General features: G+C 39.5%; 1 protein-coding gene and 1 long non-coding RNA gene across 3 annotated transcripts; both read right to left on the reverse strand.

The window, feature by feature from the left end:
* Window positions 1–3,964: 3,964 nt before the first annotated feature.
* On the reverse strand, window positions 3,965–60,654 carry syt3 (synaptotagmin III). Of its 2 annotated transcripts, none has more exons than XM_048204036.1 (13): window positions 60,431–60,654; window positions 51,328–51,678; window positions 50,750–51,173; window positions 42,572–42,976; window positions 42,317–42,425; window positions 40,903–41,085; window positions 35,583–35,709; window positions 35,047–35,265; window positions 29,562–29,682; window positions 28,845–29,016; window positions 21,575–21,704; window positions 10,307–10,397; window positions 3,965–7,520 (listed from the first exon to the last, which is right to left on the reverse strand). In XM_048204036.1, the coding sequence occupies exons 3-12, from the start codon at window positions 50,892–50,894 to the stop codon at window positions 10,311–10,313; spliced, it is 1,698 nt and encodes a 565-aa protein (XP_048059993.1). In that variant the 5' UTR covers window positions 50,895–51,173; window positions 51,328–51,678; window positions 60,431–60,654; the 3' UTR covers window positions 3,965–7,520; window positions 10,307–10,310. The 2 variants fall into 2 exon arrangements, with proteins under 2 accessions (XP_048059993.1, XP_048060002.1); XM_048204045.1 differs by lacking the exon at window positions 60,431–60,654 and adding an exon at window positions 52,488–52,508.
* LOC125276518 lies at window positions 10,511–11,778 on the reverse strand. Its single transcript, XR_007186688.1, has 2 exons — window positions 10,954–11,778; window positions 10,511–10,716 (listed from the first exon to the last, which is right to left on the reverse strand). It is a non-coding gene; the product is annotated as an uncharacterized LOC125276518 (long non-coding RNA).
* Window positions 60,655–66,168: the final 5,514 nt, after the last annotated feature.

Raw genomic sequence — 66,168 nt, forward strand, 5'->3', positions numbered from 1 at the left:
GCATCACCCTAGGCATTTACGCAGTCCACTTATCAAAATCACACAAAATGTTGTCTTGTTTCTGGATGTCCGACATTATTCTCAGGAGAGGTGTCCTCCAGGTGGCACTGATTAAAACACGCAGCCCTTACTGGTCCTCTCTGCTGGGAGACAGGAGCCATCTGGAACTCACAACAGGCGGCCAGAGCGTACAGTACACGCCCAAATACATACCACCACTATCTGGGTCACTGGGACTACAATAGTTTGTCTCCAAGGTACATTTCACAGGGCAGAGGTGAGGAAAAACAGGTGCGTGCTCATGTACACATGCAACACCCAAATACCACTACATTAGACTAATATTTTCCCAGAATATTCATGGTTGTCATTACAAAAATGAATCTCAATTTTGAAATGGATGTCTCCTTTCCCTGAGGCTGTGAAAATGAACATAGCATTCTCCATTACACTCACAGCTATTAGCAGTAATGATAATTGCACCATGTTACTAATTTCAGTCTATCTTTTTTTTTTCACAGTGATAAAAACAGCTCTACACCATGCCTGCTCCTCAAGTTTTTCTCTTCTGATCTCTCTCTCTATCCCCCATCTCTCTTTCAGCTCAGTGAGCCGGGTGAAATATCTTTCTGACTAAATGATTTTTTTGCACTGTGGGAACGTTGCCATGGAGACTGCGCCTCCCCCGACCCCCACCGCTCAGTGTGTGTGTGTGTGTGTGTGTGTGTATTGGGGAATGGGTAGTTGTGCTAACTGGCATGTCCTCACCTCAGCAGTGTCTTCGGCTGTGCGGTTCTCATGCTGCTCTCACAGTGCCTATGTGTTGAAGATGCATGTCTTAGTGTGAGTGTATCATCTCATTTCTCTTTTGTTCACCTATGCAATATTCTTATTACACACTCTGCACGACATCCTTGAATATTTCATGCTCAAAACAAGCTCTGTCAACAACATTTGTGGCATAATGTTAATGTTAAGCTGTAATTTTTATGGTTATTTTAGTGTTAAGGTTCTGTCACATTAGCAACATTTTTACAAAATTTAACAGGCAAAAAAAGGGTCAATTGTCTATTGTTAAAATCAGCTTGACAGAAGTTGTAATAGTCTTTTGTGACTATTGTCTATTGTGACGTATATATGAGTGAAATGGCTTCTCCAACAAGAAAAAATGTAGGGCGGGACTTGATTTTACCCATTGGAAATTGATTGGATGGTTGTGGTTTGCTATTGCTGTGATGTCATGTGAGTGACAGGTTGTCCCGCCCTTGCGCTAAGTCCCTTTAAGACAAGTCACTCAGTGGCCATCTTTGAAACGCCTCATGGGCATGCAAGTGCAGCTCCTATCTCTTTGAATGGGGAAACTTCAAATTCTCCAAAGCTTTTTGCCAAGCTTTCAATTAAATGTCATATTTGACAACACCTTTCTCATAACATAACAGTTTCTAAATGCTCAAATCTTGAAAAAAAAAACTATTTTTCAGGCTGGATCAAACTAATGCACAGTCCTAAGCCATCTGGGAAAGGGCCTTCTAACGGGAGCTGCAGTGACTTTACCAATCAGCGATTGGCTCTTATTTAGAAGACGGGACTTATTTCGCCATATTGTGCGGAATAACTTTCTCCCATTCAAAACAATATGATTGACGTGTCTTGTGTTATTCTATAGTCTTTGATGTCACTGCACAAGAAGTTATTTTGATTAAAGATTACAAGGGCACATCAATTTTTTAAAAATAATGAAGTGCACAGATCATTTATAATAAATACTGCAATATTCCATTAAAAAAATGATACGCCACGGTTTACTGACCGTGGCTTTAATAGTGTAGCGCTGCATGTAGCAAAGCTCACACAGAAGTGAACTCACTATCAAACCAAGCAGCTTTCTATTGGGCAACGTGGAGAATCTGTGTTACCAACTTGAACTTTTATTTTCTTATTTATTATTTTTTCTTAGTTTACTTATTTAAATGTTTCTGTTCTCATGTCATATGTATGTGTGTACCAAGAGCTTCTGTAGAAAAGCACAACAAATTCCTTGTGTGTTTGTGCACACTTGGCGAATAAAGCACATTCTGAGTCTGATTCTGTACCTGTTGTGAAATCGCCCACACATGAAATTTGTGATTGTGTGGATTCCTATTGAAATGACTGGATTGCAGAATAATGGTAAATGCCACAGTCATTTTGCAGGCAAAACCCTCCAAAAAACAATTAATTAATGTGTCAATATAAGAAGTGCAGATGAAGCTTTCAAACCAAGCAGCTTTCTGTTGGTAAATGCAGCAAAATCTTTGTGGGGAAACTTCACTGTCATATTCGCCAAACAGAGGTAAATATCCCTGGGTGATGCATTGTAAAGGAAATAAAGGTGTAAAATAAAGCAATAAGCCAAGAAGCCGTGGTTTACAGTGAATTTATAACAGCTAAGGGGCGCTGTTAGGCACGACGCGGACCCCCTTAGCTATTATAAATTCACTGTAAACCAGTGTTTCACGGGGCTTATTGCTTTTATAAAACAGTTACCACACAATACAAATATTAAAGCCAAAAAATATGTATAAATGCAACTTTCATGAAGTAAAATCATTAAAAGCCTTCCTTCCGCCGGAAAAAATAGTCCCTGACCGTGAACAGTTACATTTATTACACCATTAGATGGCGGCAGAGATTTTCTTCATGAGCGAGTCACTCAGTCGCAAAGACTTTTATATTGAAACTTGTTGTGAACATGCAACAGGCCTCAAATGACAACTGCTTTGACTAGCGCTGTCAGTGTCAGCAGGGCACGTGGAAACCCACTAAATGTTAAAAGGACAGGATCGCAGCAGACATTCAGTTGGATTATTTATTATGAACATTGGACTGACCTGAAGGAAAATGCTAAATCTGAATGCAGGTAATAGACTCGGTCACTCGATATCTCTATCTCACAATACTCTTCTACATAATGCAGTGCTTCAGTGAACAAAATCAGTAGAGAACAAACATATGTTTACATTGCTAGTTGCTAAGACAGACGCAACAGCACACACATTCAGTGGCGCAGCGATACTTATGTAATGCGGTCAGCTATATGTTTTCGGGAATTTTACAACGGCTTTAAACATGGCTCAACCAATCAGAATCAAGGGCCGGAACTATCCGTTTTATAATTAAAAATAACTTTACTGTGCGTTAGTAATTGTTTTTACACTAAAATCATCTTGTTGCTATACTTTAGAAACTGAGAATTTTGATATTGATTTAATATTTGACCCTATTCACTTTTATTGTAAGTGCGTCACTGTAACACTAGTTGACATGAATTTTTGTAGTAACAAACATTATGCCATGTGTCGTCGATTTAGTCTAACGTATATTGAAGCTGAATAAAATATATTCATTTAATTCCATTCCCCCAATATTTTCAGTCTTTTATTTTCTTACCACTCTTTGTCCTTGGGGCCAGTTACATAAAGTGCTTAAATTAGTACTACAAGTTAGTCATCTATTTTTTTTTTAAGACTGGATTTTAATAACTTTTTTTTTTTTTGTCAGTTGCATATCAAAAAATTAAAAATTGAGAAATTTGGTCAGACTAGATTTTAAGAAGTTCTTAATGTTTATGTAACTGGCTCCCGGTCTCTTGTTGAGATTTACCCCCTGCTTTTCTCCATAGCACATTTGTAGTCTTCACCACACATGCTAATTCCCTGCACCTTCCTCTCTCTTCCTGTATCTGTGAGTGTCAGAGAGTGCTGACTCTGGCTCTTCTGTGTACAGTGAAGCTCAGATGAACAGTGCATTACACTCACATGAATGTGACTCTTAGAAGTCAAGATGGAGGCCGATGAATCAATCGGGCAGTAACAAACCATCTACTAAGAATCCCACCACATGGGTGCAATTAACGCCAGGGAATTTTGTGACCGGAAGACCCATAAGGATACGATCTGATGTTAAGAACGAGGCTGAGGCAGGGAAGGGCCAGGTTTGATTTATGGGTATGACATATGTGGTTGTGAGTGTGTTTGCGTGCCTATGGAAATACAGAAAAAAAGAAGCATGTACATGGATGCAATGCTCCACACTGCTTATATAAAGCGGGTCAACGATAAAAAATGTATGATGGTAACTAAATAATTACACACAAGTTAATGCACAGCAGGAGGGGGAACAGGGTGAGACACAAAGTAAGAGGTAGACAGAAAAGTCAAGGTGATTCACAACCCATTACATAAACACAGACAGCTGTATCACGCAAACACATCGCAATGATTTTTCATACATATGTTTTATTTCAGCCATCATCGCTCCAGCCTTAGAATCATCACCTTATCATTCACATAATCATCCTCCTAACAGTTTTTTGGGAGATTTTTTATTTTATTTTATTTTATTTTTTTTATTTTTTTCAATTTTGTTTTTTTTTTTCAGCTGAAATGTTCTCTCACCCTGACTGCATTTCATTTTTATCTTGCTCTAAGTCTCAGCGTAATCTCAACATATAAAAAAGTAAACCTTTTTTTAAAGAAAACTAAAAAAGCAAACGAACAAACAAACAAACAAACAAAAATATACCCAGAAACTGTAATACCATTTCAAAGAGGATATACAATATTAACAACATTAATCATCAGTGTTTTGATGATATCGAACAGGTTGCTAGGTCAACATGTTTGTCATTAGTAGTGTTAGTATCAAGTTCATCGTCAGATTTTTGTGTTGAGCATCACTTATTAAATTATCATTGCATCAAGTTGACATCATCCATGTTAATATAAGCATGCAAACACATTTCCTCAGGATCATTCAGAATTGCACTGACATAGAGAGACAGAGGAAAGAGGGGAGACAAACAGAGATGGAGAGAAAAACATATGGGCTGGGCTGAACCGAAGAGAAAGCTATCATTAAAGTTTGTATTGTGTGGAAGCTGATGAGGGGGTCAGAGGTCACTCTACAGGGGTTGTGCCTCCACAGTGTCTAAGATCTAAGGCAGCAGAAGAGATGGGCCTGGAGACAGGAGCTGGATAGGGCTGAAGACTGCAGGTCGATACCACATCCACGTGTATGACGGAATCAATGGCCTCTTAGAAAACAACAAGAGCTGATATACGATAACGGACTAAGGACTGAGTGCACACCGGCGTGAGCGTGTGTGTGCGTCCTAAGGCCTGGCATGTGATTAATAATAGAAACTGAGAAAATATGAGCTCTAGGGGTTTCATTGGGAAACAATTATACTGATGTACATTTCAATAACATGAATGTTAGTGATTGGTAATGCAGTATTCCTCAACTGAGGGATGCGTGCGGTAGCATTGGCAGTGGTTGTACTGTGATATTAAAGGGATAGTACACCTGAAATTGAAAATTCATCCATTATTCACTCTCATTTCTGCATGACTTTCTTTCATCTGCAAAAGATATTTTGAAGGAAGTCTCAACTGAAAGCCAGTAGGGTCCAAAAACAACATTGGCTTTCATTGTAGAGACGTTTTTCAAAATATGCAGGTTTGGAACGGTACGAGGGCGAGTAAACGATGACAGAATTCTCATTTTTGGGTGAATTATCCTTTTAATAGCGGCAGTGACCCTGGATATCAAGGGTGTGTGAATTGAGTGTCTTGGTCACTATGTTTCTGACTACAGAAGCAGCGACCTGATTGAATAAATACAAGAAGAAGGAAAAAAACATTGCATCTGAAGTCAGTCAGTAATGTGAAATTATCTTGTGGCACCAAAACGATAAAAGACGTGTCCCCCTCTTTGTCTCTGTTTGCAAGGAATGCTCAGACAGAAAAGATAGTCACATTAGCCAAAAGAGATGAAGAGAACCAGTTTGTTTGTTTTGTTTTTTTTTCCCCTTTTTCTTTTAAAGACAATGAAAAACTTCCAACATTTTATTCCTCCATAGCTGTGGCCACCAGATTTGTCCCCTCGTACACACAGAGCACATTTACAAAAAAAAGAAAAGCACATCCAACACGAGAACACAGATCAGGCTAGGGACACGTTTCAGTGACGAGCTGGTTAGGGACACAACGGAGACAGGTCACTACCACATTCTACGGAGAACGACCGAAACGCGCGTCTAAGAAATAGACCATGTCCCTACCAAGTGCAACAGGTCCTACATAAGAAACAGTTCCTCTAAGACACAGGACAGGAGACACTTGATTGTTCAAAATGAGATTTTCTCTGTGCAGGACACAGGACGGGGTGAAGGAAGTGGAGACGTACGCGGGGTCACGGGGTGACATATACCGACAGACGGGCATACACGCGCACACACAAACCGACGAGCCAACACATATCGACACAAAAAAAGCACTCCCACAAACACATAGGATACACGGGAGGAAAAAGAGGATCAATGCGTGCGTCTTTCCGAAGCGGTCCTCTTGGCAGAAGGATGATGGAGAGCACACACTTCCTCTTTTGAAATTAAAAATGTCTAAGAGAACCCAAAAAAATATCCTGGCATGGTACAAAAATAAAATACTATGGCCAGATCTTTCCCCCCTAGGATATGTTTCCAGGAAGTGCACACAAATCCAAGGTCCGTCTCGGTTCGGGTCCTCTGGCAATATTTGAAATCAACGATAGCTCCCTTTGGAAAAGTTCTCAAGGGGATTCAGTCTGCCAGTGTGTCCAGGTCAGGGAAACATATTCTCAAACCATTTCGTTCCGTACGTATCTGGTAGAACAAGAAGAATGGTTGGACTCTGGTAAACAAAGGAAAAAGGAAACACTGCTTATCTCAATGAGCTCCAAGCAGAAGGTGATAAAAATGTAAAAGGCAGAGGGACACATTTCGATACTGCACGACATGATTTGGCCAACGTTTCCGTCCTTATTTCTCCTTCTCCAAATGGGAACGGTCATAAAGTAGTCCTCCTCTCCAGAGAAACAGGAAACAGTTGCAAGGATTCTGCATTGGCAGAGAAGACCACTCCGAGAACTTGCAGCTACTTGTCCGACTGAAAACACTTTGTAGAGATTTTCTAAAGCTACACACAGACACCCGTACAAACTCACGTACGCACATGCGCTCACACATACACAGAAACATTCGTGGTCCATAATCTATCAGGTCTCTCTCCTGATTTTTTTTTTTTTTAAGTAATTAAAATCTCTTTTTTTTTGTAGGCTCAGTTTCAAATAACTAAATAAAGATTATCTATTTAAAGTGGGAATGTTTGTCATATTTCCCCTGAATAAATCATGAAATATTTTGATTTTAACATCATTCCTGAAGCAAAACCATCCATGCCAGTAGTTTTGTTATGATTCCATGTGTTTGTATGTCTGTTTGTGTTTTTGTGTGTGTGGATGTACCTGTGTGTGTGTGTGTAAGTGAGTCCGGTCTAGTCTAGGTGTTTTTCTATATATTGTGTTGGGTCTGCAGGGTTGATTTAGAGGAATAGCACTAATGCAAGCACAGTCTCTCTTCTCTGATTCTTTCTTGATGAAAAATTATTCACAGGTGAAAAGAAAGAATGTATTTCTGTTGCTAAAAAGATAATGCTGACCTGAGGATGAGAAAAAGAAAGAGAGAAAAAACACTGTTAAGCATAGAAACGCTAACAGCAAGTTACATAAACACAAACAGCTCCAGTGAAAAGATGACTGCATTCATACCGTGTTTTGGATTGACAACTGCATTTACTACCAGGTGTGACTGTTAAATAGCTTAGAAAGGCATTCTATTAGTATGAACAAATGAAAATTTGTTTTTAACAATTTTGTATATCAAAGATATTGCCTTCATAAATACCAGAAAGTCTTATCACAATTGACATGATAAAAACGAGTAAATAATAATAATAAATGAATCCAGTTGAGGAGCAAGTTAATGTGTCAAATCTTAATCAACCAACAGTGGCTTCAAATGCTGTTTTAAAGGTGCCATCAAACGTTTTTTTTTTTTACAAGATGTAATATAAGTCTAAGGTGTCCCCTGAATGTGTCTGTGAAGTTTTTGGGGCATCATTAAATATGAGCCGATTCATGCTGCACGGCCCCTTTAAATCTCACACTCCCCCGCCTTGAACAGCATAAACAAAGTTCAAACAGCTAATATAACCCTCAAAATGATCTTTACAAAGTGTTCGTCATGCAGCATGTCTAATCGCGTAAGTACAGTGTTTATTTGGATGTTTACATTGATTCTGAATGAGTTTGAGGCTGTGCTCCGTGGCTAACGGCTAATGCTACACTGTTGGAGAGATTTATAAAGAATGAAGTTGTGTTTATGAATTATACAGACTGCAAGTGTTTAAAAATGAAAATAGCGACAGCTCTTGTCTCCGTGAATTCAGTAATAACCGATGGTAACTTTAACCACATTTAACAGTACATTAGCAACATGCTAACAAAACATTTAGAAAGACAGTTTACAAATATCACTAAAAATATCATGATATCATGGATCATGTCAGTTATTATCGCTCCATCTGCCATTTTTCACTATTGTTCTTGCTTGCTTACCTAGTCTGATGATTCATCTGTGCTGCTCCAGACGTTAATACTGGCTGCCCTTGTCTAATGCCTTGAACATGGGCTGGCATATGCAAATATTGGGGGCGTACATATTAATGATCCCGACTGTTATGTAACAGTCTGTGTTATGTTGAGATTTGCCTGTTCTTCGGAGGTCTTTTAAACTAATGAGATTTATATAAGAAGGAGGAAACAATGGCGTTTGAGACTCACTGTATGTCATTTCCATGTACTGAACTCTTGTTATTCAACTATGTCGAGGTAAATTAAATTTTTGAATCTAGGGCACCTTTAATATTTTTTAGACAGCAGAATTTCTCTCACAAAACTAGTCTCGGGTAGCCAGACCTTGAGACTAACAGTAGAAGGTCGGTCTGAAATCTATGGCAGCTTTAATTGGTCAAGGACTGCCCAGAGTCCGTCTGACTGACATGTAAAGCAACCAATCACACTTCATTTTGTTCAGCGTCATGTTTAGTGGAGTGGAAATATAAAGCTGACTTCCCTACAATAGTCTATACCATGAACTTCACATACTTTTGACAGACCAACGTTTAGTTCATCCTGATAAGTACTCATTTTCACAAACACAATGGCTTTCTTTTTCCATGAGGGGGTTTGGCATCAAAACAGTTTTCAGGCGGACCATTAAAGAACGTGACATGCACGTCTCCCGGAAATACGGTAGAATTCAGCAAATCAGATGACGACTTTGAAACTCCTATAGTGTTTCCCATTTTGTGTGCCATATGCATCAGACTTTCAGCCAATTGTCCATAGGTGTGAAGTCTGAGGCTGAGACTAACAAATCAAGCTCATGTGAAGCTCATATCTTTGTCTCAGGTGAGTTGTCAGAACCTCACATAACTAGTTGTCCAGGGGTGCGTTTCCCAAAAGCATCGTTAGCCAACTAGCATCGCAAGTTCTGTCGTTATTAACATAGTTCAACAATTTGGTGTTTCCCGAAACCATAGTTCAAACGGACATTCGCAAACTGCATCGCAAACTTGTGTGGCTGGAACGACAGCTCTCGAGCTGTGGTTAGAAGCATAGTTTCTTGTTTTTATGACATGTAGACTTAATGCACCCCACTTTTATTTCGAATATCTACAAATGTCATTTACATATTTTAGTTTGTCAAGAGATTTGAAGCACCGTTTTTGAAGAGTGCACATACGTGTATGTGTTCTGATACGCAAGAACGAGCCAATGATTGAATCTGGAAATAAAGCAAAATAACTGAGAAAAATGAGAATTAGTCCTCAGATGCTTTGTCTGTTATTTATAGCAAAAAATCTAGCATTAATTTGATTTCAAATGGATCATTTAAATAAGTTATTACTCCACCACCTGCGTGACATCATTCGCCAACATGGCTGAACGACAAGTTTGTGATGATACGGTTTCGGGAAACAGTCGTGAAACAGTTCTTCGACGATGCATCGTACAATGGTAGTGAAGCAGTGAGTTACTTCGTTGTATGGGAAATGCACCCCAGTGCAATTCCGGCTCCATTTACATCGCACAGATTACCCACACTTGCTCTCAAAATTCAGCTTTAAGCATCCAATTTGGTTCTAGAATGCAGTTGTTAATAACAAAACTGTATGAACGTAACCATATCTGGTGCTGTAAAACAGGACTGACAAATGTATCCTGCTGCTGTGTGAACATAGCCATTGATGTTTTCAGTCTGTTAGTTCATGAATGAAACCTGAAGTAACCCTTTGATGCATTCACCCACACAGATCCCACATGTGAGGAAGTACCCTTCTATTTACGGTATGTGTGTTTATGTTCATGTGTGAATACTCACATCTCTACTCAGAGTGAGGGCTGTCCACCACTATGTGTGGCTTAGGGGAGGCTGCGGCACTCTTTGACACATATGTGTTTATAGATTTCTCCTGGGAGGGTAAACATCAAAGAATATACATGAATATTCAGAAGGTGATTTGGTACATATAATGCATTACAAATGTGGCCCGGGATATGGATTTGTGACGCCGGACACAGGATGAAAAATTTAAATGGGGTCTTTTATTCCAGACTGCACTTGGAGCAGTGCAGCATTAAGTATGAAAACTTTGGAAAATAGTGACAGAAAAATATAAATGTGATTACAGCCAGTAGGAAAAAATAAAGTTTGATCTTCACATCAAAATGAGTGCACTTCTTTTCCACCACAATATTTGCTAACAAAGACAACGGTAGTAGCCTTTCATGCTGGAAAACAAATAGACACACAGTTGTAACATGACAGCTGTCAACAAATCAAAGTTGTCAAATCAAACAAGGCTACTCAAGTTACATGAAAAGTACATGGAAGGAAATTAGTTGCATTTTTGGGGTATTCCTTAATACACCACAAACACTACTGCAGCATTTCACACTCAGGTAACCTTACATTCGTAAATGAGTACTAAGAGGACTTCAAAAATGAATTTGATGATTCAAACTTACAACTCATCACCTCTTAAACACATGTACACATTAACAGGGCCAGTTGCTGACTCGATTTCCCTCTGCAGATGATAAAGGGACAACATTCAAACTTTTCCTTAACATTTGGAACACATTGAATTAGAACAATGATACTATTACACTCATTCCAAGGAAGCACTAATAAACACTGTTACAATCAATAAAAGTGAACACTCACTTGGATGCTTTACACTCGCACCGGAAACACAAAGGGCCTATGGAGCACTTTTCTCCCCTCTAAACAAAATAACCATGTTTCAGTAACACTGGTTTGCATTAGATTATGCACAAAAGAAGTTCTTTTTTAACAGTACACCGATACAGATTATATCGTCAACACTTACGCTTGAAATATCTTGAGAAACAGTTAGCTCCCCCACACTGAACAGTTCGTCAGCAATAGTTGTCGGTATGCAAAACTACACAGCCATCCGAACTCACATCACACTGAGAACGAGTATATAATTCACTGCCTGTGCATATTTCTCGGTATTTTGTGATTTTAATGATGACGAACATCTATTTTAGGCGGAACATTCACCCTGCACTAATATAACTCGTGCTGCTCATTTGTAGCTCTCGCAGCACTTCACGACACTCACACAGCCGTGTTTCTTAAAGGGCCAGCATCACCTTATGGCAACAGATGAGAAAAGCATGAAAACATACTGTGTGTGCAGTACATTTAACCCAGGGGGGGGGGTAAAAACAGTTTTGTGTTTGACACAACTTTTCAACCTGGTTACACTCTCCCCTGCTGAATGTCAACGTCCCCGGTGACTACTATATCTGATCATCTTGCCCCCTTGAAGCTGCCCAGTGGTATAAAGGACCATTCCAGCTAGCACCTGAGAGAGCACATCAGGACTGAAAGACACTGCATTGCACGCAGACCTGGGCAGTCGATACGGGTTACTATGTGCTCCTGCAGTTGTTCTCTGTGTTTTACGTACTGCAGGACAAGGCACTTCCAACTTAACACACTCTCCTCTTTTATTTCTAGGAGCAGGCACAGGTCTCATCACTGGATCCCCAGCAGGTAAGTGGACACTTTCTTTTCCTGAATCCACCGATGTTGGAGTCACTTCCCGGGCACCTTCAGGTATCCCATGGCTCTCTGGTCCTGAACCGTCACCACTCGTATCAGATTGCTCCACATGATCATAGAAATGATCAGGAACCGGTTGCCTTGGACACTCAGATGTCTGGGCTACTGTCAGTTTCTCCACAGGACAAAGAACTTCCTCCACAAGAACGCACTCTGCTTCCAGCGAGGGCATCTCTGACTCAGGAGCTGAGGTACACACTTCTTTTATAGGGGGCTTCCAATTCCTTGGCATGGGCACTGGTACTGGATTATTGCAGGGCCTGAGATTGGATCTGTGCACTCTTTTTACTGTGCCTCCTTCAACAGGCTCCACGGTGTAGGTGGTCCCCTGTACCTCCAACACCCGGTACACGATGGAAGACCAAGCGTCCTGAATCTTGTTTCGTCCAGGCGGGCGGTGTCGCAGGTACACATGTTGCCCCACCTCTACAGCTGGGCAATATACCTTCTCCTCATGCTGCCTTGCTCTTTCCACCGCCCTCCGTTCAGCATATTCCTTTGCTCGAACATGGGCATCTCGGAGACGTTCTTGATGCACTTTTAACCAGTCAGGCTTATCATCTGTTACAGGCTCCTGGCCCAATAGAGCATCAACAGGCAGATGTGGCTGGACCCCGAACAACAGATAGTATGGTGAGTACCCTGTCGACGAGTGCGGTGTTACGTTATATGCATAAACAAGCTCAGATAAATGGTCCGGCCATCTGCGCTTCTTTTCAGGCGGGAGAGACTTCAAGAGGTCATGAAGGGTTCTGTTGAACCTTTCACATTGCGGATTACCCTGGGGGTGATGTGGGGTTGTACGAGTTTTCTTGACCCCATACAACTTGCAGAGCTCCGCGATAACAGCGCTTTCGAAATTCCTGCCCTGATCAGAGTGTAAGCGTTCGGGAACTCCATACTTCAGGAACCATTCTCTGAGGAGGATCTTGGCGGTGGTCTCGGCCTTCTGGTCACGAGTGGGAAATGCTTGACTGAACTTTGTAAACACATCAGTCACTACTAGAACATTTTCTCGCCCATCCGTGGCTGGTTCAAGAGTTGTAAAGTCAACTGCTACAACCTCCAGTGGCCGGGAGGCCAAGAATGAAGCCCACGGTGCCTTAATCTTGGGTTGCGGCATCTTTGCTAACACGCAGCGTTGACATTGCTTCACCCACTGTTCCACATCCTCATACATTCCTCCCCAAAAACATCTCTGTCTCAACAGGGCTAAGGTTCTCTCAATCCCCTGATGACCCATCTGATCGTGGACATTTTTCAGGACTTGATCTGTCAGGCAGGTGGGTAACAATAACTGGTGACATTCTCCAGTGTGGACATCCTTGATTACACGGTATAAGAGACCATCCTTTTCAATGATCCTTGGCCACTGTTTGAGCAGGGAACTCACTGATCTGGACAGGACTAATCTCTCCTGCTTGGTAGGTTTCCTTTGCCGGCTCCAGAATCTCTTGAACACACTGAGTGTTGGATCAGACTCCTGAAACTGACGAAGCTCTGCCTTGGAATACCCGGGCAAAGTGGGAGTATTCTCACACCCAAGATCACCTTCTCCAGCCAAGGCGGTTTGTAACTGCCTGACTCGGCTGCACTCAACTCCTGCTGCTAACAGCTCCGGTCCCAAAGCTGTTCCTGTCCTGAGCGAATTACAGATTGCCACACAGCCATCATACTCTGCATCTTCACTCTCAGAGTGTGGTTCATTGGATCCTGGTCTCCTAGAAAGAGCATCAGCTGCAGTGTTGCATCGTCCAGGGCGGTACTTGATTTCAAAATCAAAAACAGCGAGCTGGGCAGCCCAGCGCTGTTCAATGGCTCCTAATTTGGCGGTCGTGAGGTGGCAGAGGGGGTTGTTGTCTGTTATGATGGTGAATTTGGACCCCAGCAGATAACTTCGGAACTTTTCAGTGACCGCCCACTTAAGTGCTAACAGCTCCAGCTTCATGCTGCTGTAGTTCTGATCGTTTTTCTCAGCCCCTCTCAGCCTCCTACTGGCATAAGCGATTACAGTCCTCTCACCCTTTTGATGTTGGTACAAGACCGCTCCCAACCCGAGGTTACTTGCATCAGTCTCAAGCACAAAGGGAAGAGTGAAATCAGCATACCCCAGCATTGGTGCACTGGTAAGTTTGTCTTTGAGACGCTCAAAGGCCGTTTGGCACTGGGGAGTCCAAGACCTTTTATACAGCTGAGCTGCCTTGATGGGGCTTGTATCTCTAAGGCACACATTCACTAGATCGTGCAATGGCCCGGCTATCTGAGAGAAACCTTCGATAAATCTCCGGTAATAGCTACAAAACCCCAAGAATGATCTCAGTTCTTTGAGAGTACTGGGGACTGGCCACTCCCGAACTGCACTTATCTTGTCAGGGTCTGTACTCACACCTTGCGACGAAACTTGATGGCCAAGGAATCTCACTTCTGGCTGCAAGAAATGACACTTCTCTATTTTAATCTTCAGCCCAGTTTCCTTCAACCTTCTAAATACAGTTTCAAGTCGCACCAGATGTTCGTGAAAGGTGGATGAGTACACTAACAAGTCATCCAAGTAGACAAGCACAATTCGGAACACAAAGTCACTCATGATGGCCTGCATGAGCCGCTGGAACGTTGCGGGCGCATTGCACAGCCCGAAGGGCATCCGCCGGTACTCATAGAGGCCAAAAGGTGTAGTGAATGCTGTCTTATATCTGTCCTTTTCATGGACGGCAACTTGATGGTAACCGCTAGCAAGGTCTATTGTCGAAAACACTTGAGCTCCACCCAACGCATCCAAACTCTCATCAATACGTGGCAATGGAAAAGCATCACGTTTAGTCTTGGAATTTAGTCTTCTATAATCCACGCACAGCCTTAGGCTTCCATCGCCTTTGCGCACCAGAACGATGGGTGAGGCGTAGGAACTCGAGCTTTCCTGGATGACACCCTTCCTGAGTAAACCCGAGATGTGCTCTTTGACCTCTTCAAACTGAGTCGGTGGTATCCTGCGATATGGCTGGGCAACGGGGGCATCATCTGTCAAGTGGATTTCATGTTTCACTCGATCTGTATAACCCAGGTCTTCGTCGCACTCTGCAAACACATCTGCATACTTTGTTAGTAGCTCACAGAGCCTTGCTTGCTGTTCTGGGGTACCTCCTATGTGCAGTCTACTTAACAGATTCCTTGGGCTAGTATTGGACTCTGGTTTGTCTCTCTGGTCAATACTCACTTCTTCGTGTTCGGCAGAGATGCTGTGAAACCTCACCTCACAAACGTCACTCTCAACGCACTGACAGGGGGTAAGTACGCCAAGCCGAACATTAGGGGGCAGCCAAACATCTTCTTGGGAGAGGTTGACTACTTGAACTGGAAGCACTTGACTTTTGGGCGACACTAAGGTGGGCATGGGGATCAGTCCACCTGGTAATGGGGTGCTCCCGGGTTCCAGCAGCAGCCAAGCACTGGTGTCAGTGGCTCTCTTGTTTACTCTGGCATAGACCGTGGCTACAGAGGATGCTGGTACATGGGTTTTGCCCTTACCGCTAACTTTGACTGTGGACGTCGTTTTTTCCAGTTCAATGTCCTGTACATGATTGAAGGCTTCTCTCCACACAGAGTCCAGCTTTCCTCCTAAAGTGGTGTCAAACTCAGTCAGTGCAAACTCTCTGCATCTCTGGGTGATATTCATGCCTATGATACCAGGGGGAGATGGATCTAGTTCTGCAGCATCCCCATCTCGGACTATTAGAAACCCACACTCAGGTATAGTTAGCCCCATCACTTGTATATCCAGTTCAACATAGCCCAGGTATGGAAGTGGTAGCTTGTTTGCTGCAGTTATTCTCAACCACTTAGAGGTGCGGTGAAGGTCTTTGTCTTCTCCATGGAGGTTTTTCCTGAAGAAACTTTCTGTTAAGGTGCTCACATTACTTCCTGTGTCTAGCAGACATCTAACTAGAACACCGCCAATTTGAACATCAACTTCAGGGCACTTGCCAACTGCACGCTCCAAGAACCGTTCCTTTGTTAACGTGCTGCATCTTGAGCCTTCGGGTTTTCCTCGCATTGCTCGGCTCACAGCAACGGAGGGACCCCGTTTCCCTGCACCCCAGAGCTTGAGTTGGCAGTGGACTGGCTCTTGGAACTACGTGGAACAGGACACTGTCGAGCTACATGTCCCACCCCTTCACACCTTAAACAGATGGGTTGGCCATTTTCTGTATACCTGGGCTGGACTTTGGGCTTTACACTCTGGCTACCCCCTGAACTAACCTTTTGTACGGTGAGTTCTCGAACTGCATTAGTGAGTTCCCCAATAGCTTTACCCTGCTGAGTGATTATTTTCACTACCTCCTGCAAGGCCACAGCTATGTCATTTTGTGCTGCACTGACTGAGGTTGTACGTTCTGAGGTCTCCTCAGAGCTCGTGCTCATGATATTTCGACTCCTGGCCACATTAGCACCACGGGGTCTGTCTTCCACAACCCACATCATGGCCTCTTCACGGACATCAAACAGGGTGGATTGAGGCTTTTCTCTAATAAGTTTGCGCAGCTCTCTACGCAGGGACGCATCCCTTATGCCTTCAATGAATTGATCTCTTAAAGCAATCTGGGGATTAGACACAGCATTGGGGGACTGTTGTTGAGCAGCGCTAAGAAGCTGAGAGAGAGCATGGGAAAAGTCACGGAAATCTTCTCCCTCTGACTGTCTGCGTGCATAAAAAGCGTGCAACAACTGAGGTGTGGTACGTTTCTCCCTAAAGGCCCCACGCAGATATGAAAACAGATCACTGGGTTGTTTAGTCTCTCCCCCCATACACAGCTTGACTTCGTCTAAGGCTGAACCTCTTAAATGGGACAGAATAAAGTCCACTTGGTCATCAGTGTTCAAACCCCTCACCCGTATTACACGTTCAACCTCGTCAATGAACTCATCTACAGACTGACCATCTTTGACATGATCGCCACTGAATGGCACAATTTGACGTTCCCTTGGAATGTAAACATAAGATCTAGTGGCAACATTACTCATATTAGCAAGGGTTGACATTACTTGGTCGTGTCTTCGACCTAACTCAAAAATTTGTGTCTGCAGCTGCGCTACGGGATTACCTTCATCACCATGAGTCACAGTCCCTGCACTGTCCATTTCACGGCTGGTTCCAGCCTGAGCAGCTGGCACAACGTCGTCCTGGTCCATGCTCTGGCAATGTCTCTATCTTGAATGGTATACAGTCAAAAAAAAACAATCGCAGTCACTGCAGTCCAACCTGAAGGGGCGATTCCTTGCCGTTTCCTTTGACAACGATCTCAACGTAGAAGTGAACACCTTCCTGCGTTCCCGAAAGCCGGCTCCTTTGCTTCTCCAGGTATGTTACACTTCACGTCGTTGACCTCTTTGGCACTGTTACACGACCCCTCTTCACTACTACCGTTGTCTATGTTCCCACTACTCTACCTGACTGTCAAAAATGTCCCAAAATTATCAATGGAAACCCCACTCCTGGTACCAAAATCTCTGTGGCCCGGGATATGGATTTGTGACGCCGGACACAGGATGAAAAATTTAAATGGGGTCTTTTATTCCAGACTGCACTTGGAGCAGTGCAGCATTAAGTATGAAAACTTTGGAAAATAGTGACAGAAAAATATAAATGTGATTACAGCCAGTAGGAAAAAATAAAGTTTGATCTTCACATCAAAATGAGTGCACTTCTTTTCCACCACAATATTTGCTAACAAAGACAACGGTAGTAGCCTTTCATGCTGGAAAACAAATAGACACACAGTTGTAACATGACAGCTGTCAACAAATCAAAGTTGTCAAATCAAACAAGGCTACTCAAGTTACATGAAAAGTACATGGAAGGAAATTAGTTGCATTTTTGGGGTATTCCTTAATACACCACAAACACTACTGCAGCATTTCACACTCAGGTAACCTTACATTCGTAAATGAGTACTAAGAGGACTTCAAAAATGAATTTGATGATTCAAACTTACAACTCATCACCTCTTAAACACATGTACACATTAACAGGGCCAGTTGCTGACTCGATTTCCCTCTGCAGATGATAAAGGGACAACATTCAAACTTTTCCTTAACATTTGGAACACATTGAATTAGAACAATGATACTATTACACTCATTCCAAGGAAGCACTAATAAACACTGTTACAATCAATAAAAGTGAACACTCACTTGGATGCTTTACACTCGCACCGGAAACACAAAGGGCCTATGGAGCACTTTTCTCCCCTCTAAACAAAATAACCATGTTTCAGTAACACTGGTTTGCATTAGATTATGCACAAAAGAAGTTCTTTTTTAACAGTACACCGATACAGATTATATCGTCAACACTTACGCTTGAAATATCTTGAGAAACAGTTAGCTCCCCCACACTGAACAGTTCGTCAGCAATAGTTGTCGGTATGCAAAACTACACAGCCATCCGAACTCACATCACACTGAGAACGAGTATATAATTCACTGCCTGTGCATATTTCTCGGTATTTTGTGATTTTAATGATGACGAACATCTATTTTAGGCGGAACATTCACCCTGCACTAATATAACTCGTGCTGCTCATTTGTAGCTCTCGCAGCACTTCACGACACTCACACAGCCGTGTTTCTTAAAGGGCCAGCATCACCTTATGGCAACAGATGAGAAAAGCATGAAAACATACTGTGTGTGCAGTACATTTAACCCAGGGGGGGGGGTAAAAACAGTTTTGTGTTTGACACAACTTTTCAACCTGGTTACACAAAAGTAATTCACAATTCATACTGTGTAATCACAGTTATAATACATATATACATTCTATACTGACCAATTAAACTTAGGAAGATAATGAATATCACACATAACAAATGCAATGGAATTTTGAAGTGAGGTATTGATGCATTATTATTATTATACACTACTGTATAATAGACCATTGAGAAGTCTTTATGTCTCCTTCTCACATACAAAAACATATTTCAACTCAAATGAGTATTTCATGTCCATTTATTTATTTTATTTTGTAAGCATTCATGCAATAGGAAAAATTATGTGCAATCAGCCACAAAATAAACCGCTTCAGGGGTCTTGATCCTGTGGTTAGGATTTAATATGCAATACATTAGCACTTACACATAACTCGTATTTTATATAACCAGGAGAAAGATAAGTATTATACTGATTAAGATTATAAGGTCTATTATAGGCCATTACAAATGCATTAACATGCATTATGAATACCATTATTATAATACATAATATATACAGGCTTCAAGGAAAGAGTTACCGGAAAGTTTTTTTATTAATTTTACTTTTTTTCTTTCTAGATTTTCTTTTAGTCTTATCTAGTGAAAGCAACATTTTAGTTGTTTATGCCAATGCCAGTGAAAATTTGATTGCACAATTTCAATATCAAACATTCAAACTTTTATTTATTTTTTCAAGAAACAGAAGTACTACATTAAAGTTTTAGTTCACCCAAAAATGAAAATTCTGTCATTAATTACTCACCCTCATGTCATTCTACACCCGTAAGACCTCGGAACACGTCATCTTCGGAACACAAATTAAGATATTTTTGATAAAATCCGATGGCTCAGTGAGGCCTGTATTGACAGCAATTTAAAACAGTTCATGTGACTACAGCATGAGTACAGCGACGTGAATACTTTTTGTGCGCAAAAAAAACTAAATAACGACTTTATTCAACAATATCTAGTGATGGGCGACAAATCTTTTTTTTCCGAATCAGTGGTTCGGAGTGTGTATCAAACTGCAAAAGTCACGCCCCCCAGTGGTGAACCGCTGAAATTTAGAAACACTTACGACATAACGAAGCCTCGTTTACTGAAATCACGTGACTTTTGCAGTTTGATACACGCTCCGAACCACTGATTCGAAACAAAAGATTCGTAAAGCTTCGAAGCTTCATGAAGCAGTGCTTTGAAATCACCCATCACTAGATATTGTTGAATAAAGTCGTTATTTTGTTTTTTTGGCGCACAAAAAGTATTCTCGTCGCTTCGTAACATTAAGGTTGAACCACTGTAGTCACATGAACTGTTTTAAATATGTCTTTAGTAGCTTTCTGGGCATCTGAAAGTGTTAATTATCTTGCTGTCAATAGAGGCCTCACTGAGCGATCGGATTTTATCAAAAATATCTTAATTTGTGTTCTGAAGATGAACGAAGGTCTTACGGGTGTAGAACGACATGAGGGTGAGTAATTAATGACAGAAATGTCATTTTTGGGTGAACTAACCCTTTAACTAATTAAATTATAAACAAAGAAATGTAGCCTTTACGCATTTTCAAGTAATTATTCACAGTGATTAGCTGCGTTTACATGGACCCTAATAATCTGATTGCAATTGGACTAGTAGTACAATCGGAATGAAAAAATCACATGTAACCAAGTCAGTCGGAATGAATTAGCCAAATCTGATTACAATTTCATTCGGATTGTAAGTGGTGGTTTATTCCGTAATCCGATCAAGAGGGACATGTAAACACTTGATCGGGTTGATGTGCAATGATGTAGAAATAGCGCAATGACGTGTGACGCGCAGAACGAGCTGTTCTTCCCGTTGAATAAAGTGCCATAAATGTGTGTCCTGTCATTCTGAAACTCTTTTTCCACTCATCGTCTGTGAAGTGGGGCAGGATAACGTCCCATCAGTCCTTGTTTCATACTCTCATCCACAGACGACTGGTTTTAGGCTCGGGAAAAGGCGCTTTTACTGCTTGATAAATACAAGCAGCACGACTGAACGGTTCATGTGCTCGTCGTCGCCTAATTATGACCCGAAATAGATCAAATATTAAGTGTGCTTTTTAAAACAAAGAAAGGAGACGATGGTCAGTATGCAATAGCAGTGGAAAACTCTGTCTATTAGTGCAGCGTGCTTGTGACATGTAAACGTGCACATCAACCCGATCACTTTATTTAGCGTTCATGTAAACACCACGTTTGGATTCATCAGTCGGAGCCAATTCATTCAGACTGAAGTAAAAAGTGTCCATGTAAATGTAGCTAGTGACTGAGTGGTCTGCTCTTTTTGGTGCCAATGTTTTCTGATTAATACTGTCAACATAGACAGCAGCAGCTCTATTAGATTGTATTTACACTGCAAGGTCTAATGCACACATTCATTTTTTTTTTTGTCCCATCTCTTTACATACACTTAAAACATAACTGATTGTGTTTACATTAATATCTCAAACAGAAGGGCATTTTAACCAAAAAGTAAAAAGTGCAAGCACCATACAGGACATGCACACAAATAAGTACCATTATTTTTGACAACTCTAGTTCTGTTTAAGACATGCGAATCCACTTGAATGGTGTACGCTCATAAGGACAAACAGGTATCAGGTGTAAAAATGAAGGACGTGGCAAGCATAGAGGGCACAACACACAAAGCACACTGATTGATTTTCACATGCTCACACACACACACACACACACACACACTCCATGCGGTCACGCTGTCTACCTCCACCAGCTGGTGCCAGTGTTCAATAGGCTTGCGGGGATTCGCCAGCATGGCTGTCCAGTGCTCCCTTCCCGGCCCATCAGCATCACTGCCCACACGGCACATCCCAATTACCTCATTATGACCGATACTGAGAAACGAAGAGAGAGAGAGAGTGGGAGGGAGGGACTGAATTAATGCAGTTAGGCTAAGAAATGAAGGAGAACCACAGCACAGTGCATCCATTACAACAAATGGACGAGAGAGAGAGAAAGAAAGACGGAAAAGTGACACAGGAGAACATGAGGAGCGAAAAATCACAAAGTAATGAGATTTAAAATCAGACCTATCTGCATCATATAATTAGAAAGAAAAAGACAGGACCTTTGTGTCATATAGCAACCTGCCCATTAAGATACACACACACACTGAGAGAGTTTCCACATGCAGTCCTTTAATTACGCAGACACAGACAGAGAGATCACGTAATTACACAGATAAACAGAGAACAGAAGGAGAGAGAGACAGAGGTACATTCCAATTACTGAATTACCGAGATAAACAAAATGAGGCGGGAGCACAGGGAACGGATTGAATGATTTGAGTGAAAATTTGTCACAGAGGACAGATGGGCATTCATTTATGATAGGTCTACTGATTACCTTGATAACGAAAACGAGAGAGAGAAGATGAGAAGAGAGAGAGCTGTCATAATCACTTAATTACATGAAAAGTGAGTATGAAAAGCTTCTTGAGTGAAGGTGGAATAACAACTGGGTCTAATAAGTGGAACTTAAATAAATCTTTCCTCTTGCATTTACTGTTGATCAGAGACAAGGGAGACTAAATTAATTATACTGATGCATAATGCTAACTGCAAAGCTAGCGTAAAATATAAAAAATCTGTTGTGATTGGCCTGGATTTGTGTAGAGACAATACAGTTTACATTTTTTGAAGACCTACTTTGATTAACATAACTAACCTATTATAGTAGTGATGATAGATACTTAACAGTAATTTCACAAGAAAGCATTGAGATGAGTCCCTGCAACTGTTTTTATGTATTTATTTATTTATACTCTTCAAAATTTAGGGATCAGGAAGATTTTAGTCTCTAATTGTATGTTCACTTAGGCTGAATTACTGTATATGCTGTAAAAACACAACAAAAACAATTTAAAATAACTATTTTCTACTTGAATATATTTTAAAATGTCATTCATTCCTGTGATGTCAAAGCTGAATTTTCAGCATCATTACTCCAGTCTTCAGTGTCACATGATCCGTCAGAAATCACTCTAATATGATGATTTGATGATCAATAAGCATCTGATATTATTATCAATGTTGCTATACTGCTTAATATTTTTGTTGAACTCATGATACATTATTTTTAAGGATTCACTGATGAATGAAAGTTCATAAGAACAGCATTTATTTGAAATAAAGATAAAATAACATTAATAATAAAATAAAATGTTAAAATAAACTTTTGTAACATTATACATGTACTTTTTTGATGAACAAAAGCACTAATTTCTTTAGTAAAATAATTTGTTTGGATAGTTCAAACAAACAGGTTTAAATGAAAGGGTCACCAATTCACTTGAGCTCGAGTCCATTTTTTTTTAAATGAAATACTGAGTTAAAAACTGCTGTGCACTATGTTTATACTCGGTTATATTAATCATTTCGTTTTTTTAGTAGGAATGTATTGGTCTAATTTAATGCAGTCACCCTAAGATCTTCATTTTAAGCCAGATAAACACAGCTCTGATAGTTATACAACTGAATTGAATTCGCCCCCTTAAATAGCCTCAAATGTAGCTTGTAGTGAAGATAAGTACTTTTTAAAAGGGTTGTTTGACTGTAGTTTAATCACTTTAAATTTTTAGTAGTTTGTAGCTTGGTAACACTGCAAATAAATCAAATCATGCTGAATTAAATGGGTGCCAGCAGGGTTTATGCCCTGCCTTTATTTTGATAACAATAATGTCAAAATAGTCAATCAAGCTTTCGTGAAGATTTAAAACAAAGTCTGAAATCAAGTGATGAGTCTTAAGAAGCGTCTCCATGCCAAGAACATTTCTTCATCTCAAACAAGCAATGCTGGTTTAAATATAGAAACGTTGCAAAAAATGTTTTGCGTTGATTGTTTAGCATGTCATATATATGTAAGAAATGACTATTATCCAGCAGATAGCGCTTCTGAATAGAGCGTTTAGCACAGATGGCATGCAGCAATGCTAAGAGCAATTCATCAGGCGTTATCTGTGGCTCACAGATGAGCTGCTTCATTAGGACGGGCTGGTGGTGTGCCGCGTGCCATTGGGGAGACATGGAATCATAGAGAACATCGACAAACACATTTGGGGAACTCGGATATGGATTTCCTCAGCACTGAAAGAGATTCTTAAAATAGAATCTGTATGCACCTGATTTTAACAAAGCTTATTTTTCCCACAAAAGAACACAAAATATGAGCATAAAAGTGGGATTAGATGACAATACACACCTAGCAGTAGGTATACTTATTTTTTGAAAAGTGAAAAACATGTATTATAATATAAAAACTAGACATAAATGACACTCTGAAGTTCTGTCATACTGAAGTGCTGCAAGAAGAGCCAAACACACACACACACACACACACACACACACACACACACAAGGTGACTTAAGCCCATCAGACAAGAAACACTGGCTGTGTTACAGAGTGTCTCACCACCAGACGTTACTTTCATTAGTATTAGGCCACCATGCATATTCATGAGGTGTCTGTCTTTATGCAAAACAGTGCAGACGTCCACCAGTAATAGTCTGACACACAGGGGCATAAGGCCCTATGTTCAGCGGAGCGTGCAGGCACATACAAATATGTGCAGCAGGAATTCTAATTCACTAATTAAACAACAAACTATCTTATCAGTATCAGCCAAATGCATGAAAAGATCCTTTATTTAGTTTTCATCACTGCTAATTTCTCAAACAACATACTGCAGTAAAATGCACTATGGTCTAGTCTGAAAATTGTAATTAAGTTACTTAAAGGATTAGTTCACTTCAGAATAAAAATTTCCTGATAATTTGTCATCCAAGATGTTTATGTCTTTCTTTCTTCAGTAGAAAAGAAATTAAGGTTTTTGAGGAAAACATTCCAGGATTATTCTCCTTATAGTGGACTTCAATGGGGTACAATGGGTGGAAGGTCCAAATTGCAGTTTCACTGCAGCCTTAAATCACTCTACACGATCCCAGCTGAGTAATACGGGTCTTATCTAGCGAAACAATCAGTTATTTTCTAAAAAAAATGAAAAATTATATACTTTTTAACCACAAATGCTCATCTTGCACACGCTCTGCAAAGAGTATATACATTTTTATTATTTTTTTTAGAAAATAACTGATTGTTTCACTAGATAAGACCCTTATTCCTCATCTGGGATCATGTAGAGCCCTTTGAAGCTGCACTCAAACTGTAATTTGGACCTTCCACACGGTGAACCCCACTGAGGTCCATTATATGGAGGAAAAACCTGGAATGTTTTCCTGAAAAACCTTCATTTCTTTTCTACTGAAGAAAGAAAGACATAAACATCTTGGATGACATGGGAGTGAGTAAATTATCAGGAACATCTTAATTCTGAAGTGAACTAATCCTTTAATTCATCTAACTGATTATTGTTTAATTAAAGGCCCCATGACATGCTACTTTTTGGATGCTTTTATATAGGCCTAAGCGGTCCCTAGTACTGTATCTGAAGTCTTTTTCCCGAAATTCAGCCTTGGTGTAGAATTTCAGCCACTACAAGCCAGTCCCACAATGAGCTTTCCTCAGGACGTGCCATTTCTGGGTCTGTAGCTTTAAATGCTAATGAGGAGGAGAAAGGCGGGGTAAGGTGGAGGGTGGGTGTGGCCTTAACCAGCTTGCGGCCACTGTAGCATGCGCTAATGTTGACACTGACAGTGGATGTATCCAATGGCTCGTAGACACGCAGTCGTTCAAGCTTTCAGTTTGACCCAGAATCTGATCCGGATGAAGAAGTTGCAACTCAGTGGCTACAGCAGTAAATAAAATACTAAGGTGTTCATTTGTACATCCAAACACTGAGCAACTGCCACGATTCGCTCGTTTACAAGGCATGATGTCTCTCGAGGAAAAAAATATATATATATTGTGCTAGAATCTCACTGTAGTAGCTCATTTTCTCATAGGCGGGCAAAGCAGAGAAAGGGGAGGTAACCTTTCCCCTTATGACGACATATGGGGAAGATTCCAGATTGGGTCGTCTGAGCTTTCATTTTCTCAATTTACCCAGGGCTTGGTTTACACCATAGACTGTAAAAAAATATGGACGTAGTGTCCGTGACGTCACCCATAGAGTTCTAAACAGCAGTTTTGACGCGTAAATGAGGCCGCGGCCATCTTAGCTGCACGTGACCGCACGTCACTCCCGGATAACTGAAAATGGGCAAAGAGGCGGGATGTAGTTGGAGCCCATGCGACTTGTTGCTGAAACCACGCCCGCCTAGTATATCTATCTTTGATACTATCTAAAATATTAATAAAGATAACAATACCATTAGAAAGTACTAAAGTTTTACTGTCAATCTACAGTGATTTTTAAGGTAACGTTATAGATGCTCTAACACCAGTAGGCTAATTAATTTGTGTGGGGTGTGCAAATAACACAAAAAAATCAACTGGGATTTCATACCTTTAATGAAATAGAGATCGCGAGATGAATCCAATCCGTTGCACTTGGGTAAAATGTCCATTTCAAAACATAAAAAAACTTTTTGTTCATGAAAGCGTTAAATCCATGAAATCTTTATATATTATCCATTGTTTGCATTACATATCTAAGGAATGATTTGCTCTCCATCATCGTTCTTCAAGAAAGGATGCAATCTGAGCATCGTTTATAATGTAAAATTCTATACGTACAGTACCAGATATCTGTATAACTCTCAAATGTTCTCTCAAACTAATGAGCACGTGTCCAAAGTATCATTTTTCAAAATAGTGCAGCAGTTTTAGTTATAATATCCAAGCAGTGCTGTAGGAGTTGTATATCCTCCTGGTATTGTCATTGTAGTAAATCTCAGGTACAAAACTTTTAGCCAATGCCACGACGATCCAACAACGTGTGTTCCGCATGCCAGCACATGCACACAGACTGACATCTGTCTCAAGTATGCAGCAAGCCATATATTGTATAAAATAATCCAGAAAAAAGGCACAAATACGGCTGAGATGCCAAATTCAGCGGCTGAAATGAGCTGCTGAGGTAACATGACGGCTCACAGACAGCAGCGCCAATCCACCTGTCACTCAAGTGACCACGCCCTTAATTATGCAGAACTTTAAGGCTTAATATAATTTAAACGGATAAGTTATAAAAAAATTCACCCCCCTCAGAGTTGTCATGAAGGACAAAATTAGCAGTATAGACCAAAACACAATATGAACCAGAGTGTAAACATGTTTTTTTGTGCTGTAAACTTGGCTGTTTTAACATGATGGTCAATGAGATTCTGCTCCCTTTTGCAGCCTGTCCCTAGCGGCCAGTCGATGAATCGCAGTTTAAGTTACTTCCATATTGGCTTCACGAGAAACTGGGGGAGGTTGCCGCTTGGTTTACACCCATCGCCTTTGCTAGCCACTGGGGGACCATATGCAGGCTAGGGGAACTCATATTAATGTTAAAAAACCTCATAAAGTGAAATTTTCATGCCATGGGACCTTTAAAGGTCCACTATGTAACTTTTGTTTTATCAAAATTAACATAAATAATGAGTAAATACATCATAAATCCTTCTTCCAAAACGTGTTTTTGTCTTACCCTAATTACCCTGGTTTATATTTTAGACCAGGCGGGATGGTTTTCATGGGAAATTGCGTACATGCGTCACTCGCCCGTGCCTGTCTCGTGACTCGTCATATCCGTAAATAGAGAAAAGTTGCTCCGGCTACTTTGACACATGTATGGTGTGGGAGTGAGATAGGTTAGATGGCACAACGATCGAGTTCTCTGTTAGTTCCCTAACAGAGTTCATTGTTAAGCATTATCTATTGTGAAGGATCATTTCATTATGGTTGTTGTAGTACTGTGCTGGAATTTATTTTCAAGAAAGTACCGTGACTATCCATGGTTATAGCTTCAGTAACTTCTTCAGCTAGTTAGCTTGAGATCCTTTCCATCTAAACTGGTTATTTCTCTTAAGCCTAGTAGTGAGTGCTTTATGAGCAGTAGGATAATCATATTCATCCACACAGTCATGCAGTCATGCAGTGCCAAAAGCACAAATAAGTCAATGTTCTTCCGCAAAATGCATGCAGTTTTGTTTTTCAACTAAGTGTAATTTATTCCTGTGATGGATTTTTTAGCATCATTACTCCAGTCTTCAGTGTCACATGATCCTTCAGAAATCATCCTAATATGCTGATTTGATTCTCAAAAAACATTTCTTAATCTATTATTATCAATTTTGAAAACAGTTGTGCTGCTAAATATTTTTGTAGAAACCATGATGCATTTTTTCAGGATTCCTTGATGAATAGAATGTACAAAAATATACTATATATTACAAAAATATATTATATATGACTATATATTATACAGTCAAACCAAAATGTATTCAGACACCTTGAACATTTCATTCATTAATACAGTTTATTCACTATAGTTAAAAAAATGTTATAAAATATGACAAGATCTCAGAGTTAAACTGTGTCAGAATAAATTAATCTTAATTATGTCAGATAACACTAAAGCAAAACATGGTCAGGTCAAAGTGTCTGAATAACTTTTGGTTCCAAATTTTTATCAATTTTACTGGTAGTCCACTGTATGAAGAATTTTTGGGTATAATATGTCACAGTTTACTTTATTTTTGCTATCCTCACTTACATAAATGAACTATAGTGTCCTGCACCCACTAGTAAAAAAAATATATCAAAAATGTCTGAATAATTTTTGGTTTGACTGTATGTATAGTATATATTACACTAGAGACATAGTATTACACAAGTGGACTCTGCAGGAAACATTGTGTAGATCTAATTTAAAGTTCTCCCTCAGACCTTTTATAAATGCTTCATTCATTCGATGAATGGAAAATCCATGTGTTCCTGAATGAATTCTGTGAGACACAGCCTGTAAGCATGCCTGAAGTTACAAGTGGGCACTTCCTGTCAAGCTTCATATATCACAGCACAGAGCTTGACATGTTGCAGCATGTGTCTCAGATCCTATCACAGCATGAAAAAGGCAGTCATGATCTTACCAGTCATAGTCCATGACAGCAATGATGAGCGACACATTCTCAATGTTCTCGTTGGGGATATCAAAGACCAGAGCCTCGTTATACGTAGGATTGAGAGTATTCTTCTTTATGGACGTCTTCCTCTTTTTCAGCCTTCGACCTTCACAAACCAGAGATGCCTTCACGTATGGATCTGAGAAAGCAAGAACACAGGAGTAAAGTAGAGAGAAATAGCAACAGCAGCACATAATGTTTTGACAACATTAAAATTAATGCTAATAACGGCATAGATAATTATTGTGCTAGCAATAAGGATACATTAGCATTGGCATAATGATGCCAGTACGAATGTTACTTTTTTATAATGCACTCTGTCCTATGAGAGAAATCTTTATTACATTACTTTAATCCTTGCTGTGATAATTCAATTAGCCAACACTAATTACAGATGTCTCTTTTCCTTATGACTGTGATGTTGATGCCTTTATGAGCCGTTTTTCTTTTGACATTCAACTTTTTAGAGGTGCTTTTCGATATTCACAACTTTCAGAACTGATGCTTTTCTGACCTTTAAAGTTATCTCATTATTCACATGCAGGACGTGTTGCATCAGGGTTATTAATGAGCAACGGTTTCATCACGTCTCAATGTTAACAATGTCTGAGGCACTAATGAGGTATCGCTGTTAATTATGAGGGAATTAGAGGAATAGCTGGGGACAATGAATGGCCCAAGCACCTGAGAAGCCTGTGAGGTCCATAGCTTTCAGATTGGTGGCCTTAATGATGGTGACGGTCAGTCGGCCAGCTGTTGGCAGGTAACACAGTGAGAAGTTCAGCTCGCCCAGGTCAGCTTTCTCCTGCAGACATAACAAACATATGGAAAGGTCCTGGGTCACTTTGAAGTTACTGAGATGCAAATGCAAATGCTGAAAGTAATGCAAAAAAATAACGAAATTCATGGAAACCTTTTAATAATTAAACTGTCTCCCCTGACATGTTTCAATAATTAATTTGTCCTTTTAACAGAAAGGATAAACTGAAGGAATGTCTGTGGCTTTTAATACTAAATAAAACAATTTTAAAGGATTTCTCCAGATTGAATTCAAATGAAGCTTTATAGACGGCGTCTGTGGCCTGCTTTTGATTACCACAGAAAATCATTTCAACTCGCCCTTGAATTTGTACTAATCGTGTTACAGCAATGCACTAACAATGGATGTCTATGGAAAAGAACCATGATAAACATGAAAATATATACAATCTTTTAAGGCTTATGCCCTGATCACACATTCAGCCATTTTAATGCAATCTTGCAGCTCAACTCCTGTTATGACTATGCAAATCTATTAAAGGGTGAGTTCACCCAAAAATTAAAATTTCTGTCATTAATTACTCACCCTCATGTTGTTCCACACCCGCAAGACCTTCGTTCATCTTCGGAACACAAATTAAGATATTTTTGACAATTAACACTTTCAGATGCCCAGAAAGCTACTAAAGACATATTTAAAACAGTTCATGTGACTACAGTGGTTCAACATTAATGTTATGAAGCGACAAGAATACTTTTTGTGCACCAAAAAACATAAATAAAATAATGACTTTATTCAACAATATCAGTACCTATCAGTGGTTCGGAGCGTTTATCAAACTGCCAAAGTCACGTGAACCATTGAAATTTCAAAACGATTCGAAACACTTATGACGTAACGAAGCCTCATTTACTGAAATCACGTGACTTTGCTAGTTTGATACACGCTCCGAACCACTGATTCGAAACAAAAGATTCGTAAAGCTTCGAAGCTTCATGAAGCAGTGTTTTGAAATCACCCATCACTAGATATTGTTGAATAAAGTTGTTTTTTTGGCGCACTAAAGGTATTCTCAACGCTTCATAACATTAAGGTTGAACCACTGTAGTCACATGAACTGTTTTAAATAAGTCTTTAGTAGCTTTCTGGACATTGAAAGTGTTAATTATCTTGCTGACAATGCAGGCTTCACTGAGCCATCAGATTTTATCAAAAATATCTTAATTTGTGTTCTGAAGATGAATGATGGTCTTACAGGTGTGGAACAACATGAGGGTGAGTAATTAATGACTGAATTTTCATTTTTGGGTGAACTGACCACAAGACTACCGCAAAGAGACGGTGTACATACAAGTTTAAAAGTTTGGGGTCAGTTAGATTTTTTTTACGCTTTTGAAAGAGGTCTCTTATGCTCATCAAGGCTGCATTTATTTGATAAAAAATACAGTAAAAACAGTGATATTGTAAGATATTAAGATTTAAAATGTAAAAAGATTTTAATATTTTTTAAAAATGAATTTTCAGCATCATTACTCCAGTCTTCAGTGTCACATGATACTTCAGAATTCATTCTAATGTGATGATTTGCTGCTCAAGAAACATTTATTATTATCAATGTTGAAAACAGTTGTGCTGCTTAATTTTGTGGAAACCGCGATACCTTTTTTAGGAACAAAAGTGACAGTAAACACATTTATAATGTAAAAAAACAGTTCTACTTTAAATAAATGCTGTTCTTTTTAACTTTCTATCCCTCAGCTTAATGTTCCTTTGCTAAGTAAAGTATTTTCTTTAAAAAAAAAATGTAAAAAAAAATCTTACTGACCCCAAACCTTTGAATAGTATTGTAAGCGCATTACTGTACACACAGTTTTTGTTTGTTTTTACAAAATTATTGTCTGTATTTCACAACTTTACTACACTGCAAATAAGCATTACACTGTTCCTGGTTTCACAAAGAATATTATGTTTAATACAGATTAAAAATGTATTTACATTTATTATGTTATCACTTGCATGTGTTTAAAGAATGTCAGACAGATTCTCCTAGCTAAAGCATTGGTGTTGAGATGCTAGGATGGTTGTTTTCCCCCTTATACTCTTTGTTGAGAGTTTCATCTTTCTCAAGTTCTTGTTGTGCCAGACAGAATTAATCATCAGCTATGATGAAAAAAGAACAAGAGCAGCAGAGGTAAACAAAAACAGCCGCAATATTTCATCAAAAACGTCAAGCGTCTAAGGTACATCTCTCCAAGAACTATAGAAGCTGCCAGCTTTGGGTCTGGGTCTGTACACGTGATGCGAATGCTACGTTTCGTGAATTTTTTTTAAACTAGCTGTGTAGGCAAATCTGTTAATGCCACCTAAGTGGCCAATTGGCTGAACCCCGCGTGTAAACATTTCATTTACATCTATTCACACGTCAGACACACAAATGTCAGGAACATACTGAAATCCAGCATGCATCACTGAACCATTTTTAAATTTGTCTCGTCAGACAAAGTAGATGGTGCCAAATTTATCTTTTTTCCTTCATTTGACCTATTCATACTGCAGAAAATTTCATCTTCCTTATTTAAACACACTACAGCTGGTGTTCGATTTGATTTATTCCCTCGGTCCTCCAAAGGTACAAACACCTCGGATTATGATAAAAATGTTTCTAAAACCGCTCCATTAAGATGCTGTGGCAATTTCAGAAGTGCTCTTGAAAAAAGCCCTTTCGCACAGTTGACCTTCACTAATTTCATGTAATTTTCTCTGGAAGGACGAGCACATGCATCACTAGATCTCCTCACACCTCTGCTACCAACATCCCCAAGGACACATCATCATCATCGACTTAGCATGTAATCATGCATGATTTTCAATTGTGAAAAACGTCTCATGAATGTAAAATTAGCTTTTCAACTACGCTTAAAAGAGATACGCAAATACCATGAAAGAAACCATAATTATCATAAAATCTGACCTGACTAAGGTTCTTAAAATTAAGCCAAGAATAATTTATTGGGTGAAATTTGCTAAACAGTGTTTGGGTGCAAAACCAAGCCTCTCAATAAAATACAACTTGCAGTACAGTTTAACAGAAAGGCATAAATATAGTGCTATATTTAAATTAATTTTTTATTTTTTCAGGACAAACATGCCTCCTTTCTATGTATATTACAGTGTAAAATGTGGTTACCTGCAACTGTTACCTTTAAGAACAATTTCTACCTGATTCATTTCTTAAAAATTATGTTTGTTGGTATAATTAATGTAGGTGGACATTTAGGTGGATTCAGCTATATTAAAAGGCACAATATGTAAGATTTTTATATTAAAATATCCAAAAAACCATTTGCATAGCGTTATATATTTCGTTCAACTGTGTACTTACATTATCCTAAATGTTTCCAAGAATTTGTAAATTCAGAGACATTTTAAATAGTGCCCGTCCCTCCCTTGTCACTTGTCGCCTGTCAATGACATAATGGGCCCTTTTTTAACGATCTAAACGCAAAGTGTAAAGCGCATGGCGCAGGTGCACTCAGGGCGTGTCCAAATCCACTTTTGCTATTTTAACGACGGAAAAACGGTCCGTGCGCCGGGGCGCATTTTTGAAATGGGTTGTCCCTATTCTCTTAATGCGTAATGGGCGTAACGTTCAATAAACCAATCAGAGTGTCATCTCCCATTCCCTTTAAGAGCGAGATGCGCTCGCGCCATGCCGAATTGCTATTTACATGGCGGAGTTTATTAAGTGGCCAGTCAATCTTTCAGTCGTCTGCGTTGGATGCAGGCTTTCAAATAGCTCCGCGCGATGAGTCAGTTAATATATATGTGTGTGTATTGGCACGATTGTTCAATTAATTAGCCAATTTCGTTCATCATTATAAGTAGGCCTAGTAATAGGCTGAATTGAAAATAGGTGGCCTAATTCTAATACACGCAATGGCTATTCATCATTACATTTTTATGTTTATGTAGCCTACACAATAATATTCTTTTACACTGTAATCATTTTGTTTTTAATATTTGGCATGTTTGTGTGATTCGCATCCCTGTGTGTAATAAGCAAAGTCAACGCGCACTGTGGACGCGCCCAGAGGCGCAGTTTCTACCAACGCGCTCTAACAAAAAATTATTGCGCCATTGATTTTAGACCAGGTTTGAGTTGGTCTATGGCGCAGTCTATTTTCAGCTCCTTAAAATAGCAATGCGCCTGAACACACCTCTTTTTTAGACCAGCACGGCCATGGGCGCACTAACTGGCGCAAATGCGTTTACTAATTTAAGGACGTGGTGCTGAACGGGAGAACGCGAACGGCGCCGGACATTATTTCCCCATAAACATTATTATATCAATCGGCATGATGACAAGTTCCATGATTCCACGCTCATTCACTGCATCATCTATCTACGCCTTTGTTATTGTTTTGAAGAGTTTAGTGACCCCTAATGACACATAAATACATATTGTGCCTTTAACTAATACAATTCACTTGAGTAAAAACAGTTAATTTAGATGTTAATATCTTTCTCAGTGTAGAAAAAAGATCTGTTCAATTCACAAAACCCAGCGCTATTTGTCTGTCATAATTAACATTGTGCATGAACCACCCAGGGAAAGTAGATGTGTAGATCTTTTTGTTGATGACAGCAGTAATTTATCAAATGATGATCAAGTGTTATATCTTGGCACATATCCAGTGTTTTTCCAACATTTCCTATTCAGGCGTTGGTGGGGTGCTAATATGTTCAGCGCAAGTGCTTTCACATATTGAGCTGTGGCGCTCATAGGAGACCTGGGTTCAAGTCTGGCCCAGGTCATCCTGTTCCCCTCTCTCTCTTTGACTTCCTGTCTCCCTACTACTGTGTATGGCAATTAATATGACAAAAGAAAATCTGATTGCTGTCTTTCATGGCTATTCAACTCAGGTCCTGGATGTCTACTTTTTGCAGGGTTTTGCTCCAACCGTAATCGAAAACCAAACAAGTATGACTTTCTTTCTTCTAGAAAACATAAAAGATTTTTATCCATACAATGGATAAACCTGTATGATTTCACGCAGGTGTGTTTGATAAGGGTTGTAACTCAACTCCCCAGGACAGCAGCTCTCCAGGACCGAAGCTGAATTGCCCTGCTGTACAGTCTCAGCATAGTACGCCAGATCATCATATTCCAACATCTGGTAGTTGTAGTCTGCTGCATCCTCCACAACCTAGCACTCAGAACTAGCACTTCTTTTTTTGGTGTATTTGTGGCGTTACCCAATTTGCATAGATCTTTCAGCAAATCGAGTGCTAAAATAACACAGACAAGCATGTGCAAATACTCAACGCTATCAACCATTCCTTCTCACTGAATCCCTTTGTGTTTAAGGTCTAATGAACCTTTAATGTGTGTCTGTGTCATTATCTCACCGCAGTTCCTTCCACAATGTCTCTCCAAATAGGCTTCTCCCCGGTTCCCTCGCTGAAGTCCAGCAGGTTATCCACCACCACTTGACCTATGAGGTCATGTCTGGAGAAACGGTCGAAGTCGTAGACGGAGAAGTGGAGCTTGCGCGAGTGCAGCTCAGCCAGGGGCACGCCGAACTGGAACGTCTCATTAAAGATCGGGTTGAGAGTTTTTCTGTGCACCTGCAAACCAAAGCCCCGAGCGGAAATGAGAGAAAGTGAAGGAAATTAGATAAGCGGAGGAGCTGAGAGGCAAAAGTGAATGAGGGGAGCGAACAAGAGATTGGTTAACATCAAAACTGCAAATGCATAAAGTTAATTCAAAATGCATCGGCTGATATAGATGTATTTTTAGATGAACTAGGGCAGAGGGAAAAAAATCCACTGGCAGGCTGAGAAACGCAGATCTTAATGAGTCCTAAGAGGGTCTGCCATCTGAACAGTGGATTATTGTAAAAGCAGCGAGCTGACTGCTGCTTCGCTAGGATAAAAAAAGATACCTTAGTCTGAAATTTCTTCTTCCTATCAGGCAGTAAGTAGATCTTGACATAAGGATCGGAGAAACCATTGGCATCCTTCGCCGGGAGGTCCAGGGCTTTCAGTATCTTGACCACCAGCTGCTCGGTGCTGTAAGAAAGACATGTCAGCGTCACCATAATTCACTTTGAACTATCTGGAGCTTCCTGCGCTTGCTAGCCTGGGCGTGAGTTCATTTCAGCATCATCTAACTGGCAATGACAAGAGAGTTGGTATATGCTGAAATAAGCTGACATCCAGGCCAGTATCGGGACAGCATTGCTGCACTGAGTTCAGTGAGGCTCAATGGCTGTCACCGAGGTTCAGGAAAAACAGGAACAAAAAGAGGAGGTGCCAATGGTACAACCCAGCTCAATGACTTGGAATTAATTGACAGATGGACGGAGCCTTACTTGTGCTGCGCTAGCTAAAAGGATCTTGTACGAACGTGAATATATGAGATAATACATCCCTAATGTGAATATAAAGACATGAATATTTAATGCGTAATGCAATGACTGTGGCCTCCAACACCGGACTTTATAAATAATCCAGAGCTTATTATGAAGCAAACCATAGGTCATTTCAAGGCTAGACAGCAGCGATCTGGTGCCAAGCCCAGCATGACCGTGAACTTCTGAAGCGCAAGGCTCACCCAGTGTTTGCGCAGATGTAAATAAGAGAGGCGGGGGAACTTCTGTGGTTGCTAATCAGGCCTCGTTAGAATGTGTCTCTCAGCGTTAACAAATGCGTCACCCTTTCATTAGGACACTTAAACAAATCAGCAACACTGGGGGAGGAAGAACACAAGCAGAAATCCAATACGGCCTTAGACTGACACGTCACTCACAAAGAATGACATGACATGACGGTACAAATCTCAACAAGTCAGGATGGAAATAAATACATTAATTATGCGATATTATCATCCAATTTGTAAGTGACAAATTTAATCATCCAATACTGTATAAACATATGCTGTTTATGCTGACAGCACTTTGAAGCGACGTGAAGTCATCCTTTTTCAAGAAACGGTTGGCAAATGTGAGCAAAAAGATTTTGACTAGGGCTGCACGATATATCGCATGAGATTGTCACACGCATTTCGTCAGTAAAGCTGGTTCCCTGATTACCGCTAAATTGCCATCACCTGCTTTCAAATGGAGCGGCATTTAATAGACAGAACCGTAGATCACTGAAAAGCCACGCAATATCACGTTAATATCGCAGATGAATCGCCTTCGATAATGAACGTGATATTGCATGGCTTTTCAGTGATCTACGGCTCTGTCTATTAAATGGCGCTCCATTTGAAAGCAGGTGATGGCGATTTAGCGGTAATCAGGGAACTGGCTTTACTGACGAAATGCGTGTGACAATCGCATGCGATATATCGCCCAGCCCTAATTTTGACTTTATCTTATCTCAATTGATCCATCTCTGGGAGTTTGATTGACAAGCGATCTAACCAATCATAATGCCAAATCCCCCATTTTGTCCGACAAAGCAGTCAGGAGTTAGAAGATTAACCTCGGTGGACTTGAACTTGAAAAATGGTGTGTACTGACGTCTTTCCGCGTTTGAAACAACATTCCTTCTCATGTTCATTCATGTTTATTTGATGCTATAAATTAACTAGTAGGAAGAGATGATCGGTTTACGAGCCACTTGAGCTGAGGCGCTACAGCAATCTGTCACGACACATTAAAGAGCCACAAAACGTTTTTTATTGTTCGAATTTCTTAAAAAATTAACAGTTTGAAAGCTGGATCTTTGTTTAATATCATAAGTAACCTGCTTTGTCTTGTCTGTCGACGTGTTGTCAGTATCCTTTTTGCTCCAATGTATTTTTCACTGCATGTGGCGTGACAGCGCCATGGCTTGTCAGACAAAGCAACAGTAACTAAGGGGGGCGGGTCTTTGCGAAGGGTCAATTGTTTTAACTGTGATAATAATAAATGAAGACTTTAAATGCAAAAGCCTGAATCTGAATTTCTCTTCCAAAATGAGCATTTTTATCAAGCTTGTATGTTTATGTTCAGTTACTTCACTTTAATGGCAATAAAAAGGACCTATTTATTGCCATTAAAGTGAAATTAGTGAACCTAAACATACAAGCTTGATAAAAATTCTCATTTTAGAAGAAAATTGGATAGTCCTTCAACCAATCAGATCAACGATCCGGGTGACGTACTTTGCCGAGCGACGCAAAAACTCCAGACAGGTTTAGTTTGTATTGGTTTGTAGCATTGATCAGCGGTTTGCAGAAGCAACAATGGCATCGAGCGATTTTTGCAGGTTGTGCAAAAAAAAAAAAACATGAAAGTGAGTGGTATTTACACCCACTCGAGCGACTTGTTTGCTAAACTAAAGAAGTCATTCAGCATCGTCGAGAGGTTAAAAGGAATTGGATTGACGGTCGTGCTTGCCGTCGCTTCTCTATCGTCATCGTGTTATACCCGCCAATAGCGAGCAAGGTGGATAAGCCAGTCTGTGATTGGTTCCCGCAAAAGTGTAACAGATGCAGCAGAAATTAATGTACGGGTTTCCAGACTGAGTTGCCGGGCGAAATCAAATCGCCGGCAGATCAGGCTGGGTTTACCTCTTTAAAAACACAACTCAAAACTTTTGAACAGTATTGTACATTTATTTAATTAGTGCAATTAACGTCATGCTATTAATGCCCACTGAAAGCAGGTTGCAAGCATAATTCATCAAATGATAATAATGAACCGATGATGAATGATGGACCGGAGCGTTATAATAATGAGAATATGTACAGATGCGTAGTGTAGATTACCATGCTTGCAGCATTTTAACCATGATTCAGATGCCATGAGCAGTGCAGAGAAGCAGCGACCACCAACAGAAGTGCAAACAGTGATTCATCCCCTGAATTCATTGGCTAGAGGTCGAGTAGGACCACCTACTAGCAACCAACAGCACAAAAACTCTGAAAATTCCTCCGCTTTATTCGCTGTCAGCGTGAGTGTCCCTTAAGATGTTCTTGCTAATAGTAAAATCATATCAGATCGCAAAATAAGATACTTGTTGACATTAAGTTAGAAAAAACATTCCCAGATGCATTTTGAGCTGTCCAGTCTAATATACATTATATCAATTTGCTGGAATTAGAAATGAATCTCATGGCAAGTGGCATGCAGAACAACAGCACACTTTAAATCAGACTGGTCTTTAGAAATGTACGGTGCTATTAGCACTCAGGGCTATAATTGAAAATGACAGGCTCTGTCTTGCCCAGCATTTAAAGCACCCCCCCCAAGTTGTGTGTTGCATCGCACAGCGGCTTTTCATTATTCAGTGACAGGCTCCTTCAAACCCCACCCTCCCCCCAACACCACCACCTTTACAAAATTACTGAGAAACAAAACAAGAACTCAAACAAAAGTCATGCAGTCTGAAAGCGCTCGTGTGGAAAATACAACGATCAGCACTCAGCTGGAGTCTGACAAATAGATGGATAAATTAAAATAATAATAAAACAACATTCAACTCAAACCCGCGCAGACAATGGGTTGGAAATAGCTGCTATTCCCTCCGTGCCGCATGTGTTATCGGCCTACTGCTGTGCTGATAGAAAGCTGCGTCCCACCGGATGCGACTCTGACTGACAGTGTCAACCTGCCCGCTATTCCCAAAATGCTTGTAGCTGTGACATATTCGCATTGATGTATTGCAAACGCAACAGCATAGCAGGAGGTGTGATGATGTCAATTAAACACACGGAGATGAGAAACAATCTTGGCCACTAGTTGTCTCGCAAACGCTGCGTAGCATGCCCAGTTAGCTTTTTTTTTTTTTGAAAGAATAAAAATTCTGCTCATTTACTCACCATAGGGGTGGGTGAACTGACTATGATGTTATATCACAGTTAGTGATGTCAAACGATTAATCGCATCCAAAATAAAAGTTTGTGTTTACGTGATATGTGTGTACTGTGCATATTTATCATAAATACACACACATGCGTGTATATGTTTAACAAAAATATATTTATATATAAAATGAATATGTGTATTTATATATAATATAAATTATATAGTACACACATATTATTTTGGATGCGAAATAATCATTTTTTTTTTCTAAAAAATTATATTACAAAACCAAATTTTTAATACCACTGAAACTTCACAATCTCAACACCAATTTCAATATCACAGCAAAAAACTAATACTAGCCTAACTAATATAAGTAAAAAGACAAGTAAAACTGTCCAAAAGAAAATAAATTAACACTAATTACAAGCAATAGGACAAAGAAACACAATAAAACATACAAAAAAAATGTTTACGTGAACACATTTTTGTGTATTTGACAGTTTAGGTGCAATAAGCCATGCAAAAGATTTCTTTGCTCAGTTGATGTGTGAACGGCTGCTTCATGCGTTTGCACGTTTAAACTGGCAGTGTTAAAAAATGCATGGAAATGAACCCGCATGACTGTAGAACAAAAAAAAAAAAAAAGATTTTAGGCAGAATATCTAAACTTGTCTTGTCCATGAAATGAATGTGAAGGGTGACTGTTCATGTTCACTATATGGAAAAGAACGCCTTAGACATTCTAATAAACATCTTATTTGTTCCACAGAAGAATGCAAGTCATATAGGTTTGAAACAACATGAGGAAATTATGACACAATTTTCATTTCTGTGTGAACTATCCCTTTAATTCAAAAGCTTTCCTTCTCCTACGCACTCACAATTGTGACATACTCACTTTAGAACTCACAGCAGAACATAATAGAGCGATAATGTGATGAACATGAACAGAAGTGTCAAATCATTTATTTGACCTACTCCCTATGTGTAAAGAATGAGATATCAATCTCCACTCACCCATCTTCATCTCTTTCTCTCCCTCAGCCTCCTCTGTAATTCTGGCCGATACACAGTGCTGTGTTATTATGTGTTGACAGGCCGTGCTGTTTAAAGTGGCTGGTCATATATAATTCATGAGTGAAACAGCCTCTCCTTCCTTCATTTCTCAAACATCAGCACTTTCCACCATTCTAATGTCCCTCTGCGTGACGGCAAAATAAAGGACCCGGTCTGACGTGCACGGGCTGCCCACGATGGGCCTGACTATAACTCATTGTGCTGACTTCAACTCCCCTGCTTCTTTCTCAAGCTCGCCTTTTCAATTGTAGGCCCTGCCGATGAGATCTATTTATAACCCACTGATGTATTGAGAAGCATGGATCCACACTGTGTGACGGCTCCATACGAGACGCTTCCCCTTGGGGAGAGGAGGTGATGGTGGGATGGATCCGAGCGAACTCACTTGAAGGCGTAGCGCAGAAGGAAGCTGATTTTGCCGCAGTTGTCGCCTTGTTTGCCATCGCCCTGGTCTCCCTGGCGCAGCCGGTAAAGTTCTGGTTTGATCTGCCCAATGCTGGTCAGCTGCTCACTCTTCTCCTCACCATGGAAATCAGGGCTGGAGAGCTGGTGAGTCATGGGCTTAGGCCTGGAGAGAGACCAGAGGGTGAACACACTCACACATGCGCATGTATAGACAAACTCCAAACCACACGGGCTGTTAGGAGGGTCCCACCAAACCACAATAAAAAAGAGGAAATTGTTAAATTACATATTCTTCAAAAAAGGAAGCCTATTTGAACATTTTGGATTTTACTTTTTACTGATTACTAATGCAAATGAGGGGGGTGGGGGGCTGGTAGAGAAAAAAAATGAATGAATAAAATATAATTTGGTAACACTTTCCAATAAGGTTCATTAGTTAAACATTAGTTAATGCATTAACTAACACGAACTAACCATGAGCAATACATTTGTTACTGTATTTAACTAATCTTTGTTAACATTAGTTAATGAAAATACAGTTATTCATTGTTTGTTCATGTTAGTTCACAGTGCATTAACTAATGTTAACAAGATTTTAATAATGTATTAGTAAATGTTGAAATTAACAAAGATTAATAAATGCTGTATAAGTGCAGTTCATTATTAGTTCATATTAACTAATGTAGTTAACTAATGTTAACTAATGAACCTTATTGTAAAGTGTTACCTATAATTTAAATGTAAAGTTTTTATTTATCATGGTATTTGTTGTTTTGCATTTAAATTTATTATTAACTTATTAACAAATTGTTTACATGATTACAGTAATTTTTACTGTAGTGCACCACAAAAAGTATTGTATTGCCATTGAGATCTTTCTTTCTTTCCCAAAGAAAGCTGTTCTTTTGAACTTTCTATTCATTAAAGAATTCTGAAAAAAGTATCATGGTTTACACAAAAATATGAAGCAGCACAACTGTTTTCAACATTGATAATAATAATAAATGTTTTTTGAGAATCAAATCATATTAGAATGATTTCTGAAGGATCATGTGACACTGAAGACTGGAGTAATGATGCTGAAAATTCAGCTTTGACATCACAGGAATGAATTACATTTTAAAATATATTTATAATATAATTAAAACGGTTATTTTGGTAATTATATTTCACAATATTACACAATTTCTTTCAAAAATATTTTTAAAAATCTCAACAGTATCATATATAAGATTTGCTTCAGTAAGCAAAAACACTATATTTTACTTCAATACAACATTCTATAACAAGACACAAACTACACACCCATTCCATCAGCCTGCAGCACACACACACACACACACACACACACACAACACAACCACAGACAGGAACAAGAAGAAAAGGTCACTGACCTGGTGGTGACCTGCGGCTGAGAGTGGGCATTGGGCAGGTCTTTCGCAGCTGAGCCTCCTTCTGTTGCTGGGGGCAACTCGGGAGATGTCTGGCTCAACTTAAGGTTTGCTGGAAGAGAAAACATAAGCCATAGAAAAGATGAAAGGTGTGTAGTTAAGAGAATGGAGTATAATTAACAATGATCATTGTCTCTTAGGTCTCACAAAGAGTAAAGTAGTGCTTTCAAGTTTTATACAATGCAGAGTTTTGCTCACCAGCATTGTTGGGATAAGTGTCCATGTCTAGGTAGGAATGCTCCTGCATCTCCTGTGGACCCCCAACCACACCCCCCACTACCAGCCCCCCTCCGCCCTCCACCCCCATCAGGTCAGAGAAATGGGGGTGATGCTGCCCATGCTGGGAGAGCGAGGGATACAGTGAGGAAGAGGAGTGAGTATCCTTCTTTTGCAAGAGGGGAGGAAGGAGCGAGGAGCCCCCTCCACCTCCGACCCCGCCCAAACTGGCACCACCAGGCAGGAGCCCCGACGTCAAGCTCAGACCCCCTCCTTCCTTATCTCTCCACGGCAACCAGCAAAGCTTCCAGGAGACGAAGAGAGAGACAGAGAGCAGCACAATGCCACAGAACGTTACAATGACGGAGAGCAGACTCACAGAGATCTCTGAAACAGAGAGAGAGGAGAGAAAGTGTTTGATTTATTACAACCTTGAGAGGTAACAAAAATCATAAGAAATGTAATGATTCTGGTTTAGTTCCATTGAACGCTTTCGGTTCCTTACCAAATCCAATAATGGTTCTTTTAGGATAAAATAATTGGTCATAACTAGATACTAAACACACATACTAAGTAATAAAAATAAAAACCAAAATTCATCTACTAAACAAAAACCTCATAACCTAATTAAAAAATATTTTGTAACATATTTTCATTTGTTTTATTAAGGTACCACTCAAAGTGGTTCAGAATGTCTATAATTAAATATTACATTATTTGTATTTATCCTTTATTTAACCAGGAGAATTCCACTGAGATACATGATCTCTTCTTTCAGAATGTCCTGGTCTAGACGGTTTCACACAAAAACGACAATTTCACACATTAAAACATATATAAATGCATAAAACAACACAAAACTAAATCAGAAAAAAACAGAAACAGACATTTTCATTAAAGCAGTTTATAAAATTAAAATATATATTTAATTAATATTAATATACTATTTCAAATTTCATATTGTCATATAAAAAACAGTCATATATAACACTGATCTAAGTATCACAAGCCTTAAGTACACACAGCATAGGCGTTCTTGGTACATTTTGAGTTGTGGTTCAGTGATCGATTCAGTGAGTGAGTGAGTCATTAAACTAATTCAAACTGACAACTCTTTTTGACCAGTTCATTATAAAGAACACCTTTTGTCAGATTAATCCTACCCTGCTTACCCAGCCTACCTTACTTGGATCCCAACAAAATGACAAAACGTCTTTTAGCTATTGAGTGTCTGATTAGAAAACCTAGAATATTTGTCCATATATTTTGTTTTAGATTTTTACACAGTATTTTTAAGAAATACTCAATGATGAAATACATAGCTAGAAAAATAGTCAAATGCAGGTGCATTTGAAATGTTTTAACTAATCATCTTATAATGAATATCATTTCAGTTCTGCATTTCCTGCTGAACTACATACGACTCTGCTGCTCGTGGGGATGGATGGGATTGAAGCGACCATTATCAAACTGAATTAAATGGTTTTTATTTCTATAAAAAGCAAAGTAACAGTGGAGGTGTAATGTAAATGTAGCGGTGGCATTTAATATCCTAATTTTACCCTCACACTTCGTCATGGAAATATTACGAGATCTCGTCACACCCCTAGTTTTAACTAACATTTCTCTTTTATTTTTGACTTCCCTTAATTAGTGAGTAATTTTGCCATCTTTCTCTCTCATCACATTCAATTCACATTGCATTATATCTGTTTTCATAGCTCCGTATAGCTCGCTTTCGGTTCAGGAACACATCCTTATCGAGAGATGAATGCAGACGTTCAAGAGCTGTTAATGGAAACGAACATCATGGAATTCATTTGGTTACAGTATTTTTTAAATGAAACTCAGTTCTCAGTTCCCAACCCTAGGTAACAAGCTTGATTGCATAACCTGGGAGGATGAACACGGAGATATTTGAAAAGAAAAATGTGCAAATGAGGTAGCGTTGGCAGACAGATGCTGCGCTTGGGGAATGACTGGAAGTAACCGAGGGAAGTGCAGAGACAGAGAGAGAGAGAGAGAGAGAGGATCAGAAGGAGAAAAAGGAAAGGAGATGGCGCATTGTGCCTGTAAATTACCACCGGCTCTCCCAACATTCGCAAGCCCTTATCTGAATACAAAGCCAAGAAAACGATGGATTTATTTCCAAGCAGAAAAAGTGTCAATGCCAATGACAATTTCCACAAAGATGTCCTCTAAACTGTGATTAAGCCTCATGACTCTGTCTCTCCCCGAGTATGAGCTTTCAATCACGCAGCCTTTAATAACAATTTCTATGAGAGTGTGCATGAGTCACTTGAAAAAAATGAGACTTTGGCAACTCGGTTTCAGCACCAGAGTGAAGAGAACAGCTCCTCTCCAACAAGCAGGGACAAACAAGTGCCTGCCAATCAGGAAAAACAAAGGACCTGTCTGTCAGCCTGACTCTCGAAAGCTCTATTCAGATCTCACGCCCACAAAGTTCCTCAGTACCCTGCTCTCACATCACTTCCTCAGACACAACACCCACCAGCTCTAAAACCCTCAAGGGTGAATCTACCTTGAGCTACTCTGTAATTTCTATTATGCAAGGAGGCTATATTGTATGACTATCCGCTTTCCCTTCATTTTCCCTTCCGTCATGCCATCTTTATCAGTTTTTGTTTCACCATCTTTGTTTTTTCTCCCAACCGCTCTCTTTTCCTCGATGCATCGTACACACAGTTGCAGATCTCCAAAGAAAGAGCAAAATTGGGCAAAATTCAGAATCGGCTCTGTTTCAATTTATAATTTGGATTTTTAATTGAATTGGCCACGTCTCACAGGATGTTGGAATGAAATTTAAACTGACATGACAGGAAGAGGAATTCACTGGATTGCAAACAGTCATAAAAGAGAGGGATTTCAGTAATCCAACATAACAAAATGTGCAGGTCTGGATCATGTTGTTTGTCTCTCTTTTGAAAGCTTCTGGTAAATTATGAATATTTTGAGACAGTTCTTCGACCATGGTTCATAAAATGAGAGCAGTATATATAATATATTCATTTAGTAATACATAAAATGTTAATGTTTGAAAAAATTATATTAATTCAGTAAACAAACTTTATATACTTAATATAATAATGAATACAAATCTCTCTCTCTATATATTTTTTTTCTCACAAACATATGTAATATACAATAACAATTTTATATATATATATATATATATATATATTAATTTAGTAATACATACAATTTTAAGGTTTTAATAAATTATAGTATATTCAGTAAAAGAAAATTTTAATATAATGAATTATATATATATATAATTCATTATATTTATATTTATTATATATATGGCTCCTTAAATTGACCTTTGGGTTTCATGTTTCATCTTGAGCATGTTAATAAATACACATATATTATTATTGTCGTAAAATGTCTCTGTATAAAGATGCAAATCCAGATCTAAATTATCAGCTGTGTAACTAACCCATGGCTTAGAAAGAAATCTAAGGTTAAAAATAGTTTGTTTGTTTTTTTCTCTGATTCACCTTGTTAATGTATGCTTGACAGCATGGGTACCCTTCAGCAACAGTGCACATATGTGCTATACTATGAGTAAACTCAAATTTGAATTACAATTCTGAAATTTTGAATTCATTTCTGAAACCTTGGCATGACTGCACACACACACACACACACACACACGATCTCTTCTGGTACGCTACAGGAGAGGCATAATGCTTTCCATTCTCATCTTACACCACCTTCATCATTTGTCTCCCTTGTTTCTCCTATGCCCTCATCCCTTCCTTCTCCCCCTCCATCCTACTCCTCTCCTTCCACCCTTCTTATCCTCCCTTCTTGCTGTTTTCCTTCTTCCTTTCTCTGTACTTTCTGTCTCTCTTTGGTGAATAATTTATCAGTCTCTGTATGTCATTAATCACTACTTGTTCAAAGATATGATCAGAGAGAGATACAGAGGGAGGAGAGAAGGGACTGATCTGTCAGCTTGAAGAACAAGACGCAGATAGAGAGAGTGAGAAAAACATAAATAGCAGGAGAAAACATTAGAGAGTGGGACAGGAAAGGAGATCAGAGATATGAATGGAGGAAAGATGAAAATGGAGAGAGAAGGCATGCAAAGCGAGAAAGATGAAGAATGAAAGCAGTGGTTCTCAATTGGTGATCAATTGTGTCTATACATGATTAAAAAATTACATTTATAAAACTATTATAAACAATAATAGATTACACTATAAATTATAATTATGACATAACTGCCAGTGTATGTAATTGTTCAATTCACTGTATAAAGGTTCACTGGCTACAAGAAGTTCATTTCAATTAAATATGAACAATGAAAAAAATGATGGATTGCTAAAAGCGAGGCTATTCAAGACAGCCTTGATTTTCAAGGCTATAAACTGAGAATAATTTATATACTACTTAAAAATGTAGGTAGCTGTTGTTTTTCCCCAGACTTGCAGTGTTGGGTGGTCCACAAATTTTGTTTTACTGTGGTCCACCAGCTGAAAACATTTGAGAACCACTGTGATAAAGAACGGAGAATGTCCTATCAATGTTTTAGGTGGTTTCGGGCTAGTCCAAGTTGGTCATTAATCGTCACATCAGCTAGTTGACTAGCAATCATGCTCCAAAACCGAACATGACCTCTTTTAAACTGGTAATGAGCAGCTTGGACCAGCTAATTACCAGCAAGAAACTAGCTAACATGTTCCAAAACACATGTTCCAGCTTAAAGTGGATTTTCCAGCAGAGGGCTGACAGAGAGAGAGGATGAAAAGAAAACAAAACAAGGACATGTCAGAGAAAAGAGGGAGGGGCCAAGAAGGAGCTAACAGATTAGTGGACATGTTGAAGCAGACACTTCGGCTGACTGGTCAAGATAACGCATTCACTCCATACGTCGAAGGTGAGGAAAAGAGAGAGATAGCACCAGAGAGGGGTTAATAAAGTCCGTAAGCATTCCCCTGTGAGAAAAACCAGCCTGGAAAATGTGGACAGTGATGGAGAGAGGGAGAGAGAGAAGGATGGCTGGTGCGGGAGAGGCGGAACTGCAGGAATGAAAGATGTGGAGCCAAACAAACGGACACTGATGGAGAGAAAGAACTAAACACGGGATGGGTTTGGGATTAAAAAGGTTAATGTATTGATCTGATTGCAAAGAAAAGAGACTGTTCAGAAGCAGTATATCTGGGGAGGGAGTTTGATCTACAAACTCTGGGTTGACTGAACCAGGAAGATCGGCGTTCTGCCCCGATGCTAAGCTTTCATTTCATCTTGTCTCATAGACTTTTCCACACCATCACCACCTCCTAAAGAGCTGGGTAGGGTTGCACCAGCCCATCGCAGTCTGAACAGAGTACATAATGTGGTTGCATCAATCCTCCCTAAAGCAAGAGTAGCTAGTAATTCGTAAGCTGTCCGTGCAGAAATGTGACATTTACTTTTATCCCTTTTTTCCTCACATAACTGTCTACAATAATAAATTTGACTTTTTTCCAGGATCCTTTGATAAATAGAAAGTTCAAAAGAACAGCTTTGTTGGTAACATAGAAATATTAAATTAATTAGTTTATATTGTGCAACAAATGGTGAGTAATTTGTTAAATAATCAAGTTGTCCTTTATGCTACAGTTAGACCTAGTGGTTGGTGCCTGATGTCGAACACAGTCGGTCTAATCTTTAGTTCTTTTTCCATCAGCGAATATAAGCATTCACATCATTTCACTCTTGCTGTGACTTAGCATCATGCAGTAGGGGAGGAATCAAATGAAAGTGTCACTTTTGGTTTTCAACCTGAGTGTGTTAATAAATACACTTTAATATAAAGAGTGGCAAAATGTCTCCAGATAAGGCAGCAAATCCAAATTGAAATTTTCAATCCTGCTGTACAACTAAGCGGTATCTGACCATAAGCCTGCTTAGACAGAGACCCAGGCTTAAAAATAGTCTGTTTCACCTTGTTACCCTATGCTTGACAGCATGACTACCCTTCTGCTGTAGTGCACATATGGGCCATACTGTGAGTACAGAAGAGTTTAAAGAGCCTCGAGCAGCTTCCCTCAGTTTCCCACTAATTAATAATATGGTAAGCTGCCCGTCTTGCTCAGCTATGCATGTCACTATTTTGCAATGCATTCAGCAAAACAACATCCTGCACCGGATTTCCCTTAGCATTAGTGCTTTACAGCTTTTGATCAGGTAAAGGTGTCAGATGTTTTCTTTAGCAGACGGTTTTATGTCTTTCACTTAAACCTCTTGCTTTGGTTACATAAGCGAGGGTCAGACTATCATTCATACAATCTATTTTAAATTGAAGCGTCTCTCTTTTTCTTTTGAGTTCACAAAACTGACATTTGAATTGTTTCATTGTTTTGAGTTTTATGAACTTGTTTCTCTTAATTTAGACAAACTTAAATTTAAGTGAAACTGGGCTGAGATGCTTTGCCATGGGGGAGTTGTGCAAGATTAATGTTAAGTGGGATATTTAGTAGTGTTTAATGCTTTGCTATGCTAATTTAGAGGAGTTTCTGTTGCGTTGGGCTTTTGAAGGGTTACCATCATGGTGACAAGTGGAGCATGAGCTTAGTTTGAGAACAGATATGTTAAATTGTCTATATTATCGTACTCATTCAGCAGTTGTGATGCTATACTAATGCTATCAAAACATTGTGTTATCAATTAACAAGTTAGCATATACTGAATTAGCTAGTTATAGGCTTTCCACCACTACTAAAATATTTAAGTTGAGATTACACAATAATTTTAAGTTAAACATGAATTAGCTTACTCAAATACTTCAAGTTAAGAGCAATTAAAATGTATGATAATTTCTTAACTTAAAAATTTTGATGTAATTGAATACCTCAAATTTTATGAGTTTTGCAACTTATTCAGGTTGACAGTGTATCTTTCATCATACCAAATGCAGGATTCAATCCAGCACCGTCCTAATAAGTAATGACCGACAATTAGTCACTATGTTGAAACCTGTTAATATAAGCAAATGTCCAGAATTCATTCAAAATGGTTGTATTTGTTACAATAAATCATGCAAAAATGCATGTGTGCACAACAACATTCAACAGTGTTTTGGTTTTGGCATGCTCCAAAAATTAAACCCTTGCTTGTGCTTAAAAAAAATGTTTAAAAGTAAAAAGTGTTTGTTTGTTTTTTATTTTTAGTCCACCCAAAAATGAAAACTCTGTCATCATTTACTCACCCTCATGCCGTTCCACACCTGTATGACTTTTTCTTCCGCAGAACACAAAAGGATGTTTTTGTACATACAATAAAAGTCTGTGGGCTCCAAAACAACACTGGACCCCACAGACTTTCATTATTTTGACAAATATTTCCAAAATATCTTCTTTTGTGTCCACCGAAGAAGTAAAGTCACACAGGTTTGCAAATGATGACAACATTTTCCTTTTCAAGTAAAATAGCCCTTTAAGAAAAAAAAAATGACAATGATTCTCTTGATGAAACCTCTCTCTGGTATCCATTTGGGTGATTTTAGGGTGTTTGGAGACCCTATAAAGGTAAGCTTGAGCAGCTTCATTCTTTCCCCCTCTTTTCACAAGGAGCTTAGATCCATTTCAATTACCTGTGGTTGTGCCATTTCATATTAAACAGAATGCAAGTCCAATCCCATTTCAATCACTTGGCTCTTGGGAATTTAAACAATAATGACTAAATCTGTAAACAGGACAGTCTCACTCTGAACACAGCATCCAGCCATAACACCTGTGGTGGGCATGGTGTGAATACAAATAAAAACGGCCAGGCGCAATTACATGAACGAGCAGCTTTTACCAGTGAGGCTCTTTCCTGGTCTCATAGCTCAGTGAGGTGGGTTGATGATGAAAATTACCCTTTGAAGCCATGTCAGGCAGAAGTCAATATTTTGGTTAGAAGTTGGACATAAATCACAGCAATTCATTCTTTGAAAAGGCTTTAAAGCAAAAGTTTAACCAAAAATAAAAATATTGAAAGCTCCAGTACCCATCCACTGTTACTGCATGGAAAACAGCGACCGGTACATGTCTTCTTTTGTGTGTCTTGGGCAAAGATAGTAAATCATACTGGTTCATAACAACATGAAAATGATGACAAAATGCTTATTTTTGGATATCTGGCTATCCAGTTTTGCTGTGCTCTTACCTGTGTTTATGGGTCCGTTAGGTCTCATCATGTCGCTGAACTCTTGGCAGCTCGCACTCTGTCTGAAGCCTCCAGACCGGAAGCACAGTTCCTCCACCAGCACCAACGCCCTCTTACAAAGGTCGTCTTCCCAGTCCCCCGACATCCTCCAATCTGCATCGCACACCCACCCCGCACTCAACCAATTGTAGTGCAGCCCTCACCGCCCGCACCAACTGGACAGCGCCTGAGCGGAGAGGGTGTGTCTGGCCACTTTCTACCGTAGGATTCTGATAAAACAGAGCCTCGTTTTGGATTCTGGAGGACAATGTTTCAACAAGGAGCTGAGACGGTCTCTTTATGACCGTTAATTGAAACTTTTAATGGTTGCTAAACCCATTGGTAAGTGAGCCACAATCTCTCTTTTCAATAATAACATAGGCTCCTGGGGGGAAAAAAACAGGAGAGAGGGGGGAAAAAAGAAGGAATGAGAGCAGGGGAGAAGACATTGCATACATTTATGAAGTAAAATTAAAACAGTGAAAAATCCATTATTGAATTGTATGTGCATTGCTCACGAGTTGTTTTTGAGCACATACTTGTTATAAAAGATGACAATGACATCCCTGAGTCCTTGTCATGGTGAAGGTGGGAATTCAATTCAGACAAATATTTTCTTCAATGAATATACTGTGACACTATATTTAGGTTTGTTGTTCAGAAAACATAGCCTAGATTTTGTGGGCTATTACTCTCAGTTAAATCATCAGTCAGGGAAGAGGAGAGTGTTTTCAGGCTCAGTCCTTAAAGCAGCATCAGGGCAGGGTTTAATCTGAGACGTGTAGTGTATTTCCACTAGATTTGTCTCTTTGTTTTTTCATTCAAGCTTTAATGTTCATTGTGGTCCATGGCTGTATTTCTGGAATGTTCTACGGGAGCTTTGAAATTGCCTGAAAAGAGAAGAAGAGAGAGAGAGAGAGGGAGAGAGAAAATGAGGCACACATCATTAAAAAAACTGCTGTAAAATTATGGTTAAATTATAAAGGCAACCCGCTGGGCTTGCAGAGCTCAATGGCATGCAGAGAAGAAACGTTCATTCTGGATATCCGTTTCTTCCCAAAGACAGACGGTTCTCCTTGTACAGTGTATCTCGGGAACGAGGATGTGGTCAACCACAAAACAAGTTTATCTTGTAATGACTGAAGATTAAAGGTGAAGTGTAATTTCTACTCCATTAACAATGCTAAACCTGTATTGCTAATTTGAGCTGCCTGACACATTGCCTCAACCAGTGGTGTGAGGTTTGGGTTTTTGCTATTCTGTTTGGTTGAGGTGTGTTATTTCTGTAATAAATAATGTTTTCAGAAGAATTGGTCAGATAAATGAATAGCTCCACCCCAAACTATCTGAGATATTTTAAGTTTTATAATTATTACGGACAACTTCAAAAGTCTCTTACACTCACCAAGGCACATTTATTGGATCAAAAATGCAGTAAAAACAATAATATTGTTACAATATTACAATTCAACGGTTTTCTATTTTAAAATGTTCAAATGTAATTTATTCCTGCGATGTTAAAGCTGAATTTTCAGCATCATTACTCCAGTCTTCAGTGTCACATGATCCTTCAAAAGTCATTCTGATATGATAATCTTTTTAAAAGAACAGCATTTATTTAAATAATAAAAAAAAAAATAGTTTGCAACATTATATATGTATATATCATTCCTCTTTCATCAATTTAATGTGTCCTTACCAGGGGCGGATTAATGCACAAGCTTCCATGGGCTGAAGCCCAGGGGCCTTTCCTGGGGAGAAAATAATAATTTTTTTTTTAAATAATTATTTTCATAGATGAGAGTTTACAGCAGTGACAACTGCATTATAACTGAACCCATACATTTTCAGGAATCACAAGCCCTGCTGTGTGAATGGAACCGGACTGTTTCCTATCATTAACCTCATACAGTGCAAGAGAGACGCTCTTTTCAAAGCGCAGATTTCGTTTTTGCAGATTTAACTTACAAAAACGTAGATATATTCTGTCATCTGAAGGTTTTAGATCCAGTCACTGAGTTTTGTGGTCTGTGCACTACTCTTCTCTCATTTAGGTATTAAAGATGTTGTCGGTTAATATGATGGATGAACTTGCGCCTCAACTTCAAATCATCTTCAAAACTGGCCTTTCTAAAAAAAAAAAAAAAACTATCAAGAGTAACGTTCACTAAAAATTTAATCATTTTTCAGCTAGAAAAACAAGGACGGAATGTTTCTATGCCAGTAGAATTTATTCATACTTGAGTAAAAATTTAAATGACTATATTGACTAAATTGACTAATGGAGTAATGAAATTTTTATTTGGGGTAGGAGAGCCTACTGTAATCCTGTAGCCCAGGGGACTGATTATCTAAAGGCACCCCTGATCCTTGAAAAAATGACTGACCTCAAACTTTTAAATGATAGTAAGAAGTGCCCTTGCCAAAAAAGAACAACAAAAAATAATTAAAGAAAGTATTTTAACATTGTAGCTCAGTAGACACACTTCACCTTTAAGGTTGACACAGTGTCCTAACGGGGTGCAACACAACAAGACTCTAGTGACAGGCAATTTGTCTGTCCACACCAAAAGCGAAAATGGGGCATGACACAACACAATCACACAGCACAGCCAATAAGGACGGCTCACGCTCACAACACAGTGCAGATGAAGAGCATAATCTGATAAAACAAACCTTGTATTTTCATGCTTTTGAATGGGCACATTCTGAACCCTCATGTGGAGGATAAAAGCATTTAAGGTTCAAATTAAGTATATTCACAACATTTTATTACATCAACACGACAGCACTACTTAATCAATTTGTAATTCCAAGAAGCTTTTCATTAATGGATTAGAATAAAGGTCAAATCTACACTAAGGAGTACAGCTACCAGCCCCTTTTTACATAAAAAGGACATTAATGCAATATGCTACCATAAAGACTGCAGTAATGAATTTTTCGCTATCTAGCATACAATGATCAAAACTTTATGATTTTTGACATTCCTTTTAAGATAATATATTATGAAGAACCTAAAATACAAGTAACAAATCTGTGTTTTGATACATGCAGACGGCATTGAGAAAAAAAAAAAAGATGTTGTAGCGATGCATCTGCCGAGGAGCAGCGTGTTTAATTTGTCAGCATGGGGTTCTGTGTATATGAGATCTCTCAGTATTCTTCCTTTGTTCTGTGCTCATTCTGTCTCACAAAACCAGGTCAAAGCTCCACCTTTCATTTCCCTTATCTTTCACTCCGTGTCTCAGCCCTCCTCCAAGTGTTTCTTTCCACCCCTTTCCGTCCATTCTTCATCCCCTCTCTGCATCAGCTAAAACAGTGCAAGCCCAGAAAAAGTGTGCAAATCTATCAATATGCGAATCAATTTAATGATCATCTGAGAGTTTTTCTGGCCGCCAAAATCGCTCAAAAAGTCTGATCCGTTTCTCTCTGACGGGACACCTCCTCTTATTGAGCCGATCATCCATCTATCATCCTGATAGACTATTCTTTCATGCTTTTCAGGTCTGTAAAATGTCATTGGTCTTTGGTGGATGGTTTCTTTCCAGCAAGCAGCATCTTTTCCGTCTGTCTTCTCTGCTCTGATCCATCAATCAATCAATCAGTCAAAGCCTTAAGTACAGCTATAAGTCATTCAGGGCAGGACTCTGGTCAAGATGTTCACCCACACACTCGTTCAATCCTTCCTTTGGCCCTCTCCTCGTAGTTGCCTAATCAGCGTGTCCGAGCGGTCTATCGCTCTGGAACATCATCTAAAGGAAACCCAAACAGATTGAGGTCCATTTATCTGTCCATCTCAGATCTTCGTTCCATTGTATAAATAAGCCTCAGATTAGCCCATAAAAAAGCACTCCCCCCCCCCCCCCCCCCCCACACCAAAACTCCTGTCTGCTCTCTTCACCAATGGCTCTGCTTGTAAATCTGTCTGTGTTTGACTTAAAAATGCAGCATATCTCAATCTGAAAGATGGCCGTCTGGCAGCAAACTACAGTGCCACTGTCCAGAAATGCCAGGTCGATTCAGAGCGAAGTTAGAGAGGAATGAAGACAGAGAAGCAGGTGAGAGAAAGAGGCAATGAAAGAGAAAGTGAGAAAGAGACATAAACTATAAAGCTTGAGAAGAAAAGGAAGTCAGATATAGAAAAGGGCATATAGCATGTGGCCTTGAAGTCTAGACGGAAAAAGCATCTTGATGTTAGTGTAAATGTCTAGAGGATGGGAATTTACAAGCGATATACTATAATAAAATATGGGGCATTATGGGCTGTGCGTCTGGAAAAAAGCAGGAATAGAATAATGTGGTGGTAAAATCCATGCAAGTGACACTGACATGAAACACTTGGACAACAGAACATGAAACCGGTCTCAGACATTCCATTGACTGCTGCCCAGGTCTCAATCAATAGCTCCAGGAAAAGCAATAGCCCACAACAGGGACCCCAGCAACCTGTATGGTCACTGTCCAATCAAATGCAAGCCAGGTGGAATTGCCACTGTCCAATCATGTCATAAAGGCCACGAAAGCCCCTTTCCAATCACACACTACTGATGAAAACCTATAATAAAATGCAATGATTACACGGATATGTACACGGACACAAACAACCAGAAAGGTCAATGTTCAGTGACATCCATCAAAACGGCCATAATTGCATTGCCATTACATACGGAAACATTAAGGTTGCAGCTCTGTTTAGTGTCTAGACAATTCACACAATACCCAGATGTCCAGTTTCAACCGAAAAGCAGAAAGACTAGATCAGGTCGATGTGTCATTGAATGACAGACAACAGTAAGCGATCCCAAAGCAGAAGAGATGACCTCAAATGCCTGACCAAAAATCAAAAAATGTAAATGAATCAAATTCTGTTCAATCACAAAATGAATATTGTGAGTTTGAATCACAACCACAAAACTAACATCTAGCACAGTAGCTGGGACTTCACCATTAATAAGTAATTTTATAATATTTATCATTTATAAAATTAAAAACAAATCACATTTAAAGTTCATGCATTTTTAAACATTTTCCAGTACTTAAAAACTATAATAATACAGTAAAAAAGCATATTTTGTTTAGTTATTTTGTAGATTTCCAATCATTAATAATCACCTTTTTTGACTATTAGTCAATAAATCCTTGTAAAATGCTGCAAACAAACGTCACAGGCAAAGTGGCGCAGCTTAAATCTAAAATATGAGTGGCCTCTAAAAATGGCTCACGGATCATCATGTTTATATCAATTTGGACGTGACTGAAAGCAATGATGTCCAAGTGGATTCATTTTTAAATGTATAATTAGTCTATTTCCACCAGTTTGATCCATTCAAGCGGATTTGCAGACCGCTTTGGCGGACATGATGAAGCGTGTCAAATGAGGCCATCCTACGATACAACAGGTCCTAATAACCTCTAAATAACTGCAGCCAGCGCGCACAAATGTGTGTTATCATAAGGCAAGTTACTGACAATGATAATATCGCTGACTGTTCATACATAAGACACCTGGCATTCACTACATAACTGTCAGGTGTCTTAAGTCGAGATGTGTCAGGGGGCTGTCCGTCAACACTACAGATGGGCAGCAATCACTCAGGTCACTGCCCGTTTCTACAGCAGATGGGTCTGAGGTTCTGTCCTCAGCCCTAAGGTCAAATTATTCAAGCCAATGAAGAATGATGCAATTCCTTTTGTCCCGCAGGCAATGTCCGATGGCCTATTTAGTTTGACCAGTTTGTAGGCTAATGGTTAAGATGCTGTAAAGTCTGAAAAAAAGACAAATCTCAAAATGGCTCGAAGCAGTGTCCTCCATTCTTTAAGAATCTGGCATAAGATGAAGACACGCAGGATCAAATATATGCACATCACACAAACCATACACATTATGGTACATCTGAGTAAGAATGCACATATATAAAACTTTATAGCTAATAAAATTCCTCTCTTTTAAGTCTGGCATTCTGCTTCAGTATTGTGGCTCTTTGGGCTATTTTCCAGTGTCAAATCTACAATATACAGAGGTAATCAAATGTTTTAGGTGCTGTGTAATGGAAATCAGAGCTGTCTCTGATCCATCTAATCCATCTCCAAATGGAACTTTTAAAAATTATTTGCATCTTTAATATTTAAATGGGACAAATATAGATTTAAAATTCAGTCATCACCTACCCACCAAAAATGCATGCAGATCAAGCTTGGTTTATTTTTGTTTTTTAAAAAAAAGTATTGTTAAAGTGTTAGTTCACCCAAAAATGAAAATTATGTCATTAATGACTCACCCTCATGTCGTTCCAATCCCGTAAGACCTCCGTTCATCTTCAGAACACAGTTTAAGATATTTTAGATTTAGTCCGAGAGCTTTCTGTCCCTCCATTGAAAATGTTTGTACGGTAGACTGTCCATGTCCAGAAAGGTAATAAAAACATCATCAAAGTAGTCCATGTGACATCAGTGGGTTAGTTAGAAGTTTTTGAAGCATCGAAAATACATTTTGGTCCAAAAATAACAAAAACTACAACTTTATTCAGCATTGTCTTCTCTTCCGGGTCTGTTGTCAATCCGCGTTCTTCGTCCGCGTATTCGGGTTCAAATAAATATGGCTGAGCAAAAAAATGCAAGTCTTCCTCTGTGTCGAAATCCTTAGACATGTTTGCAAAGGTTGTTTTGTTTACAGCGTGCGTCTCCCTCAGACTGTAAACGAAGCTCGGGCGCACCACATAACACGTCAGCGGAGTCTTACGTCAGCAGCGTCACTGCGGAGTCGTGAACGCGGATTGACAACAGACCCGGAAGAGAAGACAATGCTGAATAAAGTCGTAGTTTTTGTTATTTTTGGACCAAAATGTATTTTCGATGCTTCAAAAACTTCTAACTAACCCACTGATGTCACATGGACTACTTTGATGATGTTTTTATTACCTTTCTGGACATGGACAGTCTACCGTACAAACATTTTCAATGGAGGGACAGAAAGCTCTCGGACTAAATCTAAAATATCTTAAACTGTGTTCCGAAGATGAACGAAGGTCTTACGGGTTTGGAACGACATGAGAGTGAGTCATTAATGACATAATTTTCATTTTTGGGTGAACTAACCCTTTAATAATAATAATTATAATAAATTATATTAAAAAAATATATCTATCTATTGGTAAAACAAGCAAATATTCTTCTCTTTGAAGACTATATGAATTTGTAACTATAGGCTGGTTTCAATAGCAGCCTATATATAAATTTTATCAGCTACTGTAAATATTTTTAAATTTAGCTTATAGAGCCATTAAGATAAATTGAATTGCACATTCAACATTCCTTATATACACAGAATTTGTAGTTTCCACAGTCCCCTGCCTCCTTTTGAAGTTTTCCCGTCTTTCCTCTTTACTCAATGGAAACCTGCCTCACAACTTCCCTTATTCCCCTGAAATTGATAGATGTGACTGAGACTAATTGTAAAAGAAAAATGATGGCTAATCCTTTTCTTCTCTACTGAGGCTATGAATTTGAACACTTCTATTGACAAGGGATATAAATCCATTAAGTATAACCAATAGGATATTAGAGTAATTTCTTAATGAAGCCGTTGTGGTTTTTCTTTCTCTCATTCTTTTACATTCCCTTTTTTCTCTCACTCACTGTATCACCCCCATGCCTGTGGTCTTATCTGCAATGTCATCGGGAGTCTAATCTGCTTTTGTTTTCTGTAAGGCTGTTGCATTTTTTTTTTTTTTTTTTTTTTTTTTAAACCTGTTGGAAGATAACAGTAATTTTCTTTACCCCTCTGGCTTCAAAGCAAAGTGTTTCCAGACTTCCTGCAAAGTGGGAATGAATGAATAAATGATAACAACGCAGTTTTAGTAGACTTGTGTAGCAATTTCTCTTCATCTCCTTCCCTCCGATGCTCTTATGCTTTTCTAACCCTTCCTTCCTCTTCTGTCGCCTGGTACCCTTCCACTCCCTTAAATCACTGATTTCATGCACTGGAAGAGGAAACCAGGCTAAACGGCCTTCAGCACGGTCACAACCTCTGCTTATGAATACTCAGCCAGATCACTGCATCATGCCGTCATCATCGTCTTGCTCATATCTGCCACGATGCTGTGAGTTCTTGGACACTTTCTCCATCCCCTTCTGTGTCCAGCGTATTCACTGGCCACTAAACACACATCAAAACTGCCCTGCCAACAGCTGCTGTCATTTACACAACCGGAACTCTGCCGCGGACCAAAGACAGGGGTGATATTACATATCACTGTAAAAAAGGATACTTTGGGCCTTTGCGGCTTGTGGTTGCAAGCTGAAGTAGCTTAGAGCATGTTGTAACATTGTCTAAAAGGAGTTTAGTCCAGTTTTTTGACAAAAACTGTCAAACCTGCACACAGTTATTGTGGTGAAAGTTACCCTCAGGCCCAGACTTTTTCTGCATGAATTTTGGAGAATTCTAAAACGTAAAGCACAAGAATAATCAAATTAGCCCAAGTGTTTAATAAACAAATATGCAAGGGGGGGTGGGAAGTTTCTAGAATCATATAAATGACACGCGTCCCACTTCTGAGAAAATCTGCAGATTTCATGTGGGCCTGGTTGTCGTCCCCTCCCATCCTCAGTCTTTTTCTCTCTCTCCTGCACTCCACTGTCCAGGCCCTCAGAGTATCTAAATTATCTATAACATCACACAGGAAAACACAGGAAAAAGAAAGAGCAGTGAGCACTGCGAGGAACCCTGGGATACTGGTGACGTTCTGCGCCAGCCTTTAAGATTCAGCTCCCACACAGATAGAGTGTAGAGGGAAGCTCTCAGCAGCCCGACAGCCAGGCAACGTCATCACCCGCTCCGTCACATTGTGGGGGGAATTAATCGCCCCCTCATATGGCTTTTACGAATGCCGTTATATGCTGTCAGTGAGCGACGGAGAGGATTCCAGTGACGGTTCCATATGGACGTATTAATATTTGCATAATTATGGTCCTGTGCCTGATAGAAGCCCATGTAAGCCTGCCTTTGAAGACTGTGGGGAGGGGTGGGGTTTGGAGGGGAAGGAACACTGATAAGGGGTTGAAGAGGAGGGAAGCAGCTTCATATGTACATTTAATGTTCTGTCCTCTTGCATATTACATATGCATGTACAGATTAAGCATATAGAGAAGAAAATATGGAAGTTAAGAACAGAATTACATAAGTGACATAAGAGTCTAAGTGACTGATAATCATTCTATACATTGTTGCACACACACACACACACACACACATATATGCACATCTGAAAATGCGAGGTCACGATGCTCAGCACATATGCATGCATTATTTTGAAATAGATAAACGAGGATTACTAAAGCAACTGAGAGGTTTTTGCACGACGATACCGGACAGACGTGCAGACCTTTACAACACATAAGCGCGCGCACACAAATAGACAGATATATTATGGATAACCTGAAGACAACAATCCGTAGAGAGTCTGTACCGTTTAAAGCAATGCAGATATCGAACGGAACGACTGTCTACATCATATGCACACTCTCTTCTCCGAGCTCACATTCATCCAAATATTAATTTTTTCTCATGCGACGCGTTACAACAGCAACATCATAACATCCGCCCCGCACACCCAAAGACAGATAAAGGCTGAAATACCGCACCTGGGACAGACGGATGCCAAAGAGTAGACCGAGAGGGACAGAGGAGGTGTCTCTCCGCTCCCCTCTTCTTCCTCTCTTTCTGTGTTTTCGCCTGTCTTCACAGCCTCGTTTTTTCTCTATTTCACTCTCTGCCCTCCCTCCCTTCTCCCTCCTTCGCCTTGTGCACGGAATACTAAACGAGCCTCGTCTCCGCTCACGGGCTCCAGTGCGCGTGCAGCGCTAAACACATACTGATGTATGGCGATAGAGAGAGAGAGAGAGAGAGAGAGAGAGAGAGAGAGAGAGAGAGATGAGGGATTTCACTAATATACTTATATTCAAAAAAAAAAAAAAAAAAAAGAATAACTTTTCATAGTGTACATTTAAAAATGCTTTTCAAACTTTCCAGTAATCATTAAAGTGAGATTACAAGCTAGTGGTGCCGAATTTAATTGCTAGTCTCGCGAATCTTTATTATTACATTCACAAAGGCCGCATTTGATTACATGGAAGTGATTGGATATGACTCACAAACGTGTAAGCATGAAAAAGCACACGAATTCCGATATCCTCAGATCGGTTTCAGGCCTCACTCATATGTGATATGATACGTGCATTTGCGCCTGCCATGTAACCGGTCAGATCGCTTATTCACATCAATGCGAGTCGTAAGTCGTTAAAAAAGCGACGTGGCGAATGACGTCAACTCAGGTGTACAAGAACCGTGATCACGTGACTTTTTCAATGGCGCAATGTAGTCTAAGGCGCGGCCCAGTGTTTTGCTTACCTGTTTTGAAGATGGTGCAGAAAGCAAAAGTTTTTTATCATTTCATCTGCATCCATTTTCACTTCCTTTTGGGCCTAAGCTTTCCGGGTCAGTAGCTACATCTAAATTTGGGTGTTTCGCCAAGCGTTATAGTGTAACTGCAGATATCGGATATGGGTCACTTATAATATAAAAGAATAGGCTATGTACGGATATAGTCAACATATCGGAACTGGGCATCAAGACCGGTCAAGTGATTTTGCCAAGTAAGACATGTTCCTGGATCAACATCTTTGTTGATCCTGGAACAACATTCCAATCAACCAATCAGATTTGAGAGACAACTTTACCGTTTATGTCAAGTTTAGGTTTGCAACCAGGGTTAGGTGCTTCTACATCAAAGTTATTCAACTATCTTTCCCCTCTGATTTTAGGGATAAGTTAAGGGTAGGATTAGGTTTAGGGGTAGGAATAGGGTTAAGACTAAATTTTCCGACTGGAATGTTGTTCCAGGATCAACAAAATATGTTGATCCAGGAACATGTCTTACTTGGCAAAATCACGGTGACCCGTCAGGACCTGCAGTGTATATGAGACCTAAATTATTCATTCACTAATTAGTTCAGTCTGTGGTTACATTGCTGCACCAGTAGGTGGTGATAAATGAGTCTTTCATGTCACTGGGTGAATCATTCACTCAACCGATTAACTAAACACACAAGTCATTTACAACCAAAGATTGTCACCAACAGTTTTTTGGAAATTACTGACAAATAAATCGGAGGCATATCAGTGATCGTTCACGTGAGTGACAATCGCGTAGTGTGTATTATCAAAGACGTGCTCTGAGTGCTGATGCCCACGATGCCGGGTACACACTGCACGATTTTCAAAGTCATCGGATCGCTGTTCTTCTCACACTATACACAACTGTCTGGGATACCATTTAGTTGCTGCTGTGTGTACATTACACCAATATTTTCCAGCAGTGTTCCTGGAGGCACAGCAACATTGCACATTTTGGATGTATCCCTTAGGGCAAGCTCACACTACAAGACTGTAAGACTACCTGAATTGCTGTGGTCTTCACACTGCACAACAAGGCTTCTGTCATCTGTCATCGTCTTGTCATAGCAGCATGCACACAACACAATGCTGACAAGATGCACAAACTACAAGACATTTGGTCAAGAGGCAGTCCCGACCAACAGCAAAAATTCACATAAATTCACGCAAGAAATTCATGCAAGTGATTATGAGATTGTTCCTTTTATATCATCTGCACTGTGATTGGCTGGATTAGTTCCACCCTGTCGTTGCGCTGCACACACTACAAGATCACGTGATAATATCAAAGAGGTTTGAAAATATCAGAGTGTCTGTGACTGCTCAAGACAGGCTCAGATCACGCTGCTGACCTGCTGATACTTAAAGAGCATCGGCAACCGCAACGAGCACCGATCTGGCTGCGATCTGGGAGTTTTGTCACAGACCTTGGAAATCTGTCTGCGACAGCAATATGCAGCCAAAAGTAGTAGTGTGAGCTTGCCTTAATCTGGCCCATCTATTTCTGGTCTTGCGTCTCTACTAGTGTTGGTGTGCTGATGTGATTTCCAGTCAAAACACAAAAAATGTGAATTTGTGAAAATGGTGACATCATGCGCATGAATATTATGTGTTCACTCTAAAGGTGCATAATGTTTCTTTACAAAGCAGTGTAGCAAAGTCCACGGTTTTCCCACGGAATTGGGCTATACTTTATCACTCTTGCCGTGGGTTGAAGCGACCCCAAATAACATGATATTTAGCCCCTGGAATGCAAATTTTACCAGGGGAACCCCGACAAAAATGCAGATTTTCCTCCCAAAATGCAATTTTTACAGAGGGACCCCCCTGCAACGCGACTGAGCTAGTTTTGGGCTAGTTTTGAGTAGCAATTTTGCAGGTTTTGTTGTGAAAACCTGGAAACCCTGCTACAAAGTGACATCGCCAACTACTGGCCTGGCAGCATAATGCAGTGTTTTTTGTGTTGTGTTTTGCCTCGGATTTCAGGCATTTGTCTGTGATTTCAGCAAAACTGGGCTAAAATCGTGCAGTGTGTACCCGGCATGAGATATTTAGCATGCATGATTACCATTCTCTCCTTTGTATTTTTCTTTTTGTTTTTTCTTTCTCACTTCAACTTGGATCACAAGCTTCTTGCCGGCTACCATTTTTAACAAGAATAAATCCAGTTTTGGAGAACTCCTGTCTCACATGTGATTTTATGTTATTTCCTATATCAGTTCTCGCGTGTGTTTGGTTGTGAAACTAATATTGCAGACCAGACAGAGTTGTCGGCGATTCTTCCTATTGAAATGGGTAATGTGTGACCCTTTGTCGCCAATCCGTCATGTAATGTGCAGACAACAGCAAATAAATGGTTGAGAAGAACAGCGATACGATGACTTTGAAAATCGTGCAGTGTGTACCCGACATTGATTTCACTGGTCGCCATTTTGGTTTTGGCCTGTAACCATAGCAAGTAACCATAACAACAATATGCAGTTTGTGTATTTTCCTTTGCAATAAACTGTGGGTGGGACACTGATAAAGCACTACAAATACTGTCATTATAGTGTATATATATATATATATATATATATATATATATATATATATATATATATATATATATATATATATATATATATATATATAGGTATAAATATATATATATTGTTTAAAAACTAGTGCAAAATAATAACTGTGCAAAACCTAGACAGATGTCCCCCTAAAAATGTAATAAATTAGTAATTTTATATTAATTTTTTAAAAAAAAGTTTCTCTGAAATAGTCAACCCCATGAAAGAAAGTCACTTTATAATTGACGCACTGATATGATATTATCCTGTCAGTCTAATTTATATAATGCTCCTGTATTATATAAATTAGACTGACAGGATAATCTCTTATATTTGGACTCATTAACTACAACAGTTCCTATGTAATTATTTCAGATGGGATAACAGCGTGGGCTTTATTAATATATCCAACTTATAGCCAAGGGGGCTTTTGTGATCAGATCAAAATTAGTTTAGGTACAGAATCAGAATATATGCAAATCACTCTGTCTAAACTGTCCAATATTACAGTCCTCCAGGGGCGATACTATAGAGACTCATTACCAAAGGTGCTGTAATCCTACTAATAAAGAAATATGAGCATCTGTCAACACACAATGAATACAAATGCCCATACTGTGCTCCAATAATCAGAGATTATTCAAGTTATCGGGAAAGCCAATCAGTTTGTGCTTGAATGTTTACTGGTCATTTATTCCGTCATCAATGAGATGGTGGCAGGATCTCACACATACAGCTGCACTGAAAATTCATACAGTGTGAAACACAGAATGACTGTGCCTCGAAATTCTTCCTTTTGACAACATATAGAACAGCAAAGAGTCAATTTAGACGTGCAGAAATTATAGTGACTGTTCAGCTGTCATTATGAATCCAGGTAATAAAGCTATTTCAGAAACACGAATGCCTCCTGATGATTTATGCTCAATCGTATACAGTATTGATGAGGATTCTGTTGAAATAAAGGGCACGTAGAGAAGCAGCCTGAAGCATTGAGCACAATGATTGGGGTATAAATGAGTGTAAACAGCTGCCTCTGCTAACTGTCAGAGCAGTGCACACTGAGAAACAGAGGGAGACAACATGAGAGGACAGGGCAGAGAGAGAGAAAGAGAGAGCACAGCAGCAAGGCTATCGAGAGAGAGGAGGGGAGGGGGGCAGACTTAAAGACATACTAAAAGAGAGCGAGACAGGTTAGAGAGAGAAGATCTGAGACAAAAAAGGGCTCAGAGAGAGGAAACTGAAAGCTTGGCCTCAGGCGGCAGGCACTGTCCTTACTGAGCTCATGTCACTAAGGGAACATGTACTGACACTGCTCCTGTTTCCTACAAGAAAATTGTATTTACACACACTCATGCACACAGAAATGTGCATATTCTTGGACACCCATTTCTGGCTGAGGAAATGCTACAATTCAGCTCTGGAGAGGTTTTCAGGTGCACAAAATAATAAGCCCACGAAGACAGTGACCTGTACAGTGTGATTTACACTAGTAGGACGTGTTCCTGGATATTCTAATCCTTGTACAAAAAAATACTGGAGTCAAAAGATTGTCATGACATTCTGTTCTGTTAACGTTTTTTTTTTTTTTTGTATGTGTATATTCTTCCTTCAGTGCTGCTCAACTCAACTCAATTTAGCATGATTCACCAATGAATGACTTTTGTGATTAAGCCAGCTATTTTTAAAGTGCCCCTATTATGCCTTTTTAAGGTTCCTAATATTGTTTTGGGAGTCTCCTACGACAGGTTTACATGCATGCAAGGTCAAAAACACTTTAAGTTTCTCATAATTTACATTTAATTTCACCTAAGTTTTCAATCTTTTGTAAACGACTCGTTTGAAGCAGTTCAGAGAATCAGTCTCTCTAAACCCATCATTTCCATGAGCATACACTGCTCTGATTGGTCAGATGGCCCAATCCTTTGTGATTGGTCTACTGTGCACACCGCACGCCCATTGCTATAACTGAATGACAGCTATCAGTTCGCAAGACATTGTATACAACATATGGACAGAAAAGATAGCATCGATTTTACCATATCAATTCGAGCCCGAGTCTGACGATGAAACGTCTGCAGGAGTCGATCAACCAGAAACTGATTCGCAATCACGACTGGAGTACAGCGTTTCTATATGGTAAGTGTCACCTTATTTGTTTATAAGACGTGATAGCAGCGTCACTGTTATACTTTATGTAGGTGCACCTGTGGGAACTGTATCAGAATGCCAAGCGAAGCTGAAAACCTCTAACATAAGATAAACATTTAGGCCAGATGTGTACAGACTTTTTCATCACACCTATTAACAAAGAGAAATGGCTAACGTTATATCATTACAGTGGGTGTTTACTGTTTACAGAGAGAATA

This window comes from Megalobrama amblycephala, linkage group LG1, assembly GCF_018812025.1.
Source record: "Megalobrama amblycephala isolate DHTTF-2021 linkage group LG1, ASM1881202v1, whole genome shotgun sequence".
In the NCBI taxonomy this organism is placed as follows: Eukaryota; Metazoa; Chordata; class Actinopteri; order Cypriniformes; family Xenocyprididae; genus Megalobrama; species Megalobrama amblycephala.

What these genes read in the sequence shown, in the direction of transcription:
- syt3 (XM_048204036.1), bottom strand. Translation starts at nt 50,894, where the DNA reads ATGTCGGGGGACTGGGAAGACGACCTTTGTAAGAGGGCGTTGGTGCTG. An exon ending in TAACGGACCCATAAACACAG is followed by an intron (nt 42,977 to 50,749) that starts GTAAGAGCACAG and finishes TCTCTGTTTCAG; the next exon opens with AGATCTCTGTGAGTCTGCTC. An exon ending in GCTGTCATGGACTATGACTG is followed by an intron (nt 21,705 to 28,844) that starts GTAAGATCATGA and finishes TTCGTTTCTCAG; the next exon opens with TATCGGTCATAATGAGGTAA.